At 43.0% G+C, this 72,089-nt stretch overlaps 2 protein-coding genes and 1 pseudogene across 4 annotated transcripts; 2 read left to right on the top strand and 1 right to left on the bottom strand.

The window, feature by feature from the left end:
- Positions 1 to 4,628: 4,628 nt before the first annotated feature.
- Positions 4,629 to 5,961, bottom strand: LOC115145772 (transcription factor HES-5-like; annotated as a pseudogene).
- Positions 5,962 to 12,189: 6,228 nt separating this feature from the next.
- Positions 12,190 to 42,559, top strand: LOC115138994 (4'-phosphopantetheine phosphatase-like). Its single transcript, XM_029676173.2, has 19 exons — positions 12,190 to 12,322; positions 12,734 to 12,816; positions 24,701 to 24,909; positions 24,996 to 25,179; positions 25,265 to 25,357; positions 29,329 to 29,482; positions 29,937 to 30,118; positions 31,046 to 31,127; positions 31,280 to 31,380; positions 35,427 to 35,582; positions 35,708 to 35,820; positions 36,043 to 36,130; positions 36,411 to 36,562; positions 39,749 to 39,804; positions 39,911 to 39,960; positions 40,163 to 40,267; positions 40,414 to 40,514; positions 40,632 to 40,700; positions 40,854 to 42,559. The coding sequence occupies exons 1-19, from the start codon at positions 12,190 to 12,192 to the stop codon at positions 41,107 to 41,109; spliced, it is 2,367 nt and encodes a 788-aa protein (XP_029532033.1). The 3' UTR covers positions 41,110 to 42,559.
- Positions 42,560 to 43,030: 471 nt separating this feature from the next.
- LOC115138972 (draxin-B) lies at positions 43,031 to 71,631 on the top strand. Of its 3 annotated transcripts, XM_029676158.2 has the most exons (8): positions 43,031 to 43,247; positions 53,021 to 53,127; positions 53,516 to 54,041; positions 55,093 to 55,235; positions 56,618 to 56,738; positions 57,039 to 57,131; positions 70,862 to 70,951; positions 71,100 to 71,631. In XM_029676158.2, the coding sequence occupies exons 3-8, from the start codon at positions 53,540 to 53,542 to the stop codon at positions 71,210 to 71,212; spliced, it is 1,062 nt and encodes a 353-aa protein (XP_029532018.1). In that variant the 5' UTR covers positions 43,031 to 43,247; positions 53,021 to 53,127; positions 53,516 to 53,539; the 3' UTR covers positions 71,213 to 71,631. The 3 variants fall into 3 exon arrangements, with proteins under 3 accessions (XP_029532018.1, XP_029532024.1, XP_029532011.1); XM_029676164.2 differs by lacking the exon at positions 53,021 to 53,127 and having other exon boundaries at positions 53,519 to 54,041; XM_029676151.2 differs by lacking the exon at positions 53,021 to 53,127 and having other exon boundaries at positions 43,032 to 43,247.
- Positions 71,632 to 72,089: the final 458 nt, after the last annotated feature.

Here is a 72,089-nt window from a genome sequence, read left to right as displayed (position 1 = left end):
ATTGTCTCTACACAAGCAGTTCCCATCAAGCCCCTGGGGTTAAGTTTGTTTCTTAGATATTTGTCAATTTAGATGATGGTAAATACAAATATTTTCACTAATTGATATAGTCTCGGTAGCCTATACAATAAGCAACAAGTTTAATAAAAAATCCTGAAGGGTTAACCATACAGCAAGTTATTATTGGCCTTATTTCATCAGCCTTAGTATAAGGACTGTAACAATACATTTCAAAATAAGACTATGAAATGTATGATTTTCAGCAGACACTTTATGTACTTTTTGGTTTTGGATAATATGTGAACATTTACTAAACATAGGCCTAGGATTCTGAAATATAACAATCAAAATTCCTCCCCCTATCCCTTGACCCCCCCCCCCCCCCCCCCCCCCCCGTAGGGGTCTGAGTCTATTGTCCCAAAGAGGCTCTGTGAGTGAGTTTTCCTGGGTTTCCCACACTCTCTCCATTGACTGTTTTGCTTTCAATGGAAGAACAGAAGTGTGTCTTATTACTCAACACATTAGCTATGCAGTTGAGTCAAGTCCCAGACAAAGAAGGATACTTACTCTGTCTGCCCACCTGACTAGGATGAGGGTATCAATAAGCTTTATTTTTATAAAACACTTAGAAACTCTATCATGCATCAACATATTAGCTAAATCAAGATATAGAACACCTGTAATCTACGGAACAATGCAGAAAAGATACATTTTACCAATGTAAAAATGGTTTAATTGCCTTTCGTAATGACATTGCACAAGTAAGCACTTCTGCGAAGACTAACAGTTTTGGAAAAAGTATGCAATTGTCATACTTGAGTAAAAATAAAGATACCTTAATAGAAAATAACTAATGTAAAAGTGAAAGTCCCTCAGTTAAATACTACTTGCGTAAAAGTCTAAAAGTATTTGGTTTTAAATATAGTTAAGTATCAAAAGTAAATGTAATTGCTCAAATATACTTAAGTATCAAAAGCAAAAGTATGAATAATTTCAAATTCCTTACGTTAATCTGCCACGTTGTATAATGATAGGAGACAGGCGCAGGATTTTTAAAAAAATGTCCCTAACCAAAATAGAGTACGTCATGGGGACGAAGCCCAAAACAAACACGTATATACATAACACGGATGTAACCCAAACAAAAGACCGAGGTGTAAACCTCTAATAAATACATGGGACGAGGCCCGTAAGAACAATACACAGGACGAGACACGTAATAACAATACACAGGACGAGACCCGTAATAACAATACACAGGACGAGACACGTAATAACAATAGACAGGACGAGACCCGTAATAACAATAGACAGGACGAGACCCGTAATAACAATACACAGGACGAGACCCGTAATAACAATACACAGGACGAGACCCGTAATAACAATAGACAGGACGAGACCCGTAATAACAATACACAGGACGAGACCCGTAATAACAATACACAGGACGAGACCCGTAATAACAATACACAGGACGAGACCCGTAATAACAATACACAGGACGAGACCCGTAATAACAATACACAGGACGAGACCCGTAATAACAATACACAGGACGAGACCCGTAATAACAATACACAGGACGAGACCCGTAATAACAATAGACAGGACGAGACCCGTAATAACAATACACAGGACGAGACCCGTAATAATACAATACACAGGACGAGACCCGTAATAACAATAGACAGGACGAGACCCGTAATAACAATACACAGGACGAGACCCGTAATAACAATACACAGGACGAGACCCGTAATAACAATACACAGGACGAGACCCGTAATAACAATACACAGGACGAGACCCGTAATAACAATACACAGGACGAGACCCGTAATAACAATACACAGGACGAGACCCGTAATAACAATACACAGGACGAGACCCGTAATAACAATACACAGGACGAGACCCGTAATAACAATACACAGGACGAGACCCGTAATAACAAGTGCACACTAACGCGGTATGTAAACCGTAATACAATGTACAGTAAATGTAGTACAAAAGCCGATACCACAGAGCACAGGTACTTAACAAGACCAACAGACATGGAACAATAATCGACAAGGACAATGGGGAACAGAAGAGGGCACAATTATACACATACTAGTCAGGGGGAATAGGATCCAGGTGTGCGTAATGAGACAAGACAGTCCAGGGTTGGTGGTGATGATCTAGTTCAGTGACACCTAGAAGGCCGGTGACGTAGACCTCTGGAGCTGTTGAACGGAATGAGCAGCAGTACCGGGGGAATCCGTGACATAATCAAACCAGACAGCACAATTTTCTAGTTTTTAAGGGTCTGAATACGTATGGAAAAGTGATATTTCAGTTTTAAACTTTTTATAAATTAGCAAAAATGTCTACAAACCAGTTTTTGCTTTGTCATTATGAGTTATTGTGTGTAGATTGATGAGGGGAAAAAAACAATTTAATACATTTTAGAATAAGACTGTAACCTAACAAAATATGGAGTAAAATAAGGGGTCTGAATACTTTCCAAAAGCACTGTATTTGAATATACTCAAATACACAGAGTATTGTGAAAATACTCAAATACAGAGTATATTCAAATACAAATAAATGCATACATGCATTTGACCCCAGGTCCTAAAAATATTTGAAATAATGTATTAGTAAGCTATTATTTGAAAATAATTGTCATACTTCCAGTAGTAGGTGATTTCGGCCACATTATTTGAAACTATTCAAATACACAGAAAGTACGTATTTAAATAACAAATAATCAAATACACATATTGGAACCTAGGTTTGCTAGTGATACATATCTCATACCTCTAAACCCTAAACTAAATGAATTAACACAGAATATTACATACAGTGCCTTCAGTATTCACACCCCTTGACTTGTTCCAAATGTTGCTGTGTTACAGCCTGAGATTTGTGTCACTGGCCTACACACAATACCCCATAATGTCAAAGTTGAATTATGTTTTTAGAAATGTTAACTAATTCATAAAAAATGAAAAGCTGAAATGTCTTGATTCAATAAGTATCCAACACATTTGTTACGGCAAGACTAATAAATTCAGGAGTAAAAATGTGCTTAACAAGTCCTATCTTAAGTTGCATTGACTCACTTTGTGCAATACTAGTGTGTAATGTGATTTTTGAAAGACTACCTCATCTCTGTACCCCACATATACAATTATCTGTAAGATCTCCTAGTCGAGCAGTTCATTTCAAACACATATTCATCCACAAAGACCAGGGACGTTTTCCCAATGCCTCGCAAAGAAGGGAACCTATTGGTAGATGGGTTCAAAAAAGACATTGAATATCCCTTTGAGCATGGTGAAGTTATTAATTACACTTTGGATGGTGTATCAATAAACCCAGTCACTACAAAGATACAGGTGTCCTTCATAACTCAGGTGCCAGAGAAACCGCACAGAGATTTCATCATGAGGGCAATGGTGACTTTAAAACAGTTTCAGAGTTTAATGACTGTGATAGTAGAAAACTGAGGATGGATCAATAACATTGTAGTTACTCAACAATACTAACCAAAATGACAGGGTGAAAAGAAAGAAACCTGTATAGAATTCAAATATTTCAAAACATGCATCCTGTTAGCAATAAGGCACTAACGTAAAATTGCAAAAAGTGCGGCAAAGAAATGATCTTGACGTCCTGAATACAAAGTGTTATGTTTGGGGGCAAACACAACACGTCTTCATATTTTAAAGCATGGCGTTGGCTTCATCATGTTATGGGTATGCTTGTCATCGGCAAGGACTAGGGAGTGTTTCTGGGGATAAAAAGAAACGGAATAGAGCTAAGTACAGGCAAAATCCTAGAGGAAAACCTGTATCAGTCTCCTTTCCAACATACACTGGGAGAAAGATTCACCTTTCAGCAGGACAATAACCTTAAACACAAGGCCAAATATACACTGGAGATGCTTACCAAGATGACATTGAATGTTTCTGAGTGGCCTGGTTACAGTTTGACTGAAATCGTCTTGAAAGTCTATGGTAAGACTTGAAAATGGCTGTCTAGCAGTGATCAACAACCAACTTCACAGAGCTGGAAAAAGTTTAAAAATAATAAAGTGCAAATATAGTACAATTCAGGTGTGAAAAGCTCTTAGAGACTTACCTAGAAAGACTCACATCTGAAATCGCTGACAGAGGTGATTCTAACACGTATTGACTCAGGGGTGTGAATGCTTATGTAAAATAAATTAGATATTTATTTATTTAATTTCCCCCCAAAAATCAAACATTTCTAAAAACATGTATTCCCTTTGTCATTTTAGGGTATTGTGTGTAGATGGTTGAAAATAAATATGATTGAATCAATTTTGAATTCAGTCTTTAACACAGCAAAATGTAGAAAAAGTGAAGGGGTATGAATACTTTCTGAAGGTACTGTAAACTTCTGGATAATCATATATTTCTTGATGACGTTCAATAAAACATAAGCCATTGCATCTTTCTTTCCTTGGATCTAAGATTTTACAGTGTCAAATGATCAGTACTTGGACTCTAATGCAAAATATAGGATTTTGAAAAAAACACACAAACAATCAGATACATATTTAATGTTTTCTTTTATTTTTCATATAGAATAGTTTTTCTTCATTTTGTGATGACACATTCCTACAATTTCTTGAAAACATCTTCAAGACACATCATAGAGTGTGGGTTATATAAAACCTTCATAGATGCAAACAAATGCATTTCTTACAGATACATATCTTAAATATGATATGAGTATTTCAATGTTGTAACATTGGTAGTGAATCACACAAAAAACAGCCTTGAATATCAAGCAAATCAATTAAAGATTTGTAAGTCATAAACAAGAAAATATGATGTGAAATTCCTTCACAGAAGGATAGTGTTGCATAATTCAAGAATTTAAACATTCTTTGTGCGCTTTCTCACCCAATGTGGGTAATAAATAGACTATAATGGGTCCATGATGAATGATAATTCAAGACAAATCTTCAAAGAAGATAAATTCACTCAAAAACATCAAAAATATTATGAAATTAATTGTTCCTTTGTGGTTGTTTTGCATTTTCTGAACAATGCAGATTATAAACCATCTTTAGCAGATTGAGGAATTTCGTCTTAAATAGTAAGAATAACTTTACGTGATACTCGTGTTACATGAAAAGTGATGATATTTCCTCAGAGAGGAAAATAAAAAAAGTCATATATATATATATGAACTTCCATTGGGAAGGCTTTTTCACATATTCATGAAAAAACAATAAACACAATCAAAAGATAACTTTTAAATGTCCTGCATAAGCAGAAGATTATGTCTCTATACATTGTCATTACTTTCCACAACATTAATGTAAGACCAACATGGTCCATTATGTTTGTCTCGGAGTGGAGCTCCAGTCTGTAAGACTCTACCAGGGCCTCCAGAGGGCGCTGTTGACTGGACTCTGCTCTTTGCTTATGCTGTGCTGGGGTGGTGGACTCAGCTGAGACAGGTCACTCTCCCTTCTGTTCTTATCAGAGGATGGCTGAAGTATCTGCAAGTGGCTCAGCAGTCTTCTCTGGAATGTGTCTTCACCTCATCCTTGGACAGGAAGTGCACAATCTCTTGGACACTCCTGGAGTAACCCTGATTGACAGGAGCTTAGCATGAGGAGTAGTTCACTGGCTGGTACTGTTGTTGTCGTATCAGGAAGAAAACTGTCAGCTCCAGGATGCCTGATTTCTCCATCTTGAAGTCTATTTCTTAATAACTTTTCCACTACTGGCTTTCTTAGCTGCAAGAAGAGAAGAGGAGAGTCATTAATAACCTTATTCTGATATGGCATTATTGAAACAAATAAACCATCCATCAAAGTAAACAAATGTCCTTGAATTTGAATCTTCAATTTACCTTGTTGGTCAGACTCAGGTGCTCCTTCGAGTGGATCATTTCTGAAGTGATTGTAGGTGCCATGGCTGGATCTCTGTGCTGTAGAGGTCTCTGTGTAGAAAGTGATCTGATTTCTACTGGCTTCACCTCTCCTATATATAGTCCCAAATCTGCATATGAAAGTGTGTGTCTTGGGCTTGTTGGAGTTTCTCACAGTCTGTAGCCAATGGGTGAGCTTGGGAGGACAATAAGGAATGTGAAGCTGCCACATGCTCAGTGTTCTTATTGCTGGGGGACAATGATCACGTCTCAGTGGAACAGGCGGAGGGGTGGTGGGTGATGGAGAGTGACACAGAGTGCTGTGTGAATCTGGGAAAGTGGTGACCCACAGATCTTGGGACCAATGACACTGACGGAGCACACGCTCATCATCACAATTTACATATGTAAGATTGACTCAAATACTTTTCAATAAAATTCCTAATAATTTTGTTTTTTTGCATTTTAGATAATTATTACTGTCCTGACATTGTAAAAATTCAATCCAATGTGAAGCACTTTGAATGGGTTCAAATACCTGCTCATATAGCCTAATTAGTCTAATTCAATAACTTATTTCCACTATTATAACTGCCATGTTGTTTAGCTGTTCAGATGATTCAGAAAATATTCATTTTCTTTTTTCAATAAATATATTGATTTATAAGGTAATACTATTAAGTACAAAACATAACCTCAGTTTCAGGCTTGTAAATTGTTGCTTCATTCACTTCCTGAAGTGTGCCTATTCCCCCACTGAGACTCACAGGTGCTGGTGGGACTGATGAATGACCATTAACTGTCTCTGCTCTCTAGAGCTTTCCCACACTCTGCCCATTGCGATAGCTTCAAATAAACAATAGAAGTGTGCATTGTTAAATGCTAATTAATCTCTACACAAGCCGTTTCCCACATGCCCTTGGGATTAAAGCTCATGAGTACAATATTTCTCAATGAGGAAATAGACGAACACAACCATTTTGAGGTAAATGTTGTCACATGAGTTGTTGAAACATTCGTCACATTCACCACTGCATCGAAACAGTGGTGGCAATCTCATTTACGAGTAATGAGAAACAATGGAAGACAGTGGAAATGTTTACTTTACTTAATTGCATTTTAGTTTTAGAGGGACATTGCACTTAATCAACATTACTGTTAGAAGTGCCCGTATTAGCCAGCCGACTAATTTTCATCATAGAATTTGGAATGTAACTATGAAACAGTCACAAGAAATGTTCACAAATCAATGATGAAAGTGCTTTTTAAAATAAAGCGTTTCACATGTTCGCTTTCAAAGGATCAATTAAGAGAGTCATCTCAGAATTTAAATATAAAGAAACTATTGAGGATATTAATCGATGGCTGAAAGAGCATGAGGAATGCATCTGGGATGTATTGGGAACCCCAACAACATCTATTCAAACCCCTCCTGCCATTCAGTGGGTCTTTGTGATAGCAGACACACTTCTATTGTGTGTCAGGGCTCAGCAGACTGCATGCAGAAGTGTGGGAAGCCGTGTGTCTCTGTGGCTCCCAGCTCCAGAGAGCGTGTGACTGGGGCACACTCAGCTTTGTGCAGGGAGCCAGCTGTAAAGCTCAGAGGAGGGAAGTGTGCTGCCTGAGGCATCTGGGAAATCTGTGCCTGTAGACAAGACAGACATACAGGTCATCATCACCTCAGAGCTGCAGCACTCTGATGGAGTCACATTACCTGGAAGGTTGTCTGATACAGATGGACAAGTGTGAAAGAACTCCAATCTGATCAGTACTGTCACTGTCTCAGACAGCTTTCAGTAAAAGTTACAACATTATGAGTAGCTTACCAGTGTTTTAAATGTATGTGTCATCTCACACGTATGTAAGTTGTGGGATCAATGCCTGTGTTTTTGATCCCAACATTTAGCAGCAGATCTTGGGGTCACCACTTTCCCAGAGTCACACAGCGCTCTGTGAGTTACTCTCCATCACCCACCACCCCTCCACCTGTTCCACTGAGACGTGATCATTGTCCCCCAGCAATAAGAACACTGAGCATGTGGCAGCTCCACATTCCTTTATTGTCCTCCCAAGCTCGCCCATTGGCTACAGACTGTGAGAAACTCCAACAAGCCCAAGACACACACTTTCATATGGAGATTTGGGACTATATATAGGAGAGGTGAAGCCAGTAGAAATAACTCTACACAGAGACCTCTACAGCACAGGGATCCAGCCATGGAGCCTACAATCACTTCAGCAATGATCTACTATAAGGACCACCTGACTGACCAAAAAGGTCAATTGAAGATTCAAATTTAAGGACCATTATTCAGTTTGATTAGATTGATTATTTGCTTCAATGATATCATATTCCAGAACAACGCTTTTAATGACACTCCTCCTCTTCTCGCAACTAAGAAAGACAGTGGTGGGGAAGTTATTCAGAGATCGTAACAACAGCAGCATTGAGCAGCTCAAGTCTCTCCTGGGTCCAGAGATCCTCAATCAGCAAAACAACTTCAAGTTGGAGAAAGCAGACATCCTGGAAATGAGTTTGCTTCCTGAGAGGATGGCAACACTTCCAGCGAGTGAGCTCCTCCTCATGCTCAGCACCTGTCAATCAGGGTTACTCCAGATGTGTCCAAGAGATTGTACACTTCTTGTCCAAGGATGAGGTGAAGACACATCCCAGAGAAGACTGCTGAGCCACTTCCAGATACTTCAGCCATCCTCTGATAAGAACAGAAGGGAGAGTGACCTGCCTCAGGCAACAGCAAAGAGAAGAGTCCAGTCAGCAGCGTCCATTGGAGGCCCTGGTAGAGTCCTACAGACTGGAGCTCCACTCATAGAGAAAACCTATGGATCACGTTGGTCTAAGAATAATGGCATTATTGTCATGGACACGAATGAGAATAGGAAGAGATCTTCTTTATCTTTTGCTCATGCAGGAGTTTCTAAAAGTCTTGCTCTGATTGAGACTGTTCATTTCAGTTTTACTGAAGAAGTTTTTCTAAGAAAATGATCCATACTATGAAAACTACATTTTTGTAGTGTGATGGTTTTATATAATGAATAACCTTTATGTTTTCTAAAGTGTGTTGATTATGTTGAATGGTTGTTCATGAGCAACATCAACTTTAAAAGTCCTCTATGACTTTTACACAAACTTTTGGTGATTGTCTAATGATCTGTTTTAAGGTCAAATCTTAGAGAATAAGCAATTGTTTCCACTACATTTGTGTACTGATATAGTTTTATTTACATTGTATTGAGCATCTTATATGAAACATGTATTAGTTATCCATTTGATAATGATGGACCTAAGCTACAGCATCACTGTTCCTCCATGATGATTATTTACCCAAGCTGGGTATTATACCTGTAATCATCACTCTGTGATAAGCAATACTCTGATTTAAGATCAAACATGTCAATTTTATTTCATGATGTTTTGTGATATGATAAAACATGATAAAACATTACCGGAATGTGCCTATTGCAGATTGATGAAAGCTGTCTCCAAACTCTTGTTAATTATCAACAATCCAGCGTGTCTTTTGTAAAGACAGTAAATGCAGCCTATATCCCCCATACTATTGTCTGGCAGCCCATACTCTGTCAGAGTAAGACTTGGATATTTATCCAAGTTCTGTTAGTGATGTTTAATCACTTTGCACAACTCATTGAGTACATTTTTTTTATAAATACAAAGTCAACCAAATTAAATACTTTTTCTTGTTCTTTACTTAGTTACATTTTCTCATCTTTACTATTACAGCCTATATTTCAGTTCAATAATGTGTAGTAGGCTTGGGCCTAAAAGTGAAATGATTACAAATTACAGTGGTGGGAAAAAGTATTTTATTGTCATACAAGAGTACATGTAAAAAGTCAAAGTAAATGCAAATTCCTTATATTAAGCAAATATTATCTGCCCGATTCTTTAAAAAAATGTATTTACAGACCGATAGGGCACACTCCAATACTCAGACATAATTTACAAACGCAGGATTTGTGTTTAGTAAGTCTGCCAGATCAGACGCAGTAGGGCTGACAAAGCGTTATATTAATATGTGAATGGATTGCCCCATACTGCTGTCCTGCCTGAGCATTCGAAATATAACGAGTTTTTTGGGTGTCAGTGATAATGTATGGGAGTAAAAAATACATATTTTCTTTAGGAATTTATGTCAAAATAAAAGTTGTAAAAAAATATAAATAGTAAAGTACAGATATCCCAAAAGTAGTACTTAAACGTATTTGTACCTACTTACTGTAAACCACTTGTGTGCTGGAGGTTTACGATGATATAATAATGATTTTGGTTGCTCATCAAATGTATACCAAATAGTTTCACAAGTGTTCACCTATGTGTAGGCCTACAGCAAATATCACAGAAGACCAGAGATTTCCTAAAGCAAATATCACAGAAGTTCAGGGCCATGTTCAGTTGCCATACGTTATTGAATGTTGCAGATAGAAATGCCATGGATAGAGCCAATGTGATTCCGTATTCTACATTTCAGAGGCATCTGAATGTTCCAAAACGTTGCGTCCTGCTAAACGCAGTATAGGCAACTGTGTCATCGACTGACACATTGCTATAACATATTATGTGGCTAGCTAAAACTTAAAATGCCTATCTGGGCGTTGTATGATCGGTCAGGCATCAGCAACGTCTAAGCTCTGGAACGCAGCCTTTTCCATCGAGGAATTTTCGATTTTTCATAGCTACCTGAACATCATTGCGCAACACGTCTGCTGCAATGAGCACACACCTCTGCGTAGATAGTTGCTTCGCCTGCCAGATTGCCTGGATAGGTATTTTAAGTATGAGCTGACCACCTTATAGCAATGATGACACAGTCGATGATAGGTCGCATACCCCTGCAACGATTTAGCATGCACCAACCAACGTTCGGGAACCATATTGCTATATCATATGACGTGGTTAGCTGAAACGTAAAATACTTATCCAGGCGTTGTACGATCTGGTATGCGCCAGCAAAGCCTGTGCAGAGGAATGTGCCCATTGGTTGATGCATGCAACGTCTGAGCAGAGGAACACGACCAATGAGGGGATTTGATTCATCTGGGCCCGGCGCCCGGTTAGGGACTGTGAAAGTTGAATGCATTCGAATTGGAAACTGGCTAAATCCCGGGAGTGAGCCAGGTGTCCTAGTGGAGTAATCAAATCAAATCAAATGTATTTATATAGCCCTTCGTACATCAGCTGATATCTCAAAGTCCTGTACAGAAACCCAGCCTAAAAACCCCAAACAGCAAGCAATGCAGGTGTAGAAGCACGTGGCTAGGAAAAACTCCCTAGAAAGGCCAAAACCTAGGAAGAAACCTAGAGAGGAACCAGGCTATGTGGGGTGGCCAGTCCTCTTCTGGCTGTGCCGGGTGGAGATTATAACAGAACATGGCCAAAATGTTCAAATGTTCATAAATGACCAGCATGGTCAAATAATAATAATCACAGGCAGAACAGTTGAAACTGGAGCAGCAGCACGGCCAGGTGGACTGGGGACAGCAAGGAGTCATCATGTCAGGTAATCCTGAGGCATGGTCCTAGGGCTCTGGTCCTCCGAGAGAGAGAAAGAAAGAGAGAAAGAGATAATTAGAGAGAGCACACTTAAATTAACACAGGACACCGAAATAGGACAGGAGAAGTACTCCAGATATAACAAACTGACCCTAGCCCCCCAACACATAAACTACTGCAGCATAAATACTGGAGGCTGAGACAGGAGGGGTCAGGAGACATTGTGGCCCCATCCGAGGACACCCCCGGACAGGGCCAAACAGGAGTAATGAGTAAGGAGTGGGATTCTCATTTTTAACATGCAAACGTGATTTTTTTTCTATATATAAAAATGCTTTATATACCTTCACAATGAAAACTAGTTTGAAAAACCAAACATGTTTTATGGGAAAGAGATGTACGTTTCTAAACGGAGCACTATTTATTGTCCTGACGCATCCCATCGGATATTCGGATTATGTGTCACCCTGTCACTCAACCATTTGAACTTTTTTGCTATTTTTATATAGGGACATAAAACTAAAACTTTTCTATTGAGGGGTCTAAGAACCATTTTGCCGCCTGGTGGAGCCGGGCCATGGACGATTCACCATGCTGCCTTGTTGACAACATGACCGAGCTATGGTCAAGTGGGTCATGTCAGCCAGGTTACGAGCGGCGCAGAACAGCATTCGATTGAGACAGGCGCTCATCCTGCCGGTTCACGTCACGGGCTATAGTCAGTGTGCCCCGCGGCTCAGCGTAATCGAATCCGCACAATGTCTACTTCCAAGATGGCGGCGGGATGTGAAAGAGTGGACAGTAGTCACAGCATGGATAAAAGCATAACTCTTCCACCCGACGAGATCTTCAGGAATTTGGAAAATGCAAAGAGGTTCGCAATAGACATAGGTAACGTCATACACTAAGTTGCATTTTTCTATCACTACTTGAATATATTCAGTTGGCTTCTTACTTTGACAACACACACAGCCAGGCATTCACGAGAGGTTAGCAAGCAGCGACGTGTTGTCGTTCTGTCTGGCTAACTAACGCTGCAGTGTTTAGATGAACTAAATTACGTACCTGTTCCTGCGAAGTTACCTTAGCGCCACAAGCCTGCTACAGACATACATGTTATCTAGTGGCAATTACAAATTTTATGGGCCAATTTAGCTGCAGTTTTCTCAACTGTCTAGCTTGTTAAGTTAGCTAATTTTTACCACTGAGCCAAACTGGCTGTGCTGTCAACAGTGTCTGACATGTTATTCCATGCTTACTAGGTAGCTACTACGATCAATTATCAACGTTTTTTCCTCACAGGTGGATCTCTGACGAAACTCGCCTATTACTCCACTGTTCAACACAAAGTAGCGAAAGTACGGTCATTCGACCATACTGCAAAGGTAGGTGGTATACATAAACGTTGGAACACTGTCAGTACACTCAGCCTGGTGTCAGACTAGACGCGACATAGTAAATGTACAACCGGGACACCCAGAATTTGGTTACATAGACAGATGGTTACTCAAGCGAAAGTAGGGTGGTTCGTTGGGGGTGGATGGGTGGCCATATAACAGGAAAGTTTAGCAACCAATGTTCCCTCTAAGCTGCGCACGTGCAAGCAGCTCCCCATGGACTACCACGCAGAAGAGACTTCAGCCATGCAGAGAAGCACTAGATTGAACTTCACTCAACTTTTTAGAGTTTGTCCTGTTAGTTTACACTATTGTTGTTCCTTTACTGTGGGAATTGTGATCGAATCAACACAATATTAGCTACTTTAAATGCAACATATCAAAACACACTATGCAAGAGATCTTGTTGTATGCAGAAAGCATTGGCGTAGGATTCTATTGCATTGACAGGCAAGACTCAGGTCCGCACTCTATGCAGACCGGTGCGCCATAAACAATCAGTGCTGCAGTAGGATCTGTGCCATTTATTTTGAACTGGACTGTTTTTACAGCATGAGCGGTCATGAGGTGATGTACTTGTTTTGTGATCAAAGTGAGAGCTACTTATGTGACGTGTGCACATTTGTTCATAACCTTTGCTAGTTAGTGAATTTTTAACAGTTATGGATAATTTGTAGTCAGCAATGGGGAAGTGGTTGCTTCCTACAAGAGCACAATACATGTGCAATTCTAGAGTCAGGTAAAGAGCTTTTCTTTGTCTTAAAGGGCCAGTGTTGTATTTTGAGACGGGTTTGAATAAGCTAAGTAGTAGTATGGGAGTAATGGTGCATTTTATTTTGTTAAGTGGTTTCTTGCATCAAATAACACATTTTCAGTCACCTCCTTGTCTGAAGGAAAAGTGGATTAACAGATTAATGTCAGGCCCTGCATGTTGTTTTTTTCAGAAGTCTCATGGAATGTAGACCTACATTGAACACCACACATTGGCTGCTACTGTAGGCAGCTATTTCCATGTTAAAATGTTATGGGATGCATTTTCTTCATTGTTTTTTGATGGTAGGCCTACATTATGATCAAATAGCCACAGTATAACTGTTATAACTTAGTACAGCCTAAGGTGTTCACAGCAATCGCGCGCCAGAAGTTGCACAGAATTTTCACAACGTTCAATTTGGTGCTCAGCAGACCTGAAATTTACTCAGTGACAAAACAAATTAGAGGGAACATTGCGAGTTCGAATCTCATCATGGTTAACTTTAGCATTTTAGCTAATTAGAAACATTTAAACTACTTACTACTTTTTTGCTACTTTGTATCTACTTGGCATGTTAACTAACCATTCCCCTAACTCTAACCTTAACCCTTTTAGTTAACCCTAACCCCCAAAAGCCGCTGCATGGTCAAGCATAAATTTGCTTCAACCCTAACCCCTAGCCTAGCTAACGTTAGACAGAAAGTCGTAACATATCATATGACGTGTGATGATTATCCACAAATTAATACATACCATACAAAACATAACAAATCATACTAAATGTAGTGTCTTGGATTTACGTACAGAATAATACGAAATGCTCTAAAACCAGGTTGCAGCGCTGAGGTCCAATGGAGCAGAGGACTTACGGTACATAAGAGCTTGGCCTTTTCCCTGTTAGATTTGCTCAACTCCTGTGTCCTCTTTCCTTTTGAAAAAGGTCAAAGATAATTGAGGAGAGGGACTGTTGATAAAAATGCGCATGTTTGAAATTAAGCAGTGGGAACTGGGACATCTCAGACTTCCGACTGGGAAAAAAATCTTTAGAATTTTTCTAGAGCTTTGACGTCAAGATCACTGATGTCATGATTAGGGTTGCACATTATGGGGGATATATAGAGGTGGAAACTTTCCGTGGGAATATATGGGAATTAACAGAAATGTATGCAAATTAATATTAATACCATTTTAAATTTAGAGATTTTTTGCATTGGCTATATTTACCATATCATATGGAGACATTGCAAATGACTAAATCCTTCCAATGGAAAAAATATATAAAATGTAGTTACGAATTTAACTTTAATTGAGTTGACTCTTCACATGGGATGATTTCACTGAACAACAAAAGGGAATATTGAATGATCCCCAATGATCCATCGCGTTTCCCAAAAACGTTTTCAACATACAACTGTTCAGGGAAGTCAGGAACCAATACACGCAGTCAGTCAGGAAAGCTAAGGCCAGCTTCTTCAGGCAGAAGTTTGCATCCTGTAGCTCCAACTCCAAAAAGTTCTGGGACACTGTGAAGTCCATGGAGAACAAGAGCACCTCCTCCCAGCTGCCCACTGCACTGAGGCTAGGTAACACGGTCACCACCGATAAATCCATGATTATCGAAAACTTCAATAAGCATTTCTCAACGGCTGCCCATGCCTTCCGCCTGGCTACTCCAACCTCGGCCAACAGCTCCGCCCGCCCCGCAGCTACTCGCCCAAGCCTCTCCAGCTTCTCCTTTACCCAAATCCAGATAGCAGATGTTCTGAAAGAGCTGCAAAACCTGGACCCGTACAAATCAGCTGGGCTTGACAATCTGGACCCTCTATTTCTGAAACTATCCGCCGCCATTAGGGGGAGACACCCTGGACCCAAACTGTTACAGACCTATATCCATCCTGCCCTGCCTATCTAAGGTCTTCGAAAGCCAAGTCAACAAACAGGTCACTGACCATCTCGAATCCCACCTTACCTTCTCCGCTGTGCAATCTGGTTTCCGAGCCGGTCACGGGTGCACCTCAGCCACACTCAAGGTACTAAACGATATCATAACCGCCATCGATAAAAGACAGTACTGTGCAGCCGTCTTCATCGACCTTGCCAAGGCTTTCGACTCTGTCAATCACCATATTCTTATCGGCAGACTCAGTAGCCTCGGTTTTTCGGATGACTGCCTTGCCTGGTTCACCAATTACTTTGCAGACAGAGTTCAGTGTGTCAAATCAGAGGGCATGTTGTCCGGACCTCTGGCAGTCTCTATGGGGGTACCACAGGGTTCAATTCTCGGGCCGACTCTTTTCTCTGTATATATCAATGATGATGCTCTTGCTGCGGGCGATTCCCTGATCCACCTCTACGCAGACGACACCATTCTATATACTTTCGGCCCGTCATTGGACACTGTGCTATCTAACCTCCAAACGAGCTTCAATGCCATACAACACTCCTTCCGTGGCCTCCAACTGCTCTTAAACGCTAGTAAAACCAAATGCATGCTTTTCAACCGATCGCTGCCTGCACCCGCATGCCCGACTAGCATCACCACCCTGGATGGTTCCGACCTTGAATATGTGGACATCTATAAGTACCTAGGTGTCTGGCTAGACTGCAAACTCTCCTTCCAGACTCATATCAAACATCTCCAATCGAAAATCAAATCAAGAGTCGGCTTTCTATTCCGCAACAAAGCCTCCTTCACTCACGCCGCCAAACTTACCCTAGTAAAACTGACTATCCTACCGATCCTCGACTTCGGCGATGTCATCTACAAAATGGCTTCCAACACTCTACTCAGCAAACTGGATGCAGTCTATCACAGTGCCATCCGTTTTGTCACTAAAGCACCTTATACCACCCACCACTGCGACTTGTATGCTCTAGTCGGCTGGCCCTCGCTACATATTCGTCGCCAGACCCACTGGCTCCAGGTCATCTACAAGTCCATGCTAGGTAAAGCTCCGCCTTATCTCAGTTCACTGGTCACGATGGCAACACCCATCCGTAGCACGCGCTCCAGCAAGTGTATCTCACTGATCATCCCTAAAGCCAACACCTCATTTGGCCGCCTTTCGTTCCAGTACTCTGCTGCCTGTGACTGGAATTAACTGCAAAAATCGCTGAAGTTGGAGACTTTTATCTCCCTCACCAACTTCAAACATCAGCTATCTGAGCAGCTAACCGATCGCTGCAGCTGTACATAGTCTATTGGTAAATGGCCCACCCATTTTCACCTACCTCATCCCCATACTGTTTTTATTTATTTTTATTTATTTACTTTTCTGCTCTTTTGCACACCAATATCTCTACCTGTACATGACCATCTGATCATTTATCACTCCAGTGTTATTCTGCAAAATTGTAATTATTTGCCTACCTCCTCATGCCTTTTGCACACATTGTATATAGACTCCCTTTTTTTCTACTGTGTTATTGACTTGTTAATTGTTTACTCCATGTGTAACTCTGTGTTGTCTGTTCACACTGCTATGCTTTATCTTGGTCAGGTCGCAGTTGCAAATGAGAACTTGTTCTCAACTAGCCTACCTGGTTAAATAAAGGTGAAATAAAAAAATAAAATAAACATCTGTAAAATGATAATCTTGACACTAAAGCTTTGGTTGTCTTTCTCTCAGGCTTCCATGTCTTCTCTCTGCACCTCCTCTACCTCTTGAACATCAGACTGAGGCCTCGTCTTCACTGTCACTTTCCATCCTTGTTGAGGATGGATTGTTGTCAGGCTCAAAAAGCCTCATTTGCTGGAAGGAGGCAACAGGGGAAAGAGCCTCATATCCACAAAGTCCCTTCCACCAGGTGGCTGATGAGATATGTTGGCACGACTGCCATATTGCATCTCCATCCCAAAGTCCTTGCTTGGAAGTGTGATTCGCCAGACTGCCAAGAACCTTGCTCTCATCTAGGCCAATGTGGCGAGACATGGTAGTGATGACACCATAGGCCTTGTTTATCTCTACACCAGACAGGATGCTCTTGCCAGCATACTTGGGGCCCAACATGTACACTGCGGCATGTATGGGCTTCAGGCAGAAGTCTTCACGCTTTTTGATGTATTTTAGAACTGCAGTTTCCTCTGCTTGGAGCAACAGTGAAGTGGGCAGGGCAGTACAGATGTCTTCTCTTACATCTGAAAGCAGAGTCTGAACATTAGACCGGATGGTATTGTCTCCCTCAATCCATGCAATGGCTACTGCTATAGGTTTCAGGCTGCTTACCACTCTCTCCCAAAATAGATAATCCAGGAGGATCCTCTTGATGGGGCTGTCCATATCGGCAAACTGCTATGGACATTTCTTGGAGAGACTCCTTCCCCTCCAGGAGACTGTCAAACATGATGACAACACTACCCAGACAGGTGTTGCTGGGCAGCTTCAATGTTGTGCTCTTATTCTTCTCACTTTGCTTGGTGAGGTAGATTGCTGCTATAACTTGATGACCCTTCATATACCTAACCATTTCTTTGGCTCTCTTTTAGAGTGTATCCATTGTTTTCAGTGCCATGATGTCCTTGAGGAGCGTATTCAATGCATGATCAGTACAGTCAATGGGTGTGATGTGAGGGTAGGACTCCTCCACCTTAGACCAAGCAGCCTTCATGTTTGCTGCATTGTCTGTCACCAGTGCAAATGTCTTCTGTGGTCTGTCATTGATGACTGCCTTGAGCTCATCTGCAATGTAGAGACCGGTGTGTCTGTTGTCCCTTGTCTGTGCTCTTGTTGAATACTGGTTGAGGGGTGGAGATGATGTAGTTAACTATTCCTTGATCATTCAACCACCCATCAAAGATGATTGCAAGCCTGCTTTGTCTATGATTTTCTTGACCTTCACTTGAACTCTGCATCCAGCAATTGAGTAGATAAATCATGTCTGGTTGGAGGGGTGTATGCTGGGCGAAGAACATTCAGAAATCTCTTCCAATGCACATTGCCTGTGAGCATCAGAGGTTAACCAGTTGCATACACAGCTCGAGCAAAACATCCATCAGCATTTCTCTACGTTCCTCCATTGAGTCAAAAAACGAATGATTCCAGGATAACCATGAGCTGTCGATAAGGTGTCTGATTCATCATTTTCACCTCAAGTAGAGGGAGAATTGTCAGAGGTTGCTTGTTGTGAGCGCTGAGGGAACTTTATGCACTTGGCCAGATGACTCTGCATCTTTGTTGCATTCTTCACATGATTTGGCACAGTATTTGCAAATGTACACAGCTTTTCCTTCTACATAAGCTGGAGTGAAATGTCTCCACACATCAGATAGTGCCCGTGGCATTTCCTGTAAATATTAGGAAAAAAAATAAATACAATTCCATGTACAGATAAATAGTTAAGCAGATTAAACAACTCCTTTGTAAGATACATGTTTTAAAAATGAAACTTGTATGGAAACAGGTGAATTAACTCTCCTCAGTTAGCAGGCGTGCTAAAACCCACATGACAGCAAAAATGAACTACCAGAAATTACTAGTTAACAAAAAAAAATGTATGTCATATAAAATATATTCACCCCACCCGGTATTGTAATCAAAACTTACCAGAAAGCATGTCATCCTTGGCTCAGACAGTGTATTAGTAGTGGGCTCAATAGCAAGATCTTGAGAATCACTGTGCTTGCGGAGGGTTGCAATTCCATTGAATTGGGGATAGTTTAACCAAAGTATGCCACAAGACCTAGAATTGCCTTGTGTATCCCACAAAAAAAATTCACTGTTCGTTTATAACTTTTGAAAAACATTTTTTTAATGAATTTAAGCAAAATTCCCCAAATTCCAGGGCTTAACTTCCCATGAATAATATCTGTGAAGAATTCTGAAAATATACCAGAAATTTCCAACCCTTTGCAACCCTCGTTCCCAGTTATCTTGAAACTACCATAACGCTCCAATCGCACGACACCAGGCAAATTACATTTACTGGTTGGAATCCCAAAATAAATATACAAAGTGATAAAAACACTTAATTGATAAAGGTTAAGTAGAATATGTTTTTAAAATGTTTGCCTGCTTGTCAAACATCTCATTCCAAAATCATGGGCATTAATATGGAGTTTGTCTCCCCTTTACTGCTATAACAGCCTCCACTCTTCTGGGAAGGCTTTCCTCTAGATGTTGGAACATTGCTGCGGGGACTTGTTTCCATTCAGCCACGAGCATTAGTGAGGTCGGGCACTGATGTTTGATGATTTGGCCTGGCTCACAGTCGGTGTTCCAATTCACCCTAAAGGTATTTGATGGGGTTGAGGTCAGGGCTCTGTGCAGGCCAGTCAAGTTCTTCCACATCGACAAACCATTTCTGTATTGACCTCGCTTTGTGCATGGGGGAATTGTCATGCTGAAACAGGAAAGGGCCTTCCCCAAAATGTTGCTTCAAAGTTGGAAGCAAGATTTCCCTTCACTGAATCTACAGGGCCTAGCCTGTACCATGAAAAAGCCCCAGGCCATTATTCCTCCTGCACCAAACCTTAGTTGGCACTATGCATTGGGGCAGGTAGTATTTTCCTGGCATCTGCCAAACACAGATTCATACTTCAGACTGCCAGATGGTGAAGCCTGATTCATCACTCCAGACAAATATTTCCACTGCTCTAGAGTCCAATGGCGGCGAGCTTTACACAAAAGCCAGCCGATGCTTGGCATTGCGCATGGTGATCTTAGCTTGTGTGTGGCTGCTTGGCCATGGAAACCCCTTTCATGAAGCTCCAGATGAACAGTTTGTGTTGACATTGCTTCCAGAGGCACTTTGGAACTTGGTAGTGAGTTTTGCAATCGAGGACAGATTATTTGTATGTGCTACACACTTCAGCACTCCGTGGTCTCATTCTGTGAGCTTGTGTGGCCTACTAATTTGCGGCTTAGCCATAGTTGCTCCTATACATTTCTTTTCACAATAACAACACTTATAGTTGATCGGGGCAGCTCTAGCAGGGCTTTCCTTTGTTGGAAAGGTGGCATCATATGACGGTGCCACGTTGAAAGTTACTGAGCTTTTCAGTAAGGCCTTAATACTGCCAATGTCTGTCTTTGGAGATTGCATGGCTGTGTGCTCAGTTTTATACGCCTGTCAGCAACGGGTTTGGCTGAAATAGTCGAATCCACAAATTTGAAGGGGTGTCCACTTGTGTATATAGTGTGTCTTTCATATCAGCGAGAAATTGTTTTCTAAAAAGAAAATGTTAAATTTCTCTGACAGAATTCCTCTCTGGAGCTGGGAGAAACTTCCAGAAGGACAACCATCTATGCAGCACTCCACCAATCAGGCCTTTATGGTTGGGTGGCCAGACTGAAGCCACTCCTCAGTAAAAGGCACATGATAGCCCACTTGGAGTTTGCCAAAAGACACCTAAATACTCTGACCATGAGAAACAAGATTATATGGTCTGATGGAACCAAGATTTATCTCTTTGGTCTGAATGCCAAGCATCATGTCTGGAGGAAACCTGGCACCATCCCTACGGTGAAGCATGGTGGTGGCAGCAGCATCAGGTTGTGGGGATGTTTATCAGTGGCAGGGACTGGGAGACTAGTCAGGATCGAGGGAAAGTTAACAGAGCAAAGTACTGAGATCCTTTGATTAATAACCTGTTTAGAACACTCAGGACCTCAGACTGGGGTGAAGGTTCACCTTCCAACAGGACAACAACCCTAAGCACACAGCCAAGACAATGCAGGAGTGGCTTCGGGACAAGTCACTGAATATCCTTGAGTGGCCCAGCCAGAGGCCGGACTTGAACCTACTCGAACATCTCTGGAGAGACCTGAAAATCGCTATACAGCGATGGTCCCCATCCAACCTGACAAGAGCTTGAGAGGATCATCGGAGAAGAATGGAAGAAACTCCCCAAATACAGTTGTGTCAAGCTTGTAATGTCATACCCAAGAAGACTCGGGCTGTAATCGCTGCCAAAGGTGCTTCTACAAAGTACTGAGTAAAGGTTCTGAGTACTTATGTAAATGTGGAATTTCAGTTTTTGTAATAAATTAGCAAAATATTCTGAACCTGTTTTTGCTTTGTCATTATGGGATATTGTGTGTAGATTGATGCAGGAAAAAAACTATTGAATCCATGTTAGAATAAGGCTGTAGTGTAACAAAGTGGAAAAAGTCAAAGGGTCTGAATACTTTCCATATGCAGTGTAGAGTGTAAATTTATTTTGCAATGCTCACGCACGCACACGGTCACGCGGGTGGTGTGGTCAGGAGCTTTTTTTTTTTTATCTGAAAGATTTTTTCTCGCTGATAAAAGTTAACGGCCATATGTTTCAAAAGCCATATTGCAAGGGAGGATTATTGAGGTTTCTAAACGTTAAAACACAGCATCGGGATTGTAGATGACATGAGCCAGTCGTTGGCGACTCTAATCGCTGAAAACTTTAGGGTGAAGTCAGAATGCCTCCTAGAGTTTGAGAGCTAGATACACTTGTGCTTCCTCGCCAAAATGAGGCTATCGAGGAGTGGAGTATCATCTTCCGTGTGCTATTAACGAATTGACACCACTCGACTACTTATCGGTTTCCGAGTCACTAAGGGTGGAGGAGAGAGGATGGAGGACAGACTTGGCAAAATGAGACCCCCCCCCCCACCCCCTTATGTCCAACTATTTAAGCCATTTACGCAGCAACAATAACATCAAATGTCTTGTCAGTGCTCAATGAGGGGATAAAGGGATTTGCTGCCAAAGTGCTCAGCTATGAAGTGTTATTACAGTGTTTAGGCCTGGTTGACTAAGCAGACTGAACTGTGTTTCTTGTCTGAGGTCTCTGATGGGTCTACCTGATAAAAAATGTGTGTAGCTACAGAAACATAATCTAATCAAGCTTGTTTTAGTTGGAGAGAAGCCAATAGAGGATTGCTTCAGTGTGTGTTTTGTGGTAGACTTGTATAGGCTACCGATTTCATGATCTAGGGCATCAAGAAGTAGGGATGCACGATATTATGTTTTTGGCCGATTCCGATATTTTCCTTGCCAAAAAAAACGATACTGATATTAAAAATGTTTGCGTCCTTTTTAAGCATTCTAGTACAGTTAGTTGAAATACACACTGACCAAAAAGTTATTTTGTTGGCATTTACGCATGTCGCAATTACCAGTAAAACATAATCAAAACCTATTTCTTTCACTTGTGCTGTTTTGTTGTTCTCAATCAGGATTTCATCATGCATATCAAGCAGTGAAGTTTTCACGTAAACTCTGTTTCTTGTCTGCATCGAAGTAGCGGTCCTTGTATTTCTCGAGTCAGTTGTTCGAATGGAGATAGGCAAGTTTTTCAAACACGTTCTCAAATGCCATTGAAATGGCAGCAGCGGTATGAGAACAAGCATATTCTTGAGCATGCAATACAGCTTTAGTCAGTAGGAAATCCTCGTAGAACAAATGTGCTGTTACTCATAATGATCATGGCGCTGACATCACTGGTCCAAATGTCATCAGTCGTGAAGCTAATAGCAGTGATGTCCATTAGAGGTCGACCGATTTATGATTTTTCAATACCGATTATTGTAGGACCAAAAAAGCCCATACCGTCTAATCGTCCGATTTAAAAAAATAAAAATAAAATAAAAAAATAAATAAAATAAAAAATTTAAAAAGTGTGTGTGTATATATATATATATATATTTATTATTATTATTTTTTTTTATTTAATTAATTAATTTATTTGTATATATCTTTAAAAATATATATATATATAATTTAAAATAAATAAATAATAATAAATGTATTTGTGTGTGTATGTATATATGTATATATATGTATATGTATATATATAATATATATATATAATAATTTTTTTTGTAATGACAATTACAACAATACTGAATGAACATTTATTTTAACTTAATACATCAATAAAATCAATTTAGCCTCAAGTAAATAATGAAACATGTTCAATTTGGTTTAAATAATGCAAAAACAAAGTGTTGGAGAAGAAAGTAAAAGTGCAATATGTGCTATGTAAGAAAGCTAACGTTTCAGTTCCTTGCTCAGAACATGAGTCTTCAATATTCCCGGGTAAGAAGTTAAGGTTGTAGTTCTAGGAATTATAGGACTATTTCCCATGCACAACGAAGAGCTACTGGCAAAACAGTCCGATTTATATGCAACGCAGGACACGCAAGATAATATCTAGTAATATCATCAACCATGTGTAGTTAACTAGTGATTATGACTTGTTTTTTTATAAGATAAGTTTAATGCTAGCTAGCAACTTACCTTGGCTTACTGCAGTCGCGTAACAGGCAGTCTCCTTGTGGAGTGCAACTAGAGAGAGGCAGGTCGTTATTGCGTTGGACTAGTTAACTGTAAGGTTGCAAGATTGGATCCCCCGAGCTGACAATGTGAAAATCTGTCGCTCTGCCCCTGAACAAGGTAGTTAACCCACCGTTCCTAGGCCGTCATTGAAAATAAGAATGTGTTCTTAACTGACTTGCCTAGTTAAATAAAGGTATAATATATTTTTATTTTAATCGTCAAATCGACGCACAAAAATACCTATTTCCGATTGTTATGAAAACTTTCAATCGGCCCTAATTAATCAAGTAGCTCATGGATGCTGTGTAACTCCAGTAGGGCAGCATCTGAAAAATAGCGCCTACTTGGTAGTGTGTGCCAGTGCTCGATCCAGTCGGGGAAAGCCAACATCATACACAACAGAGAACGGTTGATTGTCAAGGGCAATGAATTCCATTATCTTGGCTTTAATGGATTTCCCCTTTGAGTTGTCTCGCTGAAATATTCTTACTATTTCAAATGACTGCTTGACTTGTTGACTGTTCGATCCACACAGCAGACATTGTGGGCTAGGTTAGGAATGCTGTGTTGCACATGTAGCGCTATATTTTTCATGGCGTCATTACGTCATCTACCTACGTTATATAGGTATGTGTGTCAGCGTTGACATCGGTTTTCACATTGGTGTAAAACTAGACATCGGGCTGATGTTGCCATTTTTAGCTAATATTGGCCGAATCCGATATCGTGCATCCCTATCAAAAAGGTTTGTACATTGGGACAGTGAAGGTGTAGACTTAAAAGGTCTTACTGAGACCACTCAGGTTGCCTTGGTGATCTGCAGTGCTGGCCTGGTCTCTTAACTGTGTCTCTCCTCTTTACTAGGAGACTGAGGGTGACCCCCTCTATGAGATCTCTATGCAGGAGGAGGTGTCGGCTCGCCTTCACTTCATCAAATTTGAAAATGCCTATATCGAAACCTGCCTGGACTTTATCAAAGACCACCTGGTCAACACTGACACCAAAGTCATCAAAGCCACCGGTGGAGGGGCTCACAAGTTTAAAGATCTCATAGAGAAGAAACTGAAACTCAGGTGAGTTTTTATTTTTATTTTTAAAGACCCTATGACCAGTAGAAGGTTTTGCTTATTATAATGTAGCTATTCTTTGTTTTGATTAGGGTGGACAAGGAGGATGAAATGACATGCCTGATCAAGGGCTGCAACTTTGTGCTGAGGAATATCACCCATGAGGCCTTTGTCTATGCCAAGCATGCAGACTCTGAGTTCCGCTTCCAGAACACTCACCCTGACATTTTCCCTTACCTGCTCATCAACATCGGCTCAGGGGTGTCCATTTTCAAGGTACCAATGCCTGGCACTCCAGATCTGGTGTGACGTGGCCTATGTAGACTTACCCATTAATTCAACAATCTTTCTCTCCAAACAGGTTGAATCAGAGGATACATTTGAGCGTGTTGGAGGAAGCTCCATAGGTGGGGGGACATTCTGGGGCCTTGGAGCACTGCTCACAAAAACAAAGGTAAAACCCCTCCTCACCCCCATGCTGAGACTTTTTATTTTTGACATTTTTATTTCACCTTTATTTAACCAGGTAGGCCAGTTGAGAACAAGTTCTCATTTACAACTGCGACCTGGCCAAGATAAAGCAAAGCAGTGTGACACAGACAACAATACAGAGTTACACATGGAGTAAACAATAAACAAGCCAATAACACAATAAACAAATCAATGACACAGTAGAAAAAAGAAAGTCTATATACAATGTGTGCAGAAGGCATGAGGAGGTAGGCAATAATAGGCCATAGGAGCGAATAGTTACAATTTAACAGATTAACACTGGAGTGATAAATGAGCAGATGATGATGTGCAAGTAGAGATACTGGTGTGCAAAAGAGCAGAAAAGTAAATAAAATAAAAACAGTATGGGGATGAGGTAGATTGGGTGGGCTATTTACAGATGGACCTATGTACAGCTGCAGCGATCGGTTAGCTGCTCAGATAGCTGATGTTTAAAGTTGGTGAGGGAAATAAAAAGTCTCCAACTTCAGCGATTTTTGCAATTCGTTCCAGTCACTGGCAGCAGAGAACTGGAAGGGAAGGCGGCCAAATTAGGTGTTGGCTTTGGGGATGATCAGTGAGATATACCTGCTGGAACGTGTGCTACGGGTGGGTGTTGTTATCATGACCAGTGAACTGAGATAAGGCGGAGCTTTACTTTGCATAGACTTATAGATGACCTGGAGCCAGTGGGTCTGGCGACGAATATGTAGCGAGGGCCAGCCGACTAGAGCATACGGTTCGTAGTGGTGGGTGGTATAAGGAGATTTGGTAACAAAACGGATGGCACTGTGATAGACTGCATCCAGTTTGCTGAGTAGAGTGTTGGAAGCTATTTTGACATCGCCGAAGTCAAGGATCGATAGGATAGTCAGTTTTACTAGGGTAAGTTTGACAGCGTGAGTGAAGGAGGCTTTGTTGCAAAATAGAAAGCCGACTCTAGAATAGATTTTTGATTGGAGATGTTTAATATGAGTCTGGAAGTAGAGATTACAGTCTAGCTAGACACCTAGGTATTTATAGTTGTCCACATATTCTAGGTCGGAACCGTCCAGGGTGGAGATGCTAGTCGGGCGGGCGGGTGTGGGCAGCGAACAGTTGAAAAGCATGCATTTGGTTTTACTAGCGTTTAAGAGCAGTTGGAGGCCACGGAAGGAGTGTTGTATGGCATTGAAGCTCGTTTGGAGGTTAGTTAGCACAGTGTCCAAGGAAGGGCCAGAAGTATACAGAATGGTGTCGTCTGCGTAGAGGTAGATCAGGGAATCGCCCGCAGCAAGAGCGACATCATTGATATACACAGAGAAAAGAGTCGGCCTGAGAATTGAACCCTGTGGTACCCCCATAGAGACTGCCAGAGGTCCGGACAACATGCCCTCTGATTTGACACACTGAACTCTGTCTGCAAAGTAGTTGGTGAACCAGGCGAAGCAGTCATTAGAAAAACCAAGGCTATTGAGTCTGCCGATAAGAATACGGTGATTGACAGAGTCGAAAGCCTTGGCCAGGTCGATGAAGATGGCTGCACAGTACTGTCTTTTATCGATGGCGGTTATATCATTTAGTACCTTGAGCGTGGCCGAGGTGCACCCGTGACCGGCTCGGGAAGCCGGATGGCACAGTGGAGAAGGTACGGTGGGATTCGAAATGGTCAGTTTTATTAACTTGGATTTCGAAGACTTTAGATAGGCAGAGCAGGATGGATATAGGTCTGTAACAGTTTGGGTCTAGGGTGTCACCCCCTTTGAAGAGGGGGATGACCGTGGCAGCTTTCCAATCTTTAGGAATCTCGGATGATATGAAAGAGGTTGAACAGGCTGGTAATAGGCGGCGGATAGTTTTAGAAAGAGAGGGTCCAGATTGTCTAGCCCAGCTGATTTGTACGGGTCCATTTGTACTGATCCATCTGATTTGTACGGGCTGTTGGCTGTGGTTGGAGTAGCCAGGAGGAAGGCATGGCCAGCCGTTGCTCTTGTTCTCCATGGACTTTACAGTGTCCTAAAACTTTTTGGAGTTAGAGCTACCGGAGGGGAATTTCTGCTTGCTTGAAAAAGCTAACCTTTGCTTTCCTGACTGACTGCGTGTATTGGTTCCTGACTTCCCTGAACAGTTGCATATCTCGGGGACTATGCGATGCTATTGCAGTCTGCCACAGGATGTTTTTGTGCTGGACAAGGGCAGTCAGGTCTGGAGTGAACCAAGGGCTATATCTGTTCTTAGTTCTGCATTTTTTTGAACGGGGCGTACTTATCTAAGATGGTGAGGAAATTACTTTTAAAGAATGACCAGGCATCCTCGACTGACGGGATGAGGTCAATATCCTTCCAGGATACCAGATCGATTTGAAAGGCCTGCTCGCAGAAGTGTTTTAGGGAGCGCATGACAGTGATGAGGGGTGGTCGTTTGACCGCGGATACAGACAATGAGGCAGTGATCGCTGAGAACCTGATTGAAAACAGAGGAGGTGTATTTGGAGGGCAAGTTGGTCAGGATAATGTCTGAGGGTGCCCATGTTAACGGATTTAGGGTTGTACCTGGTGGGTTCCTTGATGATTTGTGTGAGATTGAGGGAATCTATCTTAGATTGTAGGACTACCGGGGTGTTAAGCATATCCCAGTTTAGGTCAACTGACAGAACAAACTCTGAAGCTAGATGGGGGGGGGGGGGGGGGGGCGATCAATTCACAAATGGTGTCCAGGGCACAGCTGGGAGCGGAGGGGGGGTCGATAGCAGTGAGAGACTTATTTCTGGAGTGGTTCATTATTAAAATTAGAAGTTCAAACTGTTTGGGTATAGACCTGGAAAGTATGACAGAACTTTGCAGGCTATCTCTGCAGTAGATTGCAACTCCTCCCCTTTGGCAGTTTTATCTTGACGGAAAATAATGTAGCTGGGTATGGAAATCTCAATTGTTGGTGGCCTTCCTAAGCCAGGATTCAGATTCGGCTAGGACATCAGGGTTGGCGGAGTGTGCTAAAGCAGTGAGTAAAACAAACTTAGGGAGGAGGCTTCTGATGTTGACATGCATGAAACCAAGGCTTTTTCGATCACAGAAGTCAACAAATGAGGGTGCCTGGGGACACGCAGGGCCTGGGTTTACCTCCACATCACCCGAGGAACAGAGGAGGAGTAGGATGAGGGTACGGCTAAAGGCTATCAAAACTGGTCGCCTAGAGCGTTGTGGACAAAGAATAAAAGGAGCAGATTTCTGGGCGTGGTAGAATAGGTTCAGGGCATAATGTGCAGACTGGTATGGTGGGTTGCGGGTACTGCGGAGGTAAGCCCAGGCACTGAGTGATGATAAGAGAGGTTGTATCTCTGGATAAGCTGGTTATAATGGGTGAGGTCACCGCATGTGTGGGAGGTGTGACAAAGGAGGTATCAGAGGTATAATGAGTGGAACTAGGGGCTCCGCAGTAAACTAAAACAATGATCACTAACCTAAACAACAGTATACAAGGCATTTTGACATATGAGAGAGACATACAGCGAGGCATAAAGTAATCACAGGTGTTGATTTGGAGAGCTAACTAGGACAACAACGGGTGAGACAACAACAGCTAATCAGCTAAAACAACAACAGGTAAAATGGTGATGACTGGGCAGAGAGGGTCGGTTAACTACACACAGAGCCTGAGTTTGCGGCTGGGGCCCGACAGATTTAAAAATAGTAATAATAATAAAAAACTTCAAGCCCAATAACCTTTTTTAATTGATCAAGCTATTCAAATTAACTTAAATGTACAGTTTTATTTTCTGTTTGTTCTTGCCTATTATTTTGCCAGTTGACCTTACTGCTACTTTTTATTATCTGGAAGACTGCCCTGTGTACTTAAACCCTTGTTCTGAATAGGGTGGTTACAAAATAGCTATCTTGGTGAAAAGTCTCTTTTTAAAACTACTGTACTCCCATGACCTGCTCTCCCCTCCTACAGAGGTTTGATGAACTCCTTCAGTTGGCCTCGAAGGGGCAGCACACAAATGTTGACATGTTGGTCAAAGACATCTACGGGGGATCTTATGGGTCCTTGGGCTTGACTGGGGACCTTATTGCAAGTAGCTTTGGAAAATCTGCTACTCCTGACAAAGGTAAAGAGAATAGAGCATTTGCAGTACTTTTACTCTTTACCCCATGACATGTTTTTCATGGTACTGTCTTCAGGAGCAGACTCCCTGGCATGCTATCTACTGTAATGTAGGCTACATTCCTGTTGAGCACTAACTGATTGATGACCTCTTACCCAGTTACTGTGACCGTGTCCCCTGTAGGCTGGTTGGTTACTGTTACTGTTGAGAAATGTAGACGAGGCAGCCAGCCATGGCAAAGAAAGCAACTAATTCACTCTATTAGGTCATTCATATGTATCATGTAGGTCATTCATGTGTATCATGTAGTGCCAATAACACCGGTCACAAACTACCTATACATAAACCAACACTGTACGTACTTCAATGGGACCTGGGCTTGTTGACGAGTAATGTTTCTGGTGCTTCACTTGGCTGTATGTTGACATACCTTTACTTTTGTCTCCTCCTGAATTAGAGTTCTCTAAAGAAGATATGGCTAAGAGCCTGCTCCATATGATCAGCAATGACATTGGGCAGCTGGCCTGCCTCTATGCCCGGCTCCACAACTTGACCAGGGTCTACTTTGGGGGTTTCTTCATCCGAGGACACCCTGTCACTATGCACACCATCACTTACAGCATCAACTTCTTCACCAAGGCAAGCCCCCCCCCCACACTGTACCTCATTAACAAGCATGTCTTTCTCAATCCAGTTACATTTGATTGAGGTCTAGATTTAGCACTGACAGAACTGGATCTGATGGCAGCTGACTATAATCAGGTATGGGCCTAGTTCAGAGCTTGAAAAGCAGCAATCAAATCTGAACTGCACTATTCACACAGTAGTATGCAAATATACCCTTTATCCTGAGATACAAATTGCTTTACTCTCTTGACCAATCAGAATGATGCAAAGTGCTACAACAGCAGACAGTGCACATTTGTCTTCAGGGTGCTATTAGTTTTTGGCTAACAGTAGCCTAGGCTAACGGCAGCAGTGAAAGAGAAGTCTTTTTTTTTTTCAGTGACCTCAGATCTTTTCACATCAGCTCTTTTTCCGAGCTGATCTGATTGTTCAAAATACCAATTAGTGAGGGGGAAAAAAGCTCACTTGGGCTATCTGTGTAGTCTGTGTAGTCAATGTGTCCTCAGAACTGTAGGCTACATTTACAGTGCGCAACTGTAAGCAATGTTCTGTCAAAGCCACGTCACATCTGAAGCAGCAGTAGCTAACAGCGCCGTACATAAACACTACATTTTAAGGTTTGTTTTTATTAAATTAAGCATTTCAAATGTCATGTCCTTGTGTGTAACAATGTAACATGGACAATTTTAATTTGGAGCTTTTTCATTGTTAAAATGCCCCCCCTCAACAAAAAGATTACTCACAAGTTTTCGAATAGTAATGTCCGGATATTCGATTAACCGTGCCCCTCCCTAGTGGAGATGATACATAAACATTGATATGACATGTTTGATTGTATTGGGCTGATTTTAAAAGGCTACTTTTAAATGATGCAATCTATGAGCATAATTAGTTGGAAATGGTTCCATCTGAGTGGAGTTTTATATTGTGTTTTTGCAGGGTGAAGTCCAGGCACTCTTCCTGAGGCATGAAGGCTATCTGGGGACTATTGGAGCCTTCCTTAAGGGAGCAGAGGAAGACAGTAGGTCAAGATGCTTTCATCTATGGAGTTTCTTCTTGACAGAAAGTGGCACAGGAATCCATAGTTTATCACACCCTAGGTTTTGTAAGGATTTTCTTCTTGATGGGAAGTTCTTTTGTCTAATTCACTGTTATTTGTTGCACTTTATCTAGATCCTAACCAGTACAGTTGGGGGGAGAACTATGCTGGGAGCTCTGGCCTTATGAGTACTTCTCCTGACCTGAACCCCATGCAACGTGCACGTAGTGGAACAGTAAGTCCATTGGAAAAGAAAAAGTTAAAATACTGAAAGGTCAGCATAAGACCACCAGGGTGCGCTCATAACCCACTTGTTATTTAATTTTGTTGTCATTTCATTGACCATTATAGCAATTCTCCCCACTCTGTCTGAGATTGTGGATTTGATATTTTCTATGGAAATGTCACCAACGCTGTCCTTTTAAAATCCACAGGCCTGGTATGAGGCATTCATTGATCTTTTCAGTCTAACATTTTGTTTTAATTTCTTCTCTTCATATCCACAATCTCTTACCTCTGTTTACTTACTGTAACCCTTCAGTTTTCCGTAAGTACTTCTCCATGCTTAGTGGTTTGATTAGGTCTAAATGTTTCCTCATGATTCTGTCTTTGTAGCTACCAGCTTGCCAAGCATTCACATTCACAATGGGTTAAATAAGGTTTCAGAGAGACAGCTGTGGCATTGTAACTGCTATATGCCAGCCTTTTCCTTTATTGCATAACAGCCTTTGAAGTGTTGCTCTATGTAGTCATGGTTTAAATTGAGCTGTAACATGTTATAACCAACCTTATAGTCAACCAACCTGTCTGACACTGTGGAGAATAGTAGGCAGGTCTGTTCACCTTATAAATTGTGCATGAAATCATACTCACTGCACGGATGTGACTGGTGTGAGGTGGTGTACTATATATTTTTAATGTTGATACTATAATGTTGATGCGTGTGTCCACTGCCTACTAACGGTGTGGAGTTTGACACATGCTATTATCAGCTGACCACTAGGGGGCATAGTGAAAACATATTGGAGTTTAGCTATGTTTGAAGGAGTCGTTTCACTTTTATTGGGTTGTTTAGCAACAAAACCGATGCGTGCGCAACTTTGGGGCAAAACAGACTGGGTTGGCTTATGTTCAAAGGATTATTGACAACATGTAAACTCCCTCTTCAAATTAGGGCTAATTTGAAAAGCTGTTACAAAGAGGACATTGTATTATTTCTTTGTACTCCCTGGCAAAGCCATGCAGCCGTAACGCGTCTGATTTTTAAATATTTTTTTTCCATTGAACATGCCATACAAATAAAGGCATTTCAATGAATTATATGGAGTGCCTTGGTCCTCCTTTCATTTTGATAATATGTACACTAAATATTTATTGAAAACAAATGTGCACAATAAGCACTTGTTTTCTCTCAAATACATCGTTACAGTTGTTGGTTAGCTTACTAATGAATTTTAGCCATATTAGCATGGATATGTCATTACTCAAAACACCTCAAAACAAGACCTGGTATCAAGAACAAGATACAACTGGCTGAAACGCCTATGAGTCCCCACATCAAATTGTATTGGTCACATACACATGGTTAGCAGATTTTAATGCGAGTTTTGCGAAATGCTTGTGCTTCTAGTTCCGACAGTGCAGTAATATCTAACAATTCCCCAACAACTACCTAATACACACACATCTAAAGGGATGGAATAAGAATATGTACATGGATGAGCGATGGCCAAGCGGCATAGGCATGATGCAGTATATACATATGAGATGAATAATGAAAGATATGTAAACATTATTAAAGTGACTAGGTAGTCTCTATGTAGGCAGCAGCTTCTGAGGTAGTGATTGCTTTTTAGCAGTCTGATGGCCTTGAGATGGAAGCTGTTTTTCAGTCTCTCGGTTTCAGCTTTGATGCACCTGTACTGACCTCGCCTTCGGGGTGGTAGCGAGGTGAACAGGCAGTGGCTCGGATGGTTGTTGTCCTTGATCTTTTTGGCCTTCCTGTGACATCGGGTGCTGTAGGTGTCCTGGAGGGCAGGTAGTTTGCCCCTAGTAATGCATTGTGCAGACCACACCTACCTCTGGACAGCCTTGCGGTTGAGGGTGGTGCAGTTGCTGTACCAAGCGGTGATATAGCCTGACAGGATGCTCCCAATTGTGCATCTGTAAAAGTTTGTCAGGGCTTTAGGTGACAAGACTCATTTCTTCAGCCTCCTGAGATTGAGAGGTGCTGTTGAGCCTTCACCACACTGTCTGTGTGGGTGGAACTTTTCAGTTTGTCTGTGTACGCCGGGGAACTTGAAGCTTTCCACCTTCTCCACTACTGTCCCTTCGATGTGGATATGGGGTGCTCCCCTGGCCGTTTCCTGAAGTCCACGATCATCTCATTTTTGTTGACGTTGAGTGAGAGGTTGTTTTCCTCACACCACACTCAGATTGCCTTCACCTCCCTGTAGGCTGTCTCGTCATTGTTGGTAATCAAGCCCACTACTGTTGTCGTCTGCAACCTTGATGATTGAGATGGAGGTGTGCATGGCCACGCAGTCATGGGTGAACAGGGAGTACAGGAGTGGGCTGAGCACGCACCCTTGTGGGGCCCCAGTTTTGAGGGTCAGTGAAGTGGCAATTTTTCTTACCTTCACCACCTGGGGGCGGCCCGTCAAAGTCCAGGACCCAATTGCACAGGGCAGGGTTGTGACCCAGGGCCTCCAGCTTAATGATGAGCTTGGAGGGTACCATGGTGTTGAATGCTGAGCTGTAGTCAATGAACAGCATTTTTACATAGGTATTCCTCTTGTCCAGATGGTATAGGACAGTGTGCATGCGATTGCATCGTCTGGACCTGTTGGGGCGGTATGCAAACTGAAGTGGGTCTAGGGTGGCAGGTAAGGTAGAGGAGATATGATCATTGACTAGTCTCTCTCAGCACTTCATGATGCCAGAGGTGAGTGCTACGGGGCTGTAGTTATTTAGTTCTGTTATATTTGCCTTGGCCAACATTGTTTCTGTAACCATCTGTCTCCTGGAGATGAACGTACTTTGGTGCGAAAAGTGAAAATCAATCCCAGAACAACAGCAAAGGACCTTGTGAAGATGCTAGAGGAAACGGGTACAAAAGTATCTATATCCACAGTAAAATGAGTCCTATATCGACATAACCTGAAAGGCTGCTCAGCAAGGAAGAAGCCACTGCTCCAAAACCGCCATAAAAAAGCCAGACTACGGTTTGCAACTGCACATGGGGCCAAACATCGTACTTTTTTGATAGAACTGTTTGGCCATAATGACCATCGTTATGTTTGGAGGACAAGGGGGGGGGGGTTGCAAGCCGAAGAACACCATCCCAACCGTGAAGCAACATCTCAAGACATGAGTCAGGAAGTTAAAGCTTCGCAAATGGGTCTTCCAAATGGACAATGACACCAAGCATACTTCCAAAGTTATGGCAAAATGGCTTAAGGACAACAAAGTCAAGGTATTGGGGTGGCCATCACAATGCCCTGACCTCAATCCTGTAGAAAATTGGTGGGCAGAACTGAAGAAGCATATGTGAGCAATGAGGCCTACAAACCGGACTCAGTTACACCATCTCTGTCAGGAGGAATGGGCCAAAATTATATTTATTGTGGAAGGCTACCCGAAACGTTTGACCCAAGTTAAACATTTTAAAAAGCAACGCTAGCAAATACTAATTGAGTTTATGTAAACTTCTGACCCACTGGGAATGTGATGAAAGAAATAAAACCTGAAATTAATAATTCTCTCTACTATTATTCTGACATTTCACGTTCTTAAAATAAAGTGGTGATCCTAACTGACCTAAGTCAGGGAATTTTTACTAGGATTACATGTCAGGAATTGTGAAAAACTGAGTTTAAATATATTTGGCTAAGGTGTATGTAAACTTCCGACTTCAACTGTAGATCGATGTTATTCTCTGAGGCTGCCCGGAACATTTCCCAGTCCTCGTGATCAAAACAATCGGGAAGCGTGGATTCCGATTGGTCAGAACAGCGTTGAATGTTCCAGTCATGGGTACATCTTGTTTGAGTTTCTGCCTATAGGACTGTAGGAGCAAGGTGGAGTCGTGGTCGGATATGCCGACAAGGCAGCTTCTTGTCATTGTTGCTGGCTATCTAACCATTCAGAATCATACCACACAGCCTTTTACCCCTGCGATGTGCATTTCTCTGGCGTTGTCAGGAAACCCGTCTAAGTGTGCATGAATGCATTAGCCTTGCATTATGTGCAGTGCTCAGTTTGTCTCCTCTTCGGCTTCAGTTTGACATGTTGGAGATGGACCGTCTGGAGAGGCAGCTGGTGAATCTGCCCCTGCTGCAGGACCCGTCCTCCTACATCCCAGACACAGTGGACCTCTCAGAGGACGCCCTTGCACGGGAGTACTGGCTCTACTGCTTCGAGGAGGCCCTGGATGGGGTAAGAGGCAGAGAACCTGCCACTGGTCTATTAATCAATATACACACATTGCATTATGCATTGACAGGGAGTCCTTATCCTGGTCACTTTTGAAACAGTTGATCTGGGCAATGTGCTTTGGATAGGTGGTGAAGAGAGCTGTTGCCAGCCAGCCTGATCTTCCAGAGGCCGCTGAACGAGCAGAGAAGTTCCGTCACAAGTACCAGCACAAGCTTCAGACCCTCCGCCACCAGCCTTTGTAAGGGGAGCAACAGGATCTGAATGCCACAGCTGCAGATAGATTTCAAAGGCTGTTAAACCAACTAGAACATAACACGGTTTCTTGATAATTTATAGATGCTTGTCTCCAAAGGCCTCTTATTAGTGAATGAGTGACTCTTGTAGATGAAGTCTCACTGTTCCCCCTCACCAATCTATGTGTTTATCTGCTAATGTAGAGTACTTCTCTTCTCACCTCTAGTGCTTATGGATCCCTCACTGTAAGAAGTCTGTTAGACACAAGAGAACACTGTTTAAACGAGTTCAACTTCCCTGACCCATACTCAAAGGTTTGAGTGGATTCTAATAGCTCTTTCCTATAAAACTATTTTTCTCTATTGTTGTTCACTGTTCCAATAAATGTTCTAATGCTACTCTTTTTCTGGTATTGATTTACCTTGAATGTTGAGTAGTTCATCTGATGAAGCTTTCAAGTGTCGTCTTGTGTGCCTTTTAATGTAATTTCATGTCCACTTGCCTTGATTAGCATGAATTGCTAATGTTGTAGATCATCAGTGAGAAGTGGGAGGAAGCTGTTGTCTCAGTGCTGTGTCTCCACCCCTCCCACAGATCAAGCAGGGGGAGAACGACATGGCTCTCAAGTACTTCCAGAAGGCAGTCAAGTCCCTGGGGGAGCTGAGCTGGGAGCAGAGGCAGTTTGCCCTGGTCAGGGGCCTCCTGGCTGGGAACGTCTTCGATTGGGGAGCCAAGGCTGTATCGGAGTGAGTCTTAATGAGGCTGCACTCTGTGCACTCCTAAACTTGGGACTTTGAAGGATATTATTAGGACTCAAATGCTGATCATATACAGTGCATTAGGAAGGTTTTCTGACCCCTTGACATTTTCCACTTTGTTACGTTACAGCCTTATTCTAGAACGGATTACATTTTTTCCCTCATAAATCTACACACAATATCCCATAATGACAAAGCAAAAACAGGTTTAGAAATGTTTGCAAATGTATTAAAAATAAAAACTGAAATCACATTCACATAAGAATTCAGACCCTTTACTCAGTACCTTGTTGAAGCACCTTTGGCCATTATTACAACACTGAGTCTTCTTTGGTGTGACGCTTCAAGCTTAGCACTACTGTGTTTGGGGAGTTTCTCCCATTCTTCTCTGCAGATCCTCTCAAGCACTGTCAGGTAGGCTGGGGAGCGTCACTGCACAGCTTTCTTCAGGAGAGATGTTCGATCGGGTTGAAGTCCGGGCTCTAGCTGGGCCCCTCAAGGACATTGAGACTTTTCCCGAAGAACAATTGATTGGATTCCACCTGTGGAAAATGTTATTGATTGGACATGATTTGGAAAGGTACACCTGGTTATATAAGCTCCCACAGGTGCATGTCAGAGCAAAAACCAAACCATGAGTTTGAAGGAATTGTCCGTAGAGAAAAAACCAAACCATGAGTTTGAAGGAATTGTCCGTAGAGCTCCGAGACAGGATTTTGTCGAGGCACAGATCTGGGAAAGGGTACCAAAACATTTCTGCAGCATTGAAAGGCCCCAAGAACACAGTGGCCTCAATCATTCTTAAATTGTAGAGCTGACCGCCCGGCCAAACTGAGCAATCGAGGGAGAAGGGCCTTGATAAGGGAGGTAACCGAGAACCCAATGGTCACTCTGACAAAGCTCCATAATTCCTCTGTGGAAATGGGAGAACCTTCCAGAAGGACAAGCATCTCTGCAGAACTCCACCAATCAGGCCTTTATGGTAGAGTGGCCAGATAGAAGCCACTCTTCAATGAAACGCACATGACAGCCCGCTTGGAATTTGCCAAAAGGCACCTAAAGACTCTCAGACCATGAGAAACAAGATTCAAAGTTCGAATTCTTTGGTCTGTATGCCAAGCGTCACATCTGGAGGAAATCTGGCACCATCCCTACGATGAAGCATGGTGGTGGAAGCATCATGCTGTGGGGATGTTTTTCAGTGGCATGGACTGGGAGACTAGTCAGGATGGACTGGGAGACTAGTCAGGATTGAGGGAAAGATGAATGTACAAAGTACGGAGATCCTAAATGAAAACCTGCTCCAGAGCACTCAGGATCTTAGACTGGGGCGAAGGTACACATTTTAATCAGGATAATGACCCTAAGCCCACAGCCAAGACAACACAGGAGTGGTTTCGGGACAAGTCTCTGAATGTTCTTGAGTGGCCCAGCCAGAGCCCGGACTTTAACCCGATCAAACATCTCTGGAGAGACTTGAAAATAGCTGTGAAGTGACGCTCCTCATCCAACTTGACAGGGCTTGAGAGGATCTGCATAGAAGAATGGGAGAAACTCTCCAAATACAGGTGTGCCAAACTTGTATCATCATACTCAAAGCTGTAATCACTGCCAAAGGTTATTCAACAAAGCACTGAGTAAAGAGTGAACACTTATTTTAATTTGATATTTCAGGGTTTTATTTTTACTACATTTCTAAAAACCTGTTTTTGCTTTGTCATTATGGGGTATTGTGAGTAGATTGATGACAAAAACAATTGAATCATCTTTAGAATAAAGCTATAATGTCTGAGTACTTTCCGAATGCTCTGTGTATGTATGTATGTACATACAGTAGCAGTCAACTCTTTTCTACATTGTAAAATAATAGTGAAGACATCAACACTATGAAATAACTCGTATGGAATCATGTAGTAACCACAAAAGTGTTAAAACAAATCAAAATAATATTTTATATTTGAGATTCTTCAAAGTAGCCACCTTTTGCCTTGATGACAGCTTTGCACACTCTTGGCATTATATCAAGCCGGAATGAACAGGTTAAGTTAATTTGAGGAATTTCTTTCCTTAATGCGTTTGAGACGATCAGTTATGACAAGGTAGGGGTGGTATACAGAAGATAGCCCTATTTGGTAGAAGACCAAGTCCATATTATGGCAAGGACAGCTCAAATAAGCAAAAGAAACGACAGTCCATTGTTCAATAGGGAAAATTTCAAGAACTTTTAAAGTTTCTACAAGTGCAGTTGCAAAAACCATCAAGCGCTATGACGAAACTGGCTCTCATGAGGACCAACACAGGAAAACAAGACCCAGAGTTACCTCTGCTGCAGAGGATAAATTCATTAGTTAGCTGCATCTCAGATTGCTTGGGCCAAGAAACACGAGCAATGCACATTAGACCAGTGGAAATCTGTCCTTTGGTCCAAATGTTATATTTTTGGTTCCAACTGCCGTGTCTTTTGTAAGTCGAACGGATGATCTCCGCATGTGTGATTCCCACCGTGAAGCATGGAGGAGGTGGTGTGATGGTGCTTGCTGGTGACACTGCCAGTGATTTATTTAGAATTTAAGGCACACTTTACCATCATGGCTGCCACAGCATTCTGCAGTGATACACCATCCAGTTTGCGCTTAGTGGGACTATCATTTGTTTTTCAACAGGACAATTATCCAACAAACCTCCAGGCTGTGTCAGGGCTATTTTACCAAGAAGGAGAGTGATAGACTGTGGATGCCAGGTCATCTGATGCAGCAATCACCTGACCTCAACCCAATTGAGATGGTTTGGGATGTGTTGGACCGCAGAGTGAAGGAAAAGCAGCCAACAAGTTCTCAGCGTATGTGGGAACTCCTTCAAGACTTGGAAAAACATTCCTCGTGAAGCTGGTTGAATGGCAAGAGTGTGAAAATCTGTCAAAGCAAAGGGTGCCTACTTTGAAGAATCTAAAATATATTTTGATTGAACTTTTTTGGTTACTACGTGATTCTATATGTGTTGTTTCATAGTTTTGATGTCTTCACTGTTATTCTACAATGTAGAAATAAAGAACAGCCCTGGAAGGAGTAGGTGTGTCAACTTTCGTCTGCTACTGTATATTTACATTTTCTTGAGAAAATGTGTTTTTAGATGAGCAAAGAATGTCGCTCATGCTCACATTTTCACTTGTAATAGTGTTCTGGAGTCTGATCCGGAGTTTGGCTTTGAACATGCAAAACTGCAGTTGGAAGGTATGAAAGCCCCTATTGGGTAAACATGTGTTTTATGTGTCCTGCATTTTATACTGCTGCTGCAACCTATACAGGCTACTTAATTATAGTCCCTTTTTCTCCATAGAGCGGCCGTGGCTTGTGGATGCCTATGACCAATGGCTCGAGAGACTGAAGGTAAGAATTTAAACTGTTTCCTGATGATGAAGTGTTTCAAAGTTATTATATTAGCTGCATTTGGTTTATGGGCCACATCCTAACTTAAGATCCACAGAAGTTGTGTGCCTGGATCTCAAGTTAGGATTTGGCACAAAGATGTATATGACTTGATGCTGTGGAACAGTAATTGAATACCATGCCTGCTGGCTTTCTTTTCCAGGGCCCACCTCATAAGTGTGCATTGTTTTTCGTAGATAATAGTGGAATAGACATCATACTTGGAGTGTTCCCATTTGTCAGAGAGCTTCTCTGCAGGGGAACAGAGGTAAGAAGCTACACAGTCCTTCCCATCATCTGAGAAGCTGTCACTTGTACCACCCCTTCAAATATACACAGGATTTAATAAAACACTATGAACACAACAAGATTTCCCTTTTTCTTCCTTTGACCCCCTGCTATGTTGTTTTCCAGGTTGTCCTTGCCAGCAACTCTAGCCCAGCTCTGAATGATGTAACAAACAGTGAGCTGCAGATCTTGACTGAAAGAATAGCTGCAATGGATTTAGTCATACAGTGAGTATTTAAGTCTTTTGGCTCTGCATTTATGGATGTAAAAGATAGGATAGTAATGATATGTTTTTTTTGTTTTCCTATACCAGCATGTCAATGTCCATTTAATTTGTTTTGCAGGTCTGCTGTGAAGGAGGACAGGCTGACTCTAGTCCAGAGTGGCTCCAGCTCTCCTTGCTTAGACTTGAGGTCTGTTTTTATTTCTTAAGCGTTCATTATATTTCAACGTAACATACCCTTGTTAACTATGTTTAAAAACATTTTTAAGTTTCTTTAGTAATTTCTGTTACATTTTGAAGGTAAATCCTCCCAAATGTGTATTAATTTCTCTCCCCACCACAGCCGTCTTGACAAGGTGTTGGCTGTGGTTGTGCGAGAGCGCCATGTAGACCTGGTGATCATCGAGGGCATGGGCCGGGCCATCCACACCAACTACTACGCCATATTGAGCTGCGAGAGCCTCAAGATGGCTGTCATCAAGAACTCCTGGCTGGCTGACCGGCTGGGGGGCAAGCTCTTCAGCGTGGTCTTCAAGTATGAGGTGCCACCAGGCCACAAAACCACCACCCTGGATCATGTTCCAGTGACACCTTCATAATCTCTCTCTTTTGAAGTCTGATCATGGTACTAGTTGGAGAGGTCCAGTTGGCTGTAATGGGGTTGATTTGACCACCTCATGATGATTGTACAGGGAGGTGTTAAGATAATCAGTGGACTTGGGTTGATTTGAAAGCTTAGTGGGTTAAAGCAGAGTATAACATTGCTTTGTAACACCAGAATGTTTAAATGTCTTTATTTTTTTTATATACAGCCATACTTTGCACCATGTTGTGTGTTCTTGTAGATCACAGCTTAAATTATAGTTAAGGTAACAGAACAGACAACGGTTGTCAGTGGTAGAGGTGTGCACTCTTTGTAGATTGACTGTCAATGCTGGTGAGATACTCTACTGAGTGCATTTATAGACAGGTTATCATCAGTACCCTGCTGTTTACACACAGCATCCCAATGGTTACCATGACAACGTGTCCCTTTCAGTGGTGGAGATGCTTTGTGTGTGGCTTGCTACCAGGGTAATTACAGCAATCTGGTGAAGCAACACAAACATATGGTAACTGTGCCTTAAGGTTGGAGTGATAAAAAGCATAGCTTGTTCAAAATGCAACCAACTTGGTTTAATTTCTGGTGTAGGGAAAGCATGGACGTTTGTTACCTTGGGCTACATGAGTGTCTTTTCTTTGATTCCAGGATTTGCCTCCATCACTGCCACTAGGTGAATTGAGATTATTTACTTAATTGTGTGATAATCATTGTGTGAGAAGCTAAAAATGTTGCTACTGGGAATTTGTTTGAAAAGAGTGGATAATAGCACTTTATTGATGGGGTTAAAATTATTCTTAAAATTCCAGAAGGTGGCAGTATTTTACTGTGAAATATGTTCCTAACAACCCAAATTAAATGTGAAGTATATTTTGTTCAATGGACGTTTTGAAAGTGTTGTGTCAAACTCAAAGTGTAATTCAGGTCATTTTATTGCAAATGTTTAAGCCATCTTTGTGTCATTATCATTTTGTTGGTAGCCTTAGTAAATTAGGTCTGCTTCCAAACAACTAAAACATCGAAGTTGTCAAACAGTAGGCTAACCACTGTCCTTAACAAAATGTTGTGTAAAAGGGATTTACTTTCAATTCTTAAAATAGTTTAAACTAAGGCAATAACAGATCTGCTCTTTATTAAAGTAATGCTCTGGGTGATTGGAGGTGGCAGTATTTGATGGTTAATTTACTTACTGATGATACTCATTCATACTATCTTTATCAAACCAGGTATCTGAAATGTAGGTTGAGGTCTTGCTGTCCAAATGTTTCCATGGCTTTTTGCTTAACCTGTGAACTCACTTTGCGATATTGTATTATCATTTGTGTATATACATGATAAATAAGTGTTAATATAATTAATTTGCGTTAAGAGTTCATGATGCTCCGAAATTATGGAAAGTATTTTGTTCTATTGACGATCACTTTGAATTAAATTTGAATATATTTGAATGCCGTTTGTCTTGTTTTTGGTGGGGCGGTACTTATTACATTTTAGGGAGTTCGTGGGAGGGGAGTTTATACCAGCTATTATACCACGCTCTGCTCTTGCCGGGGACGCAGGAGTAATATGCTGATAATGCACTGTGCCAAGCAGGAAGTCCTACTCCACAACATGCTGTACCTCTGCTTCTTCGTTACCCTCTACTGCCACATGCACGGATGCCAGTTCTTGAGTTCTACAATATTTTTATTCTGTATTCTGTACATGCTTCTTGTTTAGTTTTTCTTGCAAAATTATTTCTTTAAACACACTTAATTGCTTCTCTAACACTGAGTTTTAATATTCAGTTCCCAATGCATGTAGTGAAACGTTCAGAAAAAAATCACGAATTAAATTATTTGCAACAAATTTGACGTAACCCATCCCCACACCCAGGTAGCCTATTCTCTTGCGCCTCAACTAATGGGACAAACACTGACATCAGTCCCCGCACGTTCGCGCACACGGTTACGCGCTTCCAGCCAGTGACTCTCCTCATAAACCAAATGTAATCCCAACGATCAACACACCGACCGTGAACGGACCCCAAACAGACGGAATTTCAGTCCTGTGCGCTTTCACGGCCTACATCTCTCATCCCATATAAAACAATTACCTTTGCAATAATAGTCAACCTCAACGGATTAAGAAACGCGGGTGAGGTTATTTTTTTGTCATTTTATTCAAGTGTTGAAACATGGCTATGCCGCAATAACGAAAAGCCAATCAAATGTGCCACATTTTGTGTCATTAATTTAGCTTATTGTTGCATTTTAGACTAAATATTGTAGCCTACTAAGTAGTGCATTTATAACACACACTGTTGTTGCTTCTAAAAAAGTTATATGAATGGAATCCACTGAGAAGGCAAGATATAAACCGTTGCGCCCAGTTATTAGACACATAAATAAATGTGAAATTGTATGCCTTTTTACTATGCACAATAGTACCTTAAATAGTCCTAATTACTTAATGCTAACTTTAATTCTGATATCTGAACAAAAGTATGTTTCTATTTGGCACGGGGAAAATCATTCTGATTAGGGGGGAGGGTATTATGTTTTCTGTATCAGGAAAATATCTCAAAGAATATTAATTAGGTGAATATGTTATGATACAATCCTATATTGTGATCATGTCCTCTTGCCTGTACATCTTTGAGACTATACTCAATAATATTGGTATTACAAGGACGTAATTAGAGGGAGAGAAATATATATAATTTAGTTTGGGTGGCTCCATGTCAGATCATGCCTTTAAAAGTGAAAATAAAGCAGACACATCGGGTGGACAGTGTTTGTGGACTCATCATTAACAAGTCTGTTAATTAAAACCAAGCCAATCAGCAGGAATGTGATCACAAGGAGGACTGTAGGTGCACTTGACTGTGAAGCTCCCAGCAGATCAAATTGGGGGCCACATCCCAGTCTACAATCACTAATCAGAGAAAATTAATCAAAATAATAGGAAACCAAAGGACAATATTAATCATGACTTTATGGTTCACTAACTAAGCCTTATTTCACCTAAAAGTAATTCCCCCCCATTCCACTTACATATATAACTTCTTATCATTATCACCCTCCCCATGTGTCCTCTGTGTTCCTCTGTGTAGTGGGTAGTCTATAAGTAGTGAGTTGTGCCATCATAGAAAATCTCCTCCACTATGGACTCCATTGGTGATCCACTAGTGTCCACCATCTCCATGTCCTATAATGAGTCTTCTGGTGTGAGATGCTGGTTCAAGGTTGATTCAGTCTGATTGGTTGTTGTGTTTTGGTTGGCCAAGGAGTGTCTTTGTGGAACAGTGGACCCAGCTGGTCTCCTTATGTGCCACCAAATGAGAGCAAGATTCCACTGTCACTGTTCCAATTAACCCTCCCCTGGATAGTCTCTCTTTATCTCTCTCTCTCTCCCCCCATCTCCCTAAGTTCTCTTGGCCTACCACCCTTCTCTTCCTCTCAGTGTGATGTCTGTAGCTCTGTTCTCCTGGTGCTGTTTGTGTCTCAGCGTTGTTCAAACGCCTTTCTCTCTCTGCTCTGTGGGTGTCTGGAGGGGGTTGCCCCGCTGTGAGTGTATGTGCACTGAGCATGCTCTACTGGAAGATAAGGACTACATTGCGGGATGTCTCTGATATTGCTGTGCAACCGTGGCAATGTTCGATCTTGCCCAACATTAGAGGTGTATTCATCACGGAAACTGCTTATGAACCAAACAGACCAATACAAGAGTTTATATTGGACAAATTCAGAGCTGGAAAAAAATGATGGTATGAAATCTCCAATATTGTTCTCCAGAGTGCTGAAGAATTCAGCACTCAGTGGTAATTGATTTGGCGGTTGAAATGCTACTGGCTGAAATTAACTTTCATAGCAGCTTTGCTGAAGTATTTGTTGAGAAATCAGATGGAAACTACCATGTCAGACTTGTAAAATGTTGGTAAATATTGAGAACCTTATGTGTTACACACATGGCAAACACCTGGCAAACAGTAAACTTTAATTGGATAATAGATCAATTAAGGCATACATTGTCCCTTAAATAAGTTTGACAAATGATTGACAAATTTATCATTTTCTTGAGCATTCACTTAGAGGGTAGTGCGTACGGGGGGTACGGGGGGGTATTGGCATTGTTCACTGGAGGAGCAAAGAAGGGATGGTAAATTAGCCATTCATGTCTGATCTGTTTGGTGTGAAGTCTTCCTTCTGCTGTTCTTCATTGAGCCGTGTGTGATGGGGACAGGGACCAGAGTTCACCTGAGCCCTGCCACCCACTCCCTTCCTGATGCCTTCGCATTGTCCTCTCACTGTCATTGACTGGCTTAAATGAACCACATTACACGTAAGGCACACACTCAGCAAATTGACGGAACACTGCTAATCAGGTAAATAATCGAATAGAAATGGAAAAAAGGAAGCCTCTGCTTTTAGACATGGGCCTGTAATCTCTTTATGTAAACCGAGAATGATTCCGGTGGTCTTGAGGTCTTTGTTTGGTTGTTCCTTGTGGCCTGGCTGGTTGCTATGACAGACAACAGGAAAGAAGCAGATGGCTTCTGGAGGCTTGTTGCCCAGCAGGTGAAATTATCAATGCGCATTAAATAGAGACAACTGCCAGACCAGTGCCTTGTGCCTCCACTGCTTTACTTTGCCTTGCTGCGTCCCTCACTACCACAGAAGCACACTTCAAACTATAATTTCAGCTGTGTCCATGATCTGCTGTTAGCTGGGCTTTTATGAAGCATGTCAGGGCCTGGTATCGCTGAGGACTGGTCGTAGAACCAGAGAATTCTCAGATCGCATCAATAGTGTTTAATGAATCAGCCCTCCAGAGGTAGCCCTTTACACTCTGCTGCTAGATTGTCCATCATCACTGGCCCGACTTCTGTCTGAACAGTCTAAATCATTTATATTGTTTTAACCCAGCTAGTGGCCTTCAACTGATGATATGCAGTCGTTCTACAAAGTCTTCTAGGATCTGTGGCTTCTTATTCCTCGTTATTTCAATAGGTCATTTTTCATGATCACAGCTTTCCATGTATATGAGGTGAAGGTACACTACATGTCCTACTCTTCCTCATGCTCTCTCAAAGCCCTCTCTTGTCTTCAGAATCAAAGTTTCACGCTCCTCCACTATCCAGCTAACGTGGCCCCTCAGGCCCGGCCACAGCCTCAGCACCAGATGCTAACCCCTGCTGTGTCCTACCTATACCACACAGTGCTCTGTAATACACTGTTTGGTAGACTTCTAATCATTAGATGATGCTGAGAACTTCACCCCAGAGTATTCCATTACCACCCACATCCTGATTTTGTCAGGGGATCACCTTTTAGTGGCTACATGAAAGGGCCAAAGGAGAAGGAGTTTTGCTAGGCAGGGGTGCTTTGTGCCTCTCTGTGCCTCTCTGTCACCAACCAGCTTCCTTTTACGGCAACAGGACTATTCAGGCTGCGACAAGCAGTTCACTATGTTTCTATGAAGGCGTCACTTTTCTCATTGTGTGAGAGAGAAATCATTTTTGTGCCATAACAGACTGCTGCTCAGCCTCTGTCTGTGGCCCATTATCTGCACGCTCATTTCAAAGGGCTCAGTGATCTCCAAAATGAGTCTGGGCTCAGTCAATCCGTTTCCTGTGTATTTTTATTGTTTATTTATTTGGACTAGTTGGTTGGTTCATTTTGGCAGCAAGGCCTCATGGAGCGCACTCCTCCAGAACTGAGCAGACTGACAAGTGAGAGTATTTTCTAGCGATGGCAGGTTTTCTGAGAAGTCTCCCTAAAAAAGTCCCTATGCCCTCCACCATAGCAGTAGTTTGTGTCAAATGTAGGGTTGCAAAGGGAGGGTATATTACTAGAAACGTTTGAAGTTTACCAGTAAACTAATATAATTTTGGTATTTTTCAACGATGTTATATATTCTATTACATGACATCTAGTTGCCCTTTTGGGTACTTCGGATTATCACAGGCATCTGTAATGATCTCTGGCCCTCTGTGTGGCCTTATTGTAATGTTTTTCTTGCGGTGAAGGAGAGGAGGACCAAAATGCAGCATGGTTACTATTCATGGTTCTTTAATAAAGCAACTACACATGAACAAACTAACAAAAGTGAAAACCCAAAACAGCCCTATCTGGTGCAAACACAGAGACAGGAACAATCACCCACAAAACCCAACACCAAACAGGCTACCTAAATATGGTTCCCAATCAGAGACAATGACTAACACCTGCCTCTGATTGAGAACCATATCAGGCCAAACATAGAAATAGACAAACTAGACATGTAACATAGAATGCCCACTCAGATCACACCCTGACCAAACAAAACATAGAAACATACAAAGCAAACTATGGTCAGGGTGTGACAGTAGTGAATACCATTGGTGTTTAATATGAGGGTTTCAGCATCATTTTTTTCTTTTTTAATTATACATTTATTTTAGTATGTCTATGTATTTGCTCTCAATGTTTTGGCGTCAAACCGATGGCAGTTGTGAAAAAAGTCAATATTGGACAAGTTAAGAGTTAATACCATTGTTGATTAAATGCTTTTTTCATGCGTTAGGCTATTTTTTTCTTGAACCATATGGTCTATCTCCTAGAAACTCACGGACAATATGGACACAGATAAAATACAGTACCAGTCAAAAGTTTGGTCACACCTACTCATTCAAGTGTTTAAAAAAAACTATTTTCTACATTGTATGAAATTATAACTATGAAATTACACACATGCAATCATGTAGTAACCAAAAAAGTGTTAAACCAATCAAAGTATATTTTAGATTTAATTTCAGATTCTTCAAAGTATCCACCCTTTGCCTTGATGACAGCTTTGCACGCACTTGGCATTCTCTCATCCAGCTTCACCTGGAATGCTTTTCCAACAGTCTTGAATTAGTTCCCACATATGCTGAGCACTGGCTGCTTTTCCTTCACTCTGCAGTCCAACTCATCCCAAACCACCTCAATTGGGTTGAGGTCGGGTGATTGTGGAGGCCAGATAATCTGATGCAGCACTCCATCACTCTCCTTCTTGGTCAAATAGCCCTTAAAAAGGGAAAGGGGGATACCTAAGGCAGCAACCCACTGTTCCCAGGGCGCCGAAGACGTGGCTGTTGATTATGGCAGCCCCCCGTACCTCTCTGGTTCAGAGGGGTTGGGTTAAATGCGGAAGACACATTTCAGATGAATGCATTCAGTTGTACAATTGACTAGGTACACAGCCTAGAGGTGTGTTGGGTCATTGCAATTTGAAAAACAAATTATAGTCCCAATAAACACAAAACAGATGGGATGGTGTTACCTCTGCTGCAGAGGATAAGTTCATTAGAGTTACCAGCCTCATAAATTGTAGCCCAAATATATGCTTCACAGAGTTCAAGTAACAGACCCATCTCAACATCAACTGTTCAGAGGAGACTGCGTGAATCAGGGCTTCATGGTCGAATTGCTGCAAAGAAACCACTACTAAAGGACACCAAGAAGAAGAATCAAATCAAATCCAAGTTTATTTGTCACGTGCGCCGAATACAACAGCTGTAGTAGACCTTACAGTGCTTACTTACAGGCTCTAACCAATAGTGCAAAAAAGGTGTTAGGTGAACAATAGGTAAGTAAAGAAATAAAACAACAGTAAAAAGACAGTCTATATACAGTAGCGAGGCTATATACAGTAGCGAGGCTACATACATACACCGGTTAGTCAGGCTGATTGAGGTAGTATGTACATGTAGATATGGTTAAAGTGACTATGCATATATGATGAACAGAGAGTAGCAGTAGTGTAAAAGAGGGGGTGGTGGGTGGCGGTACACAATGCAGACTGCCCGGTTAGCCAATGTGCGGAAGCACTGGTTGGTCGGCCCAATTGAGGTAGTATGTACATGAGTGTATAGTTAAAGTGACTATGCATATATGATAAACAGAGAATAGCAGCAGTGTAAAATGAGGGGTTGGGTTGGTGGTGGCACACAATGCAAATAGTCCGGGTAGCCATTTAATTACCTGTTCAGGAGTCTTATGGCTTGGGGGTAAAAAAAAATGTTGAGAAGCCTTTTTGTCCTAGACTTGGCACTCCAGTAACGCTTGCCATGCGGTAGTAGAGAGAACAGTCTATGACTGGGGTGGCTGGCGTCTTTGACAATTTTTAGGTCTTCCTCTGACACCACCTGGTGTAGAGGTCCTGGATGACAGGCAGCTTAGCCCCAGTGATGTACTTGGCTGTAAGCACTACCCTCTGTAGTGCCTTGCGTTCAGAGGCCGAGCAATTGCCGTACCAGGCAGTGATGCAACCAGTCAAGTGGCTCTCAATGTTGCATCTGTAGAACCTTTTTGAGGATCTCAGGACCAATGCCAAATCTTTTTAGTTTCCTGAGGGGGAATAGGCTTTGTCGTGCCCTCTTCATGACTGTCTTGGTGTGTTTGAACCATTCTAGTTTGTTGTTGAAGTGGACACCAAGGAACTTGAAGCTCTCAACCTGCTCCACTGCAGCCCCATCGATGAGAATGGGGGCGTGCTCAGTCCTCCTTTTCCTGTAGTCCACAATCATCTCCTTAGTCTTGGTTACGTTGAGGGATAGGTTGTTATTCTGGCACCACCCGGGCACGTCTCTGACCTACTTCCTATAGGCTGTCTCGTCATTGTCGGTGATCAGGCCGACCACTGTTGTGTCGTCTGCAAACTTAATGATGGTGTTGGAGTCGTGCCTGGCCATGCAGTCGTGGGTGAACATGGAGTGCAGGAGAGGACTGTGCACGCACCCCTGTGGAGCTCCAGTGTTGAGGATCAGTGTGGCAGATGTGGTGCTACCTACCCTCACTACCTGGGGGCGGCCCGTCAGGAAGTCCAGGATCCAGTTGCAGAGGGATGTGTTTAGTCCCAGGATCCTTAGCTTAGTGATGAGATTCGAGGGTACTATGGTGTTGAATGCTGAGCTGAAGTCAATGAATAGCATTCTCACATAAGGGTTCCTTTTGTCCAGGTGGGAAAAGGCAGTGTGGAATGCAATAGAGATTGCATCATTTGTGGGCGGTATGCAAATTGGAGTGGGTTTAGGGTTTCTGTGATAATGGTTTTGATGTGAGCCATGACCATACTTTCAAAGCACTTCATGGCTACGGACATGAGTGCTACAGGTCTGTAGTCATTCAGGCAGGTTGCCTTTGTGTTCTTGGACACAGGGACTATGGTGATCTGCTTGAAACATGTTGGTATTACAGACTCAATCAGGGACATACTTGCTTTGGCCAAGAAACACAAGCAATGCACATTAGACCGGTGGAATTCTGTTCAATGAGTCCAAATGGGAGATTTTTGGTTCCAACAGCCGTGTCTTTCTGAGAGGCAGTGTAGGGGAACGGATGATCTCCGGATGTCTGGTTCCCACCGTGGAGCATGGAGGAGGAGGTGTGGGGGTGCTTTGCTGGTGACACTGTCTGTGATTTATTTAGAATTCAAAGCACAGTTAACCAGCATGGCTACCAGAGCATTCTGCAGCGATACTCCATCCCATCTGGTTTGCGCTTGGTGGGACTATCATTTTTTTCTCAACAGGACAATGACCGAACACACCTACAGGCTGTGTAATGGATATTTGACCAATAATGAGAGTGTTGGAGTGTTGCATCAGATGACCTGCCTCCACAATCAAATTTAGATGGTTTGAGATGAGTTGGACAACAGAGTGAAGGAAAGGCAGCAAGTGCCCAGCATATGTGAGAACTCCTTCAAGACTGTTGGAAAAGCATTCCACGTGAAGCTGATTGAGAGAATGCAAGAGTGTGCAAAGCTGTCATCAAGGCAAAGATTGGCTACCTTGAAGAATTTGTTCAACACTTTTTTGGTTATTATATGATGTATTATTTCATAGTTTTGATGTTTTCACTATTATTATACAATGTATAAAATAGTACAAATAAAGAAAACCCCTTGAATGAGTAGGTGTGTCCAAACTTTTGACCAGTAGTGTATATATACAGTATTTGTTTTAAGTTATTTCAAGTATAAATGACCAAAGTTATGATAGATTGCTATAGATTTTCTGTTAATTGCCAAAATTACTGAAGATTCTGGTAACTTTGGTAAATTCCCAGTAGCTTTGCCACGCTAGTCATATGTACAGGGCTGGAAAATGTGATCAAGCCTGACCAAACACTTTATGTGGGATATGGCACACTGCCTCTCTCTCAGACACACACTGTAAGGTTGGAGAAGATAAAGGTCTCACCTCAGCAACTACAGTCCCACTGTTTTTTGCAAACTGCCCAGCTGGTGGAATACCCTCCCAGAGATGGGCTGGAGAAAGCAGTTTGTGTCTAATCCCCCAGCAGGTCTGCCTGCAATAGCACCACAAATTTCCCTGGACAGTAGTTGCTTCCCCTCCTCCCCATAACGCAATCTCCTAGTCCTGGCCCATTTTTAGAAGCACCTAAATAACCCACTGTAAACCTCAGGGTGGGGTGTTTGAAAGTGTGTGTGGTGTGTGATGATGGAGGCAGGGCTATCGACCCACAACACCCCAGCAGCAGTGGCTCAATACTTCTTCCCGATTGATTTTCTGTATGGGTCACAAGCCGTCCGTCTTTAACATAAAATACTGACCTGCAGGGGCATTGCAGTCATTCTGCATTGCCAGGGCGATGGACGGTCCCAACCCATCAGAGAAGAACAGAAAGCCCACCATGTTCTTTTAATAAACAACCCAAATGAACCCACATGAACTAGACCAGGGGGTTAGAAACAGCAAACAGGGACATTTTATTAGGATATCCTGAGTTGAATACAAATTAAGTTGGTCAGTTAGTGATTATTAATCCTGAGGATTCCTTGAGCCCCATACCAACCCAGCGAACATTACTCCATTGGCCCCGTGTGTTTATTCGGTGGGAAAGGTGGGCATGGGCTAGCCGACATCAAGCCCAACACAGGCTAGCCTAGCACGGGCTAGCCCACAGCAATAGCACATCAGCCCAAAATGGCCTAGCCCAGCATAGGCTAGCCTACGTCAAGCCCACACCAGCCTGCCACAGGCTAGCCCACAACAAGCCCAACAAAGGCTAGCCCACACCAATCCCACATCAGTCCAATATGGGCCAGCTCACACAAAGCCCAACAGGGGCTAGCCCACACCAAGCCCACATGAGCTTAACAGAGACTAGCCTACACCAGCCCAACACAGGCTAGCCCACATCGATCCTACATCAGCCCAACATGGGCCAGCCCATACCAAGCCCAACATGGGCTACCCCACGCCCAACACAGGCTAGCCCACACCAAGCCCAGCACGAGCCATCCCAATTTGAATATTTGGGGGGTGGTTTGCACACAGTTATTTTTGTGCAACCGTTACTGGCGTTGTTCTGTTGTTTGGTGACCAAATTGTTTTTTTCTTCTACACTGCCATTGATGACGTCTTTAAAAAATACTTAAGTACATGTGACATAGGAGAAAGGTAACAGTTTCTCTTGTTTGAAAATATATGTATGATAGTAACAACAGCATTGTTTTTCTGATGCAATGTGTCACGTTCCCTAAATACCTTTAAGGCTTAAATTGTGCAATCTATGCATTGAATTACATTTTTCATAAATAAATTATGAATTCCTATTAAATAGCAAAGGCGCATTGGCTCAAGGTGGGCAGCCTACATGGGGCCAATATTTTAGCCCACATTGTGAGAATGTTTGCTTATTTCAGGCAAGGTAAGAGCTGCCCTCACCACATATGGGATGTCCACACTGGGCAAATGCCTTGGGGGCCAATGTGGAGCCAATGAGCAAAGGCAGCCTATATGGGTCCAATATTTTTGCCTGCATTGGGCCCACATCATGCCAATATGGGCATATTTGCTGGGAATATTTCCAGACAGACAGGGCAAGACATTTACAACACAAGCACTAAGGGGCTGCCTGTCTCTGTCTTTATAGGCTCCTAAAGAGCCACTGCGGCTTGAGGGGGTAGCCCGAGAGGCTGACGATTACTGCCAGGACTGATGAGTACTGCTGTAGCACAGCATCAGGGATGGGGTGAAGGGGTGAGTAGGCTATGATATGGCGGAACTGAGTGCTTCTGGGAAAAGAGAACAAGGGAACAACATGGGTACTGTCTGGGGACTTCAGAAGATGATAGTGTGGCTGCCTGGTGATGGACTTCATGGCAGAGGTTTAAAGCCACAGACAGTCCAGAGCGATAACACACCAATCAGCTGTGACACGGATGTTTCACCCAAGAAAATACTCTGTTTTGTAGGGATTTTTTAAAAACATGATGAGGAAGAGCCTGTATCTACATGTATTTGAATGAACTCTGGAAGTCCAACGCGTGTCTGCGGCATCATACTGTAGCTGCTCCTGCCCATCTCTTTTCTTGAGTAAAACATAGAATATAGAACGAGTGTACTGAAATATGTTGTATATTTCCAGCAGGTGGCACTGTACTTATAGGTGATGGCTTCCTCCTGGTGTCTGCCTCTGGCTCTCCTGGTCTCCAATCTGGTCATCTCACACAGTACCGAGCCCCGCTCCACACACGCCAAGAGGAGATTGGCACAGCCCTCACCAGGCAATGGCAATGCCCTCCAGTACCCTGAGCAGGGCTTCCAGAGCCATGGGCATGGGAACGGCAGGGAGCGTGGAGGGGGGCATGGGGGCCAAGGGGCACACTATGCCAAAGCCAATACTGGGGCTGGGCTCCTCTCCCGCAGTCCCTTGCACCCCGCAGCTCGGCATGAGGATGATGGGACGGGTCTGGATGGCCTGAGCCCGGTGAGACTGGAGATGGGCCCTGGGGGCAGGGAGAGGGAGAATGGTCGCGGAGGCATCAGGAACCCATCTCATGCTCGGGACAACCACCCTCTGGGGCCACACAAGGGAAAGGAACAGGGACATGGGCACCCCTTTGATCACAGGAGACATGGAGGTCGGAGAGACAAGGGTCGGCACACTAAAGGTAAGTCCCCAAAGGATCTAGGGTTATCAAATGAGCCGTAAGCCGGCAACTGGCTTCAAGTGGCCAAGAGACCTCCTGCTGCTATCTAGTGCAGGGGTTCTCAGACTGAGGTCCTCAGACTTGAGGTACTACAGGGGGTCTGCGGCCAGATCTCCAAATTAGTATTAATATTATTATTACATTTTTTTTACATTATTTATTTTTCCTTGAATATTACAACAAAACAAATACATATTTAACACATTTTGGCCAAGGGATTCATGGAATGAGTTTCATGGCAAAATGTGTACAATTGCAGGATATTAGCTTCAAAGCTGCAGCAACAACAAATCTCTCTGCCCAATGATAAAATGTGTAGAATAGCAGGAAATTAGCTTTAAAACTGCAACATTTTCTCTCAGATGCCAAGCATCTGAAATCAACATGGGCCAGGATCCCTATTGAACACTCTCGACACCTTGTAGAGCCTATGGCCCGACGAATTAAGGCTGTCCTAAGGGCAAAAGGGGGTGCAACTCAATATAAGGACGGTGTTCCTAATGTTTTGTACACTCTGTGTATTTACATCATTGGATAGCTAGAGACTTCAGCTTTCTCATCATATGTATATCATTCCTGTAAGACAAAAAATTAAGGCATTGTCCATTGTACAAGCTTGGCGCTTTTAAAATGTCTGTGTCCCTATGGGAATTTGTTTAAAATATTTCAATGTCAGTTTCTTGGGGGCCTGCTCAGTTTTCTTGGGCTCTGTAATATTTTTAAAAAATCTGAATCGCACCGCTTTTACCTTTCTAACAGTACTAAACATATGTTTGTAGGACTTATAGTTTTGAAACAGAAATGTTCATAATGAGGGTAGTATACAATATTATGCATAGTTTAGAAAATGCCACCAGAGGGCATCAGAGTTTAAGAGGTTAAGTCTGAAGTTGACCTTATACTTTAAAAAAAACGTAATTTTCTTGTCAACAATCTGGTTAAGTGGATATGATAATGTATGGTCTTTCCTCTCCTCCCCAACCCCTGTTCTGTCCATCCATCCTTCCTATAGGGTTCCTCCCTGAGCCTGAGCTGGACTCTAGTCTGAAGGAGAGATCTGTCTCCTACACCAACTTTGGCTCCGGCTCCTCTGCGGTTACCACAGTGATGAGCGAGCATCTCCCAACTCTGCCCCCAGCCTCCACCAAACCCAAGGTACCCCATAAAGACATATGACTGCTTATTCAAAACAACATTGTCTATTGTAATTCAGTGTTGTAGGAGAGCTATTCATGGTAAAGAAAGAGTGACTGTATTTCCTATTTGGAAATACCTAGGCTCCGTAATGGGCTTAATGTATCACATAGCTCATTACTCATCTCAGAGAAATGAGGAGACAGGCTTTTTAAATGACCTATCATTTTTCCTTCACTTTCTCCCAGCATGCTGCCTACCATCACAATGATCACTCATACAGGTAGATAGATAGATACCTTCTCTGCTTCTCACATACAAATACTCTCCCTCTTATATCCTCCCTCTATTTTTCTCAGGATGCTATTAAATCACCAACACACTCATCAGACTGGTAAATAACAGTACTCAGCCTGTGTTGAGGTCTGACTCTTACTCCAGGCTATTTTTCTGTGGTGTCTGTCTCAGGTCCATAGTTCCATAGTTACTGTAGCCCTGTCTGGCTTTACTGGCCTCTGAGTGTTTGATGTCTAAACTGTCTGACTGCTTGGTATGCTGTTTACAAGCTGCCAGAGAGCCTTGGACATTGTGTGCATGTCTTTATTCAGGAGCTGTCAGATATCAGCCTGCAGTGGAAATTATAGCCTTGGGTTCATTGACACCGGTACATGTGAGCGTTCTTAATTCATGTTTGATTTTGGCTGATGGCTAAATGAACAGCCAGGTACTAGTATCCCACCGCCATTCATCTAGTTGATGTTTCTCAATGTTTCCTCTGGGTGACACAGAATGAGCTGGGATCAATGTGCACAACGAGTCTGGTTGGCACAGACCCTTATTTCCTGATAGATGATTTTCTCAGGTCCTGTCTCTCTAGACATCCCCAGGAGACCTCTCAATGTCATATTGACTTCATTATAACCTGCTATTATTTTGTCAACACAGTCCAGAGGTCCAGAGGAAAGGAATTATGTAAAGAGCTTTGTTGAAGTTTATGACGTATCGGTTTTGGCTAAGTAGTCCCCTGAGGAGTTGTTTTATTCAATATTGACTTCTGCTTAAATTGCTTTGATTCAAGGTGTGATATTGAAGGACATTGACATACCGGTAAAATCACAGCTGTGTGAAAGTGATTCACAGGCCTTCTCCTCTGACAAGTAGTAACACTCTACCATAAGATGTTTAGTATGATGTATGTATGCTGCCTCAGGGCTATAAACAGTGTAGTGTGCAGCCATGTCCTCAGAAACCCACTGATTGCCTGTAAAGCACTCTGGGCTGTGAAATCCTGAGTGTCCACAACTAACAGGCCATTTTATGGACCAGGTGTCTGTTCACCTCAACTACGGGAATGTAGTTATAGACCACTGAAGTGTGGCTATAATATTCTCTCTGCATTACAGAAGTCAGGCCGGGGGAAAGTGCAAGGAGAGGTGATGCCCACTCTGGATATGACGCTGTTTGACTGGACGGACTACGAGGACATGAAGCCAGTGGATGCCTGGCCTTCTTCCAGGAAGAAAGGTCAGCACTTTATTCAAATACACATTTAGTCATCTCAGTTTGAGAAGATACAGCTAATGTTAATGTTGGTGGAAAGTCATACATGAATATGTGTTCACTCCACAAAAAACCCTAATGATCCTTTTGCATCTACTGAACATACTGTACTGCGTAGGATAGACATGCTTGATATATTTGTTATTTCTTTGACATTGAAGTGTTTGCTTGATCGTCCATATGTTTGTCTGAGCCTGGGTTGAAGTACTTTACTGGTACTTTACTGATAATCTGTTTTTGTGCTGGTTATTTTGCATGCTGAAGACAAGTGGCGTAGTAAGAACCTAAGCAGTGGCAACTTGACGGTGGACGCTGATGCCATCGAGCCATGTGACCACCACTTGGACTGCCTCCCAGGTCAGTGACTAAACTGTCCTCCATCCACGACTCTGATGACCCTTGACCTCTGGCCACTCAGGTCATGGTCTCATGAAAGCTCATTATGATAAAGACCATGTGATGGTCGAAACATTTGCGTTTTTTGAATTTACAACCGAAAGTAATTTTTCTTTGTGAAAGAAAGTTCCAATAGCACGTCTGTCAAAGGCAGACAGGAAGCGTGGCAAATAGTGTATGGTAAATAGGTGCCACGGTAACACCCTCTACTTCATTATCAGTTTCTTAACGGAGAACAAGCTCTATCTATCTCTCCTCAGCACGACTTGAACCACTGCTTTCCTGCTTAACTGCTCAAAGGGGACCTATACAGGACGCGTTGCCTAGCACAAGATAACAGCTTTGCTTTACATGAATTGAGCACACCCACCCAAAGGAAAAGTTTACTTCTCAGTTTCCAGTCAATGCTAGCACTACACGGCGAGCCTTCGCCCCAATACACCACTTAGCTAACTTCTTTATGCTTCTTTTTTCCCCATCACGGTAAAAGACAGAAAATAGACTTTTAATATTTGGTTAGCCCACACTGCAAGGCAAAGCTAACCTAGCTAGCTCACCAAAGAGTTACACCACATACTTTTCTTCAGCTAGCAGCGTTTTTTCCCCATCACGGTAAAAGACAGAAAATAGACTCTTAATATTTGGTTAGCCCACACTGCAAGGCAAAGCTAACCTAGCTAGCTCACCAAAGAGTTACACCACATACTTTTCTTCAGCTAGCAGCGTGCTAGCAATTAGCTCATGATGTGAACACTAGCTAGCTATACGGCTAAGCGTCAGCCATCACAAGCATAGCCTGGACCCACTAGCCAGAGCTATGGCTACTACTACCCCTGCACAGGGTGAACCCAGCAGACCCCCTGCTTGGGACTGGAGCATGCTCAGGCAGCTCTCGCTAATCCTGAATCTTGCACTCATTGCAAGAAGTTGCCTAAATCGAGTCTCAAAAGTAGGGCGTGCCATGCAGCCCCCCGCAAGGCTCTTCTACCTCCCAGCCTTCAGGCCAAGAGGCAACCCAACAACCCTGAATGAAACCAGCTGAGCTGAGGTTATGGACGGTCACCCCTGGATTTCCACCCACTGTTTGACAAACTAGCAACAGGGAAGGGAGACAAGGGGATGTACAAGGAGGAGGATGACAGTATTCTGCACCACTTCCACAACGAGGATGAAGAAGGGGAGGAAGACACCCCCCCCCAGGGAGGAAGGGCCCCTCTCTCCCAGCATGGAGTATCGGCTGCTCCATGTGTACAAACGGGCTGCAGCCAAGCTCAATATTGAGTGAAACGCTGAAAGAGACTGATTTGATTGGAAGAGACTTCCATCCTGTTCTGTCCCTGAGAAACAGGATGTCCCTGCGATTCCAGCTTGCTTGGCGGAGGCCAAACACAGCTGGCAAAAGAACCTGTTGGGCAAGGTCCCAGCTAGGGACATTGCTACCATGGACATGCAGGGTATGGAGGAGCTGGGGTTCTGCAAACCCCTCCAGTGGATCCTTCTCTAGCTAACCACCTCCACCCCAAATGCTGTGCCTCCTCACTTGCCGGCATGTCTCTCCCTGGCCTGAATGTTTTTCTTCCTCCATCCTCCAGAATGTGTATGTGTAGGATGGAACTTCGCAGGACAGAAGGCGAGGCTTTCAACTTCTGCCTGCCACACAGTCCCAGGCCCCATCCCGGTCTGACGTCCCCTGCAACCAGCCCGTGTAACTTCATTGCAGGATGAGGGCAGTACACTGGTGCCAGGGGTTCCAAACCCCCACCATCGCAGAAGACTGCGAACCCGGAGGCGAGTTCACAGAGTAGAGGCAGGTCCTGGGGCAAGCTGTCCTTCATTGCAGCCACTTCAAAGTCTGGCCCGGCTCTCCGCCACTGGATGGACCTCTCTGTCTTTGCCGAAGGCACTCCACTAGGGGTAGTGTTTGCAAGGAAAGTATTGACGACAGACACATTTGTCACAGGGTGGGGCAGTGAACGAATTGTGGTCCCCACAACTCCCACTTGCTCATATAAATGACTACAGGTTGCTTACAGCCCTTCTGGCCCTAAAGCATTTTCTGCCTTTTCTTAGGAATTGTCACATCCTGGTCAGGGCGGAAAATATGACTGTAGAGGCACACACCAACCGCCAGGGTGGCGCCCGATCTCTGTAGCTGTATGCAGGCTAGTCCACAAGCTCATTCTGTGGAGCAGCACCTCTTCTCTTCACCTGTGACTCATGTTCCAGGTGTTATGAACACAGTAGCAGACATGTTGTCCAGAGGGAATCCCCTGTACATCCCAAATTGGTGGCCCAAGTGTGGGAGAGATATGGACAAGCTTCTGTAGATTTAATTGCATCATGCACAGACACACACTGTCCGCTGTTCTTTGCACTAGCTGGTAGTGATGCACCACTAGGGGTGGACACGCTGGCACACCCATGGCCAAGGGTGCAGCTTTATGCCTCGCCTCCCCTGTCTGATCCTTCCCACTCTATCCAGAGTGAAGGATCAGAATGTGTCCCTCATCCTTACAGCCCCTCAATGGCCAGGACAGCTGTGGCTAGCGGAGATTGTTTTGACCAGCCCTAGCAGCTGCTGTTACAAAGTGATCTGTTGACCCAAGTGAATGGAGAGATTTTGCGCACTCTTTGGGCCTGGCCCGTGAGAGGATGAATATCAATGCAATAGGCCTAAGGCAAGCGTCCCTTCTGCAAGCTCACTGTATGATAATAAGTGGTGTATGTTTGAAAAATGGTGTGGTCAGAAATGGATAATTCCCTTCCAATGCTCTGTTTCAGAGGTACTATGCTTTTTGCAGGGCCTTTTGGACAGGGGAAAGCCTTTTCCACCATTAAGAGGTACTGCAGACTCTGCCTGTCATATAGGCTTCGACAATAATACAGCGGGAAAACACCCCCTGAGTTGACATTTTATGAAAGGCGTGTTGCTTATGCCCAGCGTCCAAGCCGTTAGTCCCATCGTGGGACCTATCTATTGTGCTTGAGGTCATTTCACAGCAGCCGCCGAAAAGCATAGGAATGTGATATCTCTGTGATATCTCTCATTTAAAACTGCATTACTTTTAGCCATTACGTACGCAAAGTGGGTGAGTGAGCTGCACGCACTGTCAGTCCACCACTCATACCTGCTATTTGCCCTAGGGTTATCAAAGGTTACCTTACAACCTAACCCTGGCTTATAATAGCAAGGGTTTACCACCTCCGGAGGGCTTGAGAGTCCATTCCACCAGAGGTATGGCTGCGTCATGGGCACTATACAAAGGCATCTCTATCCAAGAGATCTGTAATGCGGCATGTTGGGCAACCCCTCAAACCTTTTATGAGGTTCTACCGACAATATTAATATGAGTGAAGAATCTCAACACGTTTCCCTTCACGTGGACGAAAACAGTTGCTTGATAATGAAGTAGAGGGTGGGACCGCCTTATAACATGTTGACCTGTGTTTTGGCTCAGTGCCCCACAATTTACTACTAGTTGCTACAGCACCACCTTGCGAGTTGGTCATCTTCCGCTCGTATAGTGTATGTGCAGCCGGGATCCATACGATGAGCAAGTCCTCCGCTTTCTCTCTGTTTGCCGTACTGGTGTGTGACTCGGGTGTGTGTTGCTTGTGTCTTTGCCATTTCACTGGCTGTGCTTGTTTCAGGAAGCGGGGTGCAGGCTGTATTTGCAAACCCACTGTAGCTTGTAGCAAACTTTTAGTAAATTCCTGTCAACAAGAGAGACATGGAAGCCCAGCTACACTAGCTAAACTAGTTTCAAATCAAGGTTGCTAACGAATGTTTTCAAAGATGCAGGAGTTGTGATAATTTTTTCTCTTCTGGGACAATGTGGACCATCCGGACTTCCAATGTAGCAACTGTTTGCTTGCATAGGACAACAGGGGTGAAGTGGCTACTCTTAGCAAACAAATAGAGAATTTACACAAGCTACTGGGGAATCCATGTCGGCCTACTTTTTCTTCTACTCCGGTTGCTGGATGCCGCTCTGGCCTGGTGGGAGTGTCGCTGCCGTGTTGTCTACCAACAGCCGACTGGCCAGTGCTCTGCAGGGATCCCTCCCCAAAGGGGTTTACCCCTTCCCTGGAGAATGGAGTTGGTAGGATGCTTCTGGATGACTTAGTGGATGTTCCTATTCTTGACCCTACCAACCACCCATGGAGGCACGTCACTCGCCGTGGATGGCGAAAGCAGCGGCCTTTTGTCAATAGAGGCCTCCTTGGCGGTGGGAAGCCCGGACCTGATAAAGACTTCAAACAGCTTCGCCGCCCTGGATCCAGAGGTTCCGGCACCATCCCTGGGGGCTTATGCTTCGATATTGGATCCGGAGATACCTGCGCCTTGGTCCCCTGTTCTGTCTCCCTTGCCGGTGGCTTCTACAGTGAATGACGCTTCATTGATTATGGGAGGCTTGAACCGGGTGCCAAGAGTTCCTAGCATACGAGATACCGCCTCTCACTAGTCCTCAACGGGTCTCCCGACTCATGCGAGGCGTAGGAATGGGTGGATTTCCTCTCATCTCGCTGGCTGTTGTTTTAGGCATCTCTATGGTACGAAGCGTCTCGGTTCCTGGACCAAAAACCCTGTGCTACCCCAGACCTCGAGTACAGCATATTACTTGGCTACTCCCTACCGTTCTATGTCAGCACACGGAGATTGATGCTGTTGTATTCCATGTGAGATTTAATGACATTAGGAATGATAGTTTGGAATGGCTGAAACAGGATTTTGAAGAACTGATTGGATCTCTGCTGGACATCAAAAAACATCCTCAAATGTCTAGCCCTCTGCCCTTGCTGGGTTGAGGTAGTGAACATTTAAGCAGGTTAATAGCACTTCACTACCTATGTGACTACTGCAGCTCCAATGGTGTAACTTTTGTAGACAATTTTGACACCTTTTGGAAGCAGAGGATGCTGTTCAAAGGTATTTACTCCTATTAAATTGCAGCGAAATCATTCCTCCACAGATTCACATGTTGATAGGGGTATTGTAAATAGTAATTATGGGTCTGTTCATTTAATTTACATTGATAGCTCTGTTAGCTCCCGTAAGGGACCCACTGTTGTTAGCTCCACCTACAGTATGCGCATATCAAGCGATCATTTTCATCTGGATTTTCGCAACTAGCTAACCGCAATCCCGGGTGACTACTCCTGACCAGTGTCTCCATCCCGGAGCAAGCACCAATTAGCCTGAAGCTAGCCTGGCTAGGGCTCCTGGGCTACCACCGAAGCCCACTCCTGGGCTACAATATCCAGACCCTTTCTACTGCCAGTACGGGGCATAGAACCCCGCCGATCCTCTACGACTGGAATGCCGACATCCCCTAAGGCGCGACGTGCGCTGAAGGCCCATTCTGCTAACCGCGGCCTGCTAGCTACCTAGAGCTACTTGGAACCCTACTAATCCACGACTGGTCTATCAACGTCACTGCACGAAGAGGCAAAAACAGACTTACCTTCATCGCGACATCCCCCAAAGGCCCTTCTGCTAACTTGCTAGCCCCGGTCTACTAACTGCTAGCTTGCTAGCCCCGGTCTGCTAGCTTGCTTGCCCTGGTCTGCTAACTGCTAGCTTGCGTGCCCCGGTCTGCTTACTGCTAGCTTGTTAGCCCCGGCCTACTAACTGCTAGCTTGTTAGCACCGGCCTGCCTAATTGTCTGAATCGCCGTGTCCCCAGCCAGCCCAACCAGTCACTAGACCCATTTGTTAACTTGGCTACGCATGCCTCTCTCTAATATCAATATGCCTCATCCATTACTGTCCTGCTTAGTGATTACTGTCTTATTTCATTGTAGCGCCTCTAGCACTGCTCAATATGCCTTAATCAACCATGTTGTTCCACCTCCTACATATGCGATGACATCACCTGGTTTAAACATCTCTAGAGACAATATCGCTCTCATCATTACTCAATGCCTAGGTTTACCTCCAATGTACTCACATCCTACCTTACCTTTCTCTGTACACTATGCCTTGAATCTATGCTATCGTTCCCAGACACCTGCTTCTTTTACTCTCTGTTCCAAACCTGCTTGGCGGCCAGTTCGTATAGTCTTTAGCTGTACCCTTATCCTACTTCTCCTCTGTTCCTCTGGTGGTGTAGAGGTTAATCCAGGACCTGTAGTGCCTCGCTCCACTCTCACTCCCCAGGTGCTCTCATTTGTTGACTTCTGTAACCGTAAAAGCCTTGGTTTCATGCATGTTAGCATTAGAAGCCTACTCTCTAAGTTTGTTTTACTCACTGCTTTAACACACTCTGCCAACCCAGATGTCTTAGCCATGTCTGAATCCTGGCTTAGGAAAACCACCAAAAACCCTGAAATCTCCATCCCTAACTATAACATTTTCCAACAAGATAGAACTGCCAAAGGGAGCGGTGTTGCAAACTACTGCCAAGATAGCCTGCAGGTCTGTACCCAAACAATTCGAGCATCTACTTCCAAGAATTGACCTTTCCAGAAACAAGTCTCTCACTGTTTGCCGCTTGCTATAGACCCCCCTCTGCCCCCAGCTGTGCCCTCGACACTATATGTGAACTGACTGCCCCCCATCTATCTTCTGAGCTCGTGCTACTAGGTGACCTAAACTGGGACATGCTTAACACCCCGGCCATCCTACAATCTAAGCTTGATGCCCTCAATCTCACACAAATGATCAATGAACCTACCAGGTACAACCACAATTCCGTAAACACAGGCACCCTCATAGATAACATCCTAACTAACTCCCCCTCCAAATACACCTCTGCTGTTCTCAATCAAGATCTCAGCGATCACTGCCTCATTGCCTGCATCCGTAATGGGTCTGCGACCAAACGACCACACCTAATCACTGTCAAATGCTCCCTAAAACACTTCTGCGAGCAGGCCTTTCTAATCGACCTGGCCGGGGTATCCTGGAATGACTTTGACCTCATCCCGTCAGTAGAGGATGCCTGGTTATTCTTTAAAAGTACCTGCCTCACCATCTTAAATAAGCAAAAAAAATGTAGAACTAGGAATAGATATAGTCCTTGGTTCACTCCAGACCTGTCTGCCTTTGACCAGCACAAAAACATCCTGTTGCGTTCTGCATTAGCATCGAAAAATCGAGAAATTTGCATCCTGTAGCTCTAACTCAAAAAAGTTCTGGGACACTGTAAAGTCCATGGAGAATAAGAGTACCTCCTCCCAGCTGCCTACTGCTCTGAGGCTAGGAAACACTGTTACCACCGATAAACCCACTATAATTGAGAATTTCAATAAGCACTTCTCTATGGCTGGCCATGCTTTCCACCTGGCTACCCCTACCCCAGTCAACTGCCCGGCACCCTCCACAGCAACCCGCCAAAGCCCCCACCATTTCTCCTTCACCCAAATCCAGATAGCTGATGTTCTGAAAGAGCTGCAAAATCTGGACCCCTACAAATCAGCCGGGCTAGACAATCTGGACCCTCTCTTTCTAAAATGATCTGCCAAAATTGTTGCAACCCCTATTACTAGCCTGTTTAACCTCTCTTTCGTATTGTCTGTGATTCCCAAAGATTGGAAAGCTGCTGCAGTCATGCCCCTCTTCAAAGGGGCCAAGTTAACAAACAGATTACTGACCATTTCGAATCCCACCGTACCTTCTCCGCTATGCAATCTGGTTTCAGAGCTGGTCACGGGTGCACCTCAGCCACGCTCAAGGTCCTACACGACATCATAACCGCCATCGATAAGAGACATTACTGTGCAGCCGTATTCATCGACCTGGCCAAGGCTTTCGACTCTGTCAATCACCACATTCTTATTTGCAGACTCTACAGCCTTTGTTTCTCAAATGATTGCCTCGCCTGGTTTACCAACTACTTCTCTGATAGAGTTCAGTGTGTCAAATCGGAGGGCCTGTTGTCCGGACCTCTGACAGTCTCTGTGAGGGTGCCACAGGGTTCAATTCTCGGGCTGACTCTCTTCTCTGTATACATCAATGATGTCGCTCTTGCTGCTGGGGATTCTCTGATCCACCTCTACGCAGATGACACCATTCTCTATACTTCTGGCCCCTCTTTGGACACTGTGTTAACTAACCTCCAGATGAGCTTCAATGCCATACAACTCTCCTTCCATGGCCTCCAACTGCTCTTAAATGCAAGTAAAACTAAATGCATGCTATTCAATCGATCACTGCCCTCACCTGCCCGCCCGTCCAGCATCACTACTCTGGACGGCTCTGACTTAGAATACGTGGACAACTACAAATAGCTAGGTGTCTGGTTAGACTGTAAACTCTCCTTCACATTAAGCATCTCCAATCCAAAATTAAATCTAGAATCGGCTTCCTATATCGCAACAAAGCATCCTTCACTCATGCTGCCAAACATACCCTCGTAAAACTGATCATCCTACCGATCCTCGACTTCGGCGATGCCATCTATAAAATAGCCTCCAACACCCTACTCATCAAATTGGATGCAGTCTATCACAGTGCCATCCGTTTTGTCACCAAAGCTCCATACACTACCCACCACTGCGACCTGTACCCTCTCGTTGGTTGGCCCTCGCTTCATACTCGTCTCCAAACCGACTGGCTACAGGTTATCTACAAGGCCCTGCCTTATCTCAGCTCACTGGTCACCATAGCAATGCCCACTCGTAGCATGTGCTCCAGCAGGTATATCTCACCGGTCACCCCCAAAGCCAATTCCTACTTTGGTCGCCTTTCCTTCCAGTTCTCTGCTGCCAATGACTGGAACGAACTGTAAAAATCACTGAAGCTGGAGACTCACATCTCCCTCACTACCTTTAAGCACCAGCTGTCAGAGCAGCTCTCAGATCACTGCACCTGTACATAGCCCATCTGTAAACAGCCCATCTATCTACTCATCCCCATATTGTATTTATTTATTTATCTTGCTCCTTTTCACCCCAGTATCTCTACTTGCACATTCATCTTCTGTACATCTATCATTCCAGTGTTTTAATTGCTATATTGTAATTACTTCGCCACCATGGTCTATTTATTGTTTTATCTCCCTTATCTTACCTCATTTGCACTCACTGTATATAGACTTTTGTTTTCTTTTTTTCTACTGTATTATTGAATGTATGTTTTGTTTATTCCATGTGTAACTCTGTGTTGTTGTATGTGTCAAATTGCTATGCTTTATCTTGGCCAGGTTGCAGTTGCAAATGAGAACTTGTTCTCAACTAGCCTACCTGGCTAAATAAAGGTGAAATAAAAAATAAAAATATTGCTACATAAACATAGGGGTATTGTCAATAGTAATCTTGTGCACATTTATCTGAATTATACTATTTGCTCTGCCACATTGAATCCAATCAGAAAGCCCATTGTGGCTAGCTCATCCAGTTCTATTGACTTGTGTCAACATGGATACTCATAGATGGCTTGAACTGTTACATATATACTGAACAAGAATATGAACGCAACATGCAACAAGTTCAATGATTTTACTGAGTTACAGTTCATTTAAGGAAATTGGTCAAATTAAATACATTTGCTATGCCCTAATCTATGGATTTAGGGCAGGGGCGCAGCCAGAGGCCCACCCACTGGGGAGCCAGGCCCAGCAAATCAGAATCCGTTTTTACCCACCAAAGGGCATTATAACAAACAGAAATAGTCCTCAGTTTCATCTGCTTTCCGGGTGGCTGGTCTCAGGCCATCCCGCAGGTAAAGAAGCTGGATGTAGAGATAGTGGACTGCCATGGTTACACATGGTCTGCGGTTGTGAGGCCGGTTGGACATACTGCCAAATTCTCTAAAACGACTTTGGTGTTGGCTTATGGTAGAGAAATTAACATTACACTATCTGGCAAAAGCTATGGTGGACATTCCTGCTTTCAGCATGCCAATTGCACGCTCCCTCAACTTTAGCACCTGTGGCTTTGTGTAGTGTGACAGAACTGCACGTTTTAGAGTGGCCTTTTATTGTCCCCAGCGCAAGGTGCACCTGTGTAATGGCCATGCTGTTTAATCAGCTTCTTGATATGCCACATCTGTCAGGTGGATGGATTATCTTGGCACTAACAGGGAAATAAACATATTTGTGCACAAAATTGGAGAGCTTTTTGTATGGAACATTTCTGGCATATTTTATTTCAGCTCATGAAACATGAGACCAGCACTTTACATGTTGCATTTATATTTTTGATCAATTTACTGTAAACGTGCGAAGCCTGATGTCTAAACTAGACTTTCTGGATGTCTTGTGCATGACACTAGCCCAGACGTTCTGGAGACCTGGCTGAATAATTTGATTATGGATAAGGACATTGCCATTGTGAACTATAACATTTTCAGATGTGATAGACAAAAATGAGAGGGAGGGGTAGCTATTTATGTCAAATCTACTCTCACTCTTTATGTCAAATCTACTCGCTTTGTTGGTTGTAAAAGTGGCCATAAGCCAAAATATGCAGATATTTATTACTGCTGTCTATTGCCCCCCCCAGCCACTTCTGTGGGGGCTGTTGGTATTATTTCTGATTATTTAAAACCCTTTCTGGTATCTGAACTGGATGTGTTAGGAGATCTATATCTTGATTGGCTTACACATGCCTCAGATCAGATTAAGAATATCTGTCTTGAATTCAACTTGCCTCAGCTGATAATGAAACCCATTCAGATTCATGTAAAAAACCTAGCAAACTCCTCATCAATTGATTTTATACTGACTAACCGACCCCATTAGTATTTGGCTAGTGGTGTTTTTTTTTTGTGATATTAGCGACCACTGCCCTATCGCTTTTATTAGAGATACCAAATTGAAAACTGACCCTCCTATAATTGCAAAGATAAATATTAAAAAATTCCTTTTATGATGTATAGTAATATAGACCATGTTAATATTTCTCTTTCTATTCTCACTGAGGACCTGAGCCCTAGGACCATGCCTCAGGACCACCTGGCATGATGACTGCTTGCTGTCCCCAGTCCACCTGGTCGTGCTGCTGCTCCAGTTTCAACTGTTATGCCTGTGGTTATGGATCCCTGACCTGTTCACCGGATGTGCTACCTTGTCCTGGACCTGCTGTTTTCGACTCTCTCACTCTACCGCACCTACTGTCTCTAACTCTGAATGATCGGCTATGAAAAGCCAACTGACATTTACTCCTGAGGTGCTGACCTGTTGCTCCCTCTACAACCACTGTGATTATTATTATTTGACCCTGCTGGTCATCTATGAACATCTTGGCCATGTACTGTTATAATCTCCACCCGACACAGCCAGAAGAGGACTGGCCACCCCTCAGAGCCTGGTTCCTTTCTAGTTTTTTTCCCTAGGTTCCTGCCATTCAAGGGAGTTTTTCCTAGCCACCCTGCTTCTACATCTGCATTGCTTGCTGTTTGGGGCTTTAGGCTGGGTTCCTGTATAGCACTTTGTGACATCGGCTGGTGTTAAAAGGGCTTTATAAATACATTTGATTGGCTTTTTTTTACTAGCTGCATACCAGTACCCTGTTTTGGCACTTTTATTTTTCTCGTCCATTTTGACTGGTTTAAAAAATGTAACCTTTTATTTAACTCGGCAAGTCAGTTAAGAACAAATTCTTATTTACAATGACGGCCAACACCAGCCAATTGTGTGCCGCCCTATACTCCCAATCACGGCCAGTTGTGATACAGCCTGGATTCAAAACAGGGTGTCTGTAGTGACGCCTCAAGCACTGAGATGCAGTGCCTTCGACCGCTGCACCACTCAGGAGCCCTAAACATGTCCCTTTCAAGCAACTCAAAGTCAAAAACCAAATTAATCCATGGTGCTCTCCGGTTCTCTCAGACCTCTTGGTATGAAATCAAGTCTGGTGAATCAGCAGCTATTTTGGTAGTTGAGAAATAGGTGCACTGCCTCGGTTAAACAGGTCAAATCAAAATACTTCCTTAGCTCTATGGCAGACTGTTAGTGATCCCTCTAAATTCTGGAAAACAGTTCATTCACTGAAGCGGGGTAATTCCTCTACTGCCCTTTTTAAGCAAGTAGTTTTAGACTCCTGCATCATTACTCAGAAAGTTAAGATTTGTGATGGTTTTAATCAGCATTTTATCTCAGCTAGTGTCTTACTTGAAATAAATGGTGGTCAAACTGGTCTTGGCGAGTTAGTTGACTGTTCTTCCCACATACAGCTTTCAGTTGTCTCAGTGGAATCAGTCGACTTGGGAAATGGTAGTCCTGGTTTTTCTCACAGAAACAGAAGTTCTTGCTGCCTGATTAGCTATTGACACCAAGATGGACCCGTCTTTGCTTAACTATGCAGCACCCCTCATTGCTTGCTCAGTAACACACATTTATTATTTAATTTTAGTATTAGGAAATATTCCAAAAGTGTGGAAAGCAGCTCATAAATTCATAAAGGCGGGATAGTAATGATCTCGATAATTATCGACCCATTTCCAGGCTCCCTTGTCTTGCAAAAAATCCTAGAATCATTGGTCAACAAACAGCTATGTTACAGCTATGTTATTTTCTATCTGTAAATGGTATTTTTAATGTTAATCAATCCAGATTCAGACCTAAATGTAGTACCACTATGACTACCGTGCTTGTTGTAGCCTAGTGGTTAGAGCGTTGGACTAGTAACCGGAAGGTTGCAAGTTCAAATCCCCAAGCTGACAAGGTACAAATCTGTCGTTCTGCCCCTGAACAGGCAGTTAACCCACTGTTCCTAGGCCGTCATTGAAAATAAGAATTTGTTCTTAACTGACTTGCCTAGTAAAATAAAGGTACAATTAAAAAAATATATATATATATTGCAAATTCCTTAGATGATAGAATGAATTGTGTTACCATGTTTGTAGACTTGTCAAAAGCTTTTGATACTGTAGACCATGCTATTCTGATGAATAAGCTGTCCTCTATAGGGTTTGATACTGATGCTTGCCGATGGTTTCAGAATTATCTCAACGACAGACCTCAGGCCATCAAGGTAGATGTGGTCAAATCTGAGTTTCTTGAGTTACATAAAGAGGTGCCCCAAGGTTTGATACTCGGTCCACTACTGTTTACAATCTATATACTGTAAATAATATTGTTAATGCTGTAAAAATATATATATATACAGGACCAGTCAAAAGTTGACACATCTACTCATTCCAGGGTTTTTCTTTAATTGGACTATTTTCTACATTGTAAAATAACAGTGAAGACATCAAAACTATGAAATAACACATATGGAATCATGTAGTAACCAAAAAAGTGTTAAACAATTCAGTAAATGTTTTGTATTTGAGAGTCTTCAAAGTAGCCACCCTTTGCCTTGATGATAGCTTTGCACACTCTTGGCATTATCTCAACCAGCTTCATGAGGTAGTCACCTGGAATGCATTTCAATTAACAGGTGTGCCTTCTTAAAAGTTAATTTGTGGAATGTCTTTGAGCCAGTCAGTTGTGTTGTGACAAGGTAGATGTGGTAAACAGAAGACAGCCCTATTTGGCAAAAGACCAAGTCCATGTTATGGCAAAAAGAGCTCAAATAAGCAAAGAGAAACAACAGTTCATCATTACTTTAAGACATGAAAGTCAGTCAATGCGGACATTTTCAAGAACTTGGAAAGTTTCTGCAAGTGCAGTCGCAAAAACCATCAAGCGCTATGATGAAACTGGCTCTCATGTGTCCCTATAGTGAGATACTTCACTCATATTATCAGAGAACCGGGGTTACGCAAATAACCTGACGTTTCTCCCTCTACCCCACCCATAGGATCCTGCTGTGACCTGAGACAGCACGAGTGCAAGCTTCACAACCGCGGCCTCAACAACAAGTGCTATGATGACTGTATGTGTGAGGAAGGTGAGTAAGCGACGTAACAGGCCAAAGCCACAGAGCATCAGAGAATTTAAGTGAGAACACAACCAACATAGGACATATAGGGCTCAGTTTCTGATGTCAGTAGCCTGCATGTCCATCCTCTGACAGCGTTCCTATTAATTTGTCTCAGGGTTCCGTTGCTATGCCAAATTCCACCGGAAGCTTCGTGTGACCAGGCGAAGGGGTCGTTGTGTGGTGCCAGAGTCAGCCAACAGAGACCAGGGGTCCTTCATCACAGTGTGAGGGGTCACAGAGACACAACACACACTGAACATGACCGCTCTCTCTGACATAAAAGACAGACAGTGTCTAGTGATAGTTCATTCAGAATGTTCATACTACTCATCTGGTCTCCCTCACTTCAGTGCCACAGAATCACGTACATGTACACATTAGTTCCAAAACAACAACACTGCAGTGTCTGATTAACTGTGTCCTGGACATATGAATGTGTTTTCTGAGAATGGATAGATTGTCAATGGCTTTTCTAATGATTCTGTCACACTACTCTTTAAAGGTAATTATTACGATAAGCAAAAATGTTTGAGTTTCCTTCTATATGTTTTAATATTTGTTTTATTTATACAATACTTACAACAGAACTCTGTGTCTATTGTGTTTTTTCAACCTCATTTTATGTGATTAAATTCTTGTACATTGATGATTGTTGTTCTGAGTTTTCTTGAGTGTTTTCTTCATCTTATGGATGCATACATTTTTTGTCAAATGCCAAGGACCTCATGTTACATCATCCTTCCGGGTTTCACATAATACATGGCCTGTAGATGGCCCATAGCAATGGGAGTTCATGTCCTTTGATCATTCCATGGACAGGCAGGGCAGAGACAGGCTTGTTTAAGATTCTTATCATCATCATCGTGCTGCCTCTGTGTTTAGTATGCTTAGTCATTGAGCTCAGGGTCTTACGAAATGTTATACTCCGTGACACCAGTAAGGATAATTCTTCTCAGTACTCTGTGTGGAGACAGATGTGATAGTTGGTTCCAAAGAGCCACAGGAGCTCTGAGGTTGAGTCTGTATCTGCCCCCCGCTCTGAGTGGGATTCTGTGTGTCAGGGCCCAGCGTTCCCTGGAGGAGAACAGATGCGCACTCTCTCTCT

This window comes from Oncorhynchus nerka, linkage group LG2 (assembly GCF_034236695.1).
Source record: "Oncorhynchus nerka isolate Pitt River linkage group LG2, Oner_Uvic_2.0, whole genome shotgun sequence".
Taxonomy (NCBI): Eukaryota; Metazoa; Chordata; class Actinopteri; order Salmoniformes; family Salmonidae; genus Oncorhynchus; species Oncorhynchus nerka.
The sequence above is the reverse complement of the archived record's forward strand: the minus strand, read 5'-3'. Positions and strand labels throughout refer to the sequence as shown.

Excerpts from the sequence above, each read along its gene's own strand:
- LOC115138994 (XM_029676173.2), top strand. The coding sequence starts at position 12,190 with ATGTCTACTTCCAAGATGGCGGCGGGATGTGAAAGAGTGGACAGTAGT. Across the intron at positions 36,131-36,410 it reads TCCCTGACCCATACTCAAAG|ATCAAGCAGGGGGAGAACGA; the intron begins GTTTGAGTGGAT and ends CCCCTCCCACAG. Across the intron at positions 40,701-40,853 it reads TCTCCTTGCTTAGACTTGAG|CCGTCTTGACAAGGTGTTGG; the intron begins GTCTGTTTTTAT and ends TCCCCACCACAG.
- LOC115138972 (XM_029676164.2), top strand. The coding sequence starts at position 53,540 with ATGGCTTCCTCCTGGTGTCTGCCTCTGGCTCTCCTGGTCTCCAATCTG. Across the intron at positions 54,042-55,092 it reads CAAGGGTCGGCACACTAAAG|GGTTCCTCCCTGAGCCTGAG; the intron begins GTAAGTCCCCAA and ends TCCTTCCTATAG. Across the intron at positions 55,236-56,617 it reads CAGCCTCCACCAAACCCAAG|AAGTCAGGCCGGGGGAAAGT; the intron begins GTACCCCATAAA and ends TCTGCATTACAG.